The 72,089-nt window shown below is 46.6% G+C and overlaps 2 protein-coding genes across 10 annotated transcripts; both read left to right on the top strand.

Moving 5' to 3' along the window:
* The first annotated feature begins 36,329 nt into the window (after window positions 1-36,329).
* On the top strand, window positions 36,330-36,980 carry LOC112896532 (BTB/POZ and MATH domain-containing protein 5-like). Its single transcript, XM_025964543.1, has one exon. The coding sequence runs from the start codon at window positions 36,330-36,332 to the stop codon at window positions 36,978-36,980; it is 651 nt and encodes a 216-aa protein (XP_025820328.1).
* Window positions 36,981-37,926: 946 nt separating this feature from the next.
* Window positions 37,927-42,926, top strand: LOC112897687. 9 transcript variants are annotated; one of them, XM_025966044.1, is made up of 11 exons: window positions 37,959-38,085; window positions 38,178-38,242; window positions 39,081-39,197; window positions 39,507-40,109; window positions 40,201-40,341; window positions 40,421-40,521; window positions 40,676-41,472; window positions 41,655-42,090; window positions 42,179-42,347; window positions 42,465-42,551; window positions 42,647-42,926. In XM_025966044.1, exons 7-11 carry the CDS (start codon window positions 41,247-41,249, stop codon window positions 42,665-42,667), a joined length of 939 nt encoding a protein of 312 aa, XP_025821829.1. In that variant the 5' UTR covers window positions 37,959-38,085; window positions 38,178-38,242; window positions 39,081-39,197; window positions 39,507-40,109; window positions 40,201-40,341; window positions 40,421-40,521; window positions 40,676-41,246; the 3' UTR covers window positions 42,668-42,926. The 9 variants fall into 9 exon arrangements, with proteins under 9 accessions (XP_025821832.1, XP_025821830.1, XP_025821831.1 ...); XM_025966050.1 differs by having other exon boundaries at window positions 37,929-38,242; window positions 40,767-41,472; window positions 42,647-42,925; XM_025966048.1 differs by having other exon boundaries at window positions 37,930-38,242; window positions 42,647-42,925.
* The last annotated feature ends 29,163 nt before the right edge of the window (window positions 42,927-72,089 follow it).

The following is a 72,089-nucleotide window of genomic DNA, read 5'->3' as shown; positions in this document are numbered from 1 at the left end:
TGCTAGTCCAGAAAGGGGGTACCTCTCCATCGGGGATGTCATATTCAGGGTCGATCTGTTGAAGCATCGGACCCAGGGCTCCTCGGAAAACATGAGTTTTCCACATCGTCCACCATCCATCGAAGTCAACAGCCGAGGAGGTGAAGGTGAAGTTGACAGGAACAGACAGGGGAAGGTCTGCGAACAGACTGTAGCACCTCTGGGCGGTCAGAGCATCGGGGAGGTCCACCCTGCTGGATGTTAGTAGATGGAGAAGGAAGTGGGGAGGCACCTGCGCAAGGCCAAATTGCCGGGCTGCTACGACCGGCTGGTAAAACTCATAACCGGGTTTAAGAATCCGGTTAGAGGTGCTCATGCCGACTGGGAGAAGGCAAGGCCGAACCATGATGGAATAAAGATGCCTGGTGTCAGCATCATCGGCAATATCAGCCAAACGGAAGGTAGCTGGGTTCTCAAAGAGCTCAGAGTCGGCATAAGGAAGGAAGTCTGGGTTATCGAGGCCTTTGTAAAAAATCTTGAACCAACGGGAAGCATCTGGGGGATTCAGTTTCCCGCCAGGGAGACTGTATAGGGCCTGCCCAAAGCTAGTACATCTAATTTGTCTCCCGCTCAGATCAGGGAAGGAATTACCGACCAAAGAAGGGAAATCAGGATCAGAATTGTGGAAGTAAAGACGAGCCCACAACTGAATGAACCACCATGGGCCACCAGTTCTAATCTTCTTCTGGGTAAGGAGGCTGGAAATCATCAGATGAAGATAACGGTAGAGTTCCCCCAGAAATAGTCTGCCGAGGCCAATGGGTTGACCCTTGGCCAATTCATAAGCCAAGGAAAGATAGTTTTTGGTCGGGGCAAGGGAAGGGCCACAGAAGAGGAAGTGTTCAAGCCATAAGTTCAGGAAGGCCGTATGCTCCTTTTCCGACACAGGGCCTTTGCTTTTCTGGTGTTGGCTCAGGTATGTGCTCCAGTTAGTGCATTCGGTTTTTGAAGACAATTTGTAAGGGACCACATGGAGACTGTAAGCAGAAGGACAGGCTGAAGATATGTTCAGGCCAGTAATCATCACAACATCTAACAGTGTTGGTGCTAATGGGCTATGCCCAAAGAGGAAACAATTCAAGGCATCAGACCAGAAATAGCCGATGGTCTTCAGAAGGTTTTCATCTTTCTCAAGAGGGGAGAGTGACAAAGACAAGGCATCGGCTATTCCAATTGATTCCCATAAGGGCTGATAGGTGTTCGCTACCCTATTATACCAAGCCATCCAGCCTTCAGGAGGGTTTGGCCAGGCGCGGAGGCTATCCGACCAAGATTCTAGGTCTACATCCTGGCTCACAAAGGGGATCCGGTTGGCCTCACACGAGATCAGATCTACGGGTTTCTCATAGGAGCGAGGTCCAAGGCAAAAGGAATCGGGGGAAGAAGGATGTGGCAGGAAGATATCGGAAGCCTGAAAAAACCCCAAAAAAAAATAAAAAAATCAAGATCGCCGGGGGAAAAGTCATTTAACTGCGCAGTAAGAAATGTGCGGACGCAGTGTTAGATTAATGGGGGTCGGAGTTTACCTTCAGACCAAAGGCGGCGGCGGCGGTACGCGAAGATCCTGCCATCGGAAAATTTGGATCAAAACCTTGGAGAATGAATCTAGGGTTGGTGGCGCAAGATCGAGTGTGTGTCTCAAGGACTAGGGGAGATCTTGCGGCTAGGGTTTGCGAGCGAAAAGGGGATCGGAATCGACCTATAGAGGTTTGCGCTGGATTGATTGGCAGAAGGTAAAGTAAATTGAAGAGCGGTTTCAGATCCGGGGTGGTATACTCTAAAGCCGATGCGATGCCATCGGCTCTTGAATAAATTGTTGTGCATAATAAGAGGGATTAATACAAAAGCAGAGTGTATTCATAGCAAGGCAGTAAGAACGAAAGAGGAGCTAACTACTCCTGGAGATAACCTAACGGGGGGACTACAATCTACCACCAGTGCACATCAGAGGCTTTGCGGCGCTTGGACGGTGGAGCAATGCTGGCGCCGCTGCTGCTGCTACCGTCGCGGCCATCATCGTCAGCATCGTTCCCATCGCTGCCACTAGTGAAGCCGTCATCATCGTCGGTTCCTCCGCGGCTATCGGAAGTGTCGTCCGATGACCTGTCAAAGAGAAAGTTACCTGCCATCGGATCTTCTTCGGAGGAGAAGGAGTCGGATTCTTCCTCTGAGAAAGAAAGGTCTTCTCCCCAAAGGACATCATCTTCCTCTTCCTCCAGCTCGGCTCCGAGGAGGAGAGTGAGATCCTCGCCGTCAGTCAGAGAGTCGTCGTCTTCAGACTGGTAGTCGAAGTCCCACCCCACTGCGTCCCAATGCAGGGGGGCACGGACCTCATAAGCAGCGATTGGGTCATATTCTGGAGTAGGTTCTCGTGTTGTTCCGGACTCGTAAGAGATAACAGAGGAAGCAGAGGAAGAAGAGGCCATGGCAAAGGAAGAAAGGGAGTCGGCGATGGTTGTGAGAGAAAGTGGGTAAAAAAGGTGCTGGAAACAAGTTTATAAAGCCAACGAGTGGATGAAATGAATCGGCACCGTAACGGTTCCCCAGGAGGCCGATGCAGAGCAGTCACGTCCATCGGGAGCCGAAAGGGCACGGTCGTATGGATCGGAAGACGAAGGGTCAAGGTAGTGATGATTTCGGAATTTCCATTACCGAAACCAGGGGGGCATGTGTTATCACCGTATTTTGACCAGGTCAAAAGTGGGCCACGGAGCAAGATGGGCTTGGAAGGCAGTCGTGACAAAGCTTGCGAATCGGGCCCGTGCGGAAGATGGAGGCCATAAGGCCGTGTAAATTAGGAATAAACAGTTAAGATTCGTGTCGTGTTAGGTTAGGGTTAGTTAAAGAGAACAAGTCTACGGACTATAAATATGTACCATGAATAAACAAGAAACAGAATCAATCATCATCAACTCTCGGCGTATCGCCTCCCCTGTTTTAGGGTTTTTCATCGGGTAAGTGCCACGCGACCCCGATCACGTCTTGCGTGATCGGGGTAGCGTCACCCTTGCTCGTTCGTTTATACGTTGCTCGTGCTGAAGCCTTGTAGATGGCGAGTAGCGTTATTTATCCTGGCATGCGTTGAGTAATCTTTTCTTTTGGTGCTTTCATTGTGCTTTATGCATTGCTCTCGCATGTTTGATCATTGTACCCGTTCCTGGGTATGATGGTTTTATCTCGTTTCATAGTTGTCAGTAGATCCAATCTGTTATGGCTGGTTTCTATGTATTTAGAAGCTTGGTTCAATATGTGCACGATTAGGCCTTGCAAACGAGTTGAATGATCCGATAGAATGCTCTGTATCGGCTTTTTGCCTGAATAGAGGTTGTTCGGGAATCGGCTTTTAGTTGTTCTCTTGCTCTCTGTTTAGATCGTCTTGTCGATGCTTTTGTGTATCTATTAGGCTCAATTACGTGTAGGATGTTCCGATCGTGTAGTGAGGGCTTAGTTGTTGTGGATTGGATTAGATTGTTATTTATGAGGCAAGTTTTATTTAAATATATATGTACGTACCAGTTTCTATATTGCCTGTTCCAAAGATCCGATCCGGTATTGACGCAATCGGCTCTTCATAGCCGATACCGGGGAGGAGGTAATGAGCCGATCACGGCTCGGATTAACTTTTACACATGTCTGTGTATGCAGGAGTTCGACACGTCACACCTTCCTGATCGGGTGTAGGATCAGGTGGCACGCCTAGCGACTCTCAGCCAGGGCGCGCGCCAGATCACTGGGCCGTTGACCGAGGGACCCGGGCCCACCAGCCGTCCCGGAAGCCTCCCGGCTCCTCGTGTTGCCTGTCGCTGCCCGCCGGCGGGTTTTGACCGACAACAAGTAGACATCAAAAGGCTGAGTATTATCTGGCTGAGCTAGCACTGGGGCAGTTGTTAGAAGTCTTCTCAAAGTGTGGAATGCTTTATCACACTTATCATCCCAGCAGAACTTAACCTCTTTCTTAAGTAGCTCAGTCATAGGTTTGGCTATCTTCGAGAAGTCTGGAATGAATCGGCGATAATATCCCGCCAATCCAAGGAAACTTCGGATTTGATGGACCGAAGTTGGAGGTTTCCAATCCATAACTTCCTGGACTTTGGTTGGGTCAACCGATATGCCTTCACTGGAGATAGTGTGTCCCAAAAATTTCACACTATCTAGCCAAAATTCACATTTCGAGAATTTGGCATAAAGGCGATGATCACGTAGTCGTTGAAGCACGACACGTAAGTGATTGGCATGGTCTTCATTAGTCTTGGAATATATCAGAATATCATCGATGAATACCACAATGAATTTGTCAAGTTCCGGCATAAAGACTGAATTCATGAGGTACATGAAATATGCCGGTGCGTTGGTAAGCCCAAATGACATAACCAGATATTCATATAATCCATATCTGGTTGAGAAAGCCGTTTTTGGGATGTCACACGGCCTAATTTTTATCTGATGATAACCAGAGCGCAAGTCAATCTTGGAAAAGACCTTAGCTCCAGCTAATTGATCGAATAAGATGTCAATGCGGGGAAGAGGATATTTATTTTTGATAGTAACCGCATTGAGTAGACGATAATCGACACATAGCCTTAGGCTATTGTCTTTCTTCTTTACGAAGAGAGTAGGACAACCCCAAGGTGAAGCACTTGGGTGTATGAAACCTTTGTCAAGAAGATCTTGGAGTTGAATCTTTAGCTCGGCCAATTCATTTGGAGGCATGCGATATGGCCTCTTCGAAATAGGAGCGGTGCCAGGTTGAAGTTCAATAATGAACTCGATGTCTCTGTCTGGCGGCATTCCAGGCAAGTTGTCTGGAAAGACATCGGGATATTCACAGACTACAGGAATATCTTTTACCTTGATGTCTGTGATGGCATAAGAGCAAGAGTGCAAATACTCTTGCTGAGGCAGATAGAGGATAACAGCTTCTTGATGTGGTGAGTTAATCTCAATAACTCGGGATGAGATGTCTAACAGTACTCCATGTTCTGTCATCCAATTTGTCTCGAGTATAACATCAATACCCTCTAGATCCAGTAGTACTAAATCAGTTTTGATTAGTTTACTGCCTAACTGAATTGGCACACTTTTAACCATTTGATTAGAAGTAATCTTTCCTCCAGGGGTAGAAATCATATATGACCCTTTAGTAGAACAGAGATCAAATCCTATTCGGGTACCACAGTTGTTACTGATGAAACTATGAGTTGCTCCCGAATCGAATAATGTAACAACTGGTTTATGGTGTATAAAGAATGTACCCGACATGATAGGAGCTCCATCCGGAAGTTCTGCAAGGGTAGTAAAGTTAATTTGTCCTTGCCGGACTTGCATCATCGGCCTCTTACCCTTGTTTTGGTCATTCTGACTGGAACTCTGCCCTTGATTAGGCTTCTTGGGCTGCAGACAATCTCTGATAAAGTGATCCGCCCTTTCGCAATTGATACCGTGATAGGTGCTGTTTCTCTGTTGGACTTGTTGGACAGTTGGCTGTGGGCCAAATTGTTGTGATTGTTGCAGAGGTACAAGAGGTTGATACTCTTCTTGTTGTTGAAACAGCTTGAAAACTAGTCCACCAAACGGAACATTCCATTGGGGCGCTCTAGGCAGTGCATCCTGAAAAATCTGATACTGCGAGGGTTGGACGCCCGCGGGTCCAGTGGAGATCCTTTGCTTCTTTTCGGCACGATGTGCCGTAATACAATCCTCCTGACTCAGTGCCATGTTGACCAACTCGCTGAAGGTATTCGCCTTGATAAGATTCAGATGTTCTTTGAGCTTAGTATTCAAACCTCGACGGAAACAATCTTGCTTCTTGGCATCATTATCAGCATGATAGACCGCATACTGACACAGGTGATTAAAAGCCTATGCATACTGCAGTACGGTGCGGGTGCCTTGAGTAAGTGCTAAGAACTCAGTCAGTTTCCGTTCCATCAGCCCTTCAGGTATATGATGTGCCCTAAAGGCATTCCGGAATTCTTCCCAGGAGATAACATGGCCATCCGTTTGCATAGCACAATAATTATCCCACCAAATACGGGCAGCTCCGCGTAATTGTTGGGCAGCGAAATGAGCCTTGTTGGAGTCCGCACATGGAATCGTAAGAAGAGCAAACTTAGATTCAATGGTGCGGAACCAAGCTTCGGCATCCAAGGGCTCCTCCGCTTTGCTGAACAGCGGGGGCTGAGTACTGAGGAAATCTTGATAAGTTGACACTTGAGGTTCATCACGACCTCGTGATTGCTGGCGTTGTTGATTCTGTTGTGCTTGTACCAATAGATTAAGAAGTTCGGTTTGCCGAGCCAGAGCATCGGCTAGATTCGGAAGTGGTGATGGTGGTTGGGAACCACTGATCTGCTCTGTCCGGAAACCTTCCGGGGTTCCACGTGTGGCTCCAACCATCTGAAACAAGAATTCAGATGATAAAATTTATTTACCCTGCTGAAGACTTACAAGGTAAATAGGACGAGACAACTGATTCTGATACAGCAAGGGCTGGAAAGCAAAAAGATACTTAAGATACTTGACCAATACTACCACAAGAATCCCGTTAACCACACCAAAGATCAACAACCTACCACACATCCTTAGAAGAACCAAGACACACATTGCATTCATGTATTTAATGATGAGTTATGCATGCACGTTCTACTCGTCCTCACAAATCAAAATAACTGCCAAATATCTTTGGACTTACGTAGTTAATTTCGGTGGCATTATACATACGTCTCTCACTATTAACTAGTCGATAAACCCTATCCATCCTAGTTTCGTATTCGTGGTTAGTGTACCTGCAGAAAACCATAATATATAGATCCAATGAACCTTACATGCCAGCATGTCATGAAAGCGTTCCCATTCATTACTGCTCACTATAAAAACAGCATCTGTACAATTACCGTCGTACAGACAACGTTAGCATACGTTATCGAAGAAACGTATTCACGGGGGTACCGCAAAATGCGGGGGTATGAACAGCGATCGCCATACCCTGCGCCGAACCATATACTCCCAATGTAGTCAACCAAAGTTGGTACATTGGCAGCATCTCAAGTAGGCCACTGCTTGAGAAACAGTGTTCGGTTCGCATCACCGACGGGAAGGCCAAGCTCCCTCAGTTGGCTGAGGATCCTTACCTTCTTACCTCATCGTCGAAGGTGTCGTTACAGAATATAAAGTTGGGTTGTGCATGAATTTAAGTTTTGACAGAAAGGTAATGCTGGTAGTTAGAGTTATATATACATATACTATAGCCACCTGTAATTCCCTTAAGTATTAACCTAGGGCTTTACGTACTAAGCACAACCTTAACGAATCCAACGTAGTTTTGCCAAGCATTTTGTTAGTCAACTTTTATACTGAAAGCATTTTTTTAAGGTAAAATTATCTTCAGAGTAACCTTATAGCTCTGATACCAGCTGTGGCAGAACCAACCTGAATTATACCAGCTCAAAAACGTGAGTCCACTCCCGAGGGCTCCGACGTGCTTCAAACGGTATAATCCCTTAGCCTGTCGGGTAACGTCCCGATAAACCACCGATACACAGGATCATATAAGGTTACCTCACACGAAGGTGAGTCCAGAGATATAATCACCATCATATTTTACATCACAAGGAATTACATTATAAGAGTTTTCAAAAGCAGTACATTACAAACTGCTAAAGCTATGATTTTTGGCAGCGGAAAACATACACGATAGTTACAACGCGTCGTCAAGACGGATGTCATGCTAAGCCCTAACACGACATCACTCGAGATCATCAGTATTGGTCGGGGACGGATCCCATTCCTCGAACCAATCTTCTGGAAAAGCACAGGGCCAAGGCAAGGGAAGACTAGGGTCTTCAAGACATTACCTGCAAAACATATAACTAGCAAGGCTGAGTATACTAATACTCAGCAAGGCTTACCCGGGATTGGGTATACTTTAGCCCATAACTAGACTTATGAAGGTTTATAAAAGTTCTGGGTTTGGTTTCAGCTGAAAAGCAACTAAGAGTGAATCCTTATTTTCAACTTTTAGCTTTCAAGTTCTATGTGATTGTCCATTCTAGATAAGCACTTATAACTAAGCAAGCAAGGTAGAGCTCTTTATCTCAATCATCAGTATCACTCATCATATAGTTGCTCTTGTTACTCTGTATGATAAAGGGATTAAGTAGTCTCAATCATCGTGAGAGGCGGACGATTCTGAATCGAATTTAACCTTGCAAGGTAAACCTAACTCACACGCTTGGAACACCACAGGGTCGTTCCGAAGCAACCGTTTGCCTTTCTTTCCGACTCGTGGATCAGATCCACCACAAGTGACAGCCGGAACATACGCACTTTCAAAGTGCAGGACATACGTCTGTAGCGCGACTACAAAACCCATATTCCTGGTTGCCCTTGCAACACGTATTTCCTCAGTCAAATCAAGTAAACAGAAAAACCAAATACATGTGGTGGGAGGTATGTCCACTCCTCGGGCCGATTGGTTACTAGGCTTACCGCTTACCATATTTCGCGGCATGTGGTTAGTACTTTCAAATGCTTAACCCCGATCGGCACACACCGCGACTTTATCAATTTCAACAACACAAATGGGGTATCACCTCAACCATGATACCTCATAAAACTCCCGTCCGTCATCCTTATAGTGATAATAGGAATGTAAACATTACAATTCCTATATCGCACGAGTGACAGGAAATCACCCGACTTCTACCGGCCCTATTAGCATAGCAGCTAGTCGGACTCAAGTACGGGTATTCATCACATTGGTTCCTAGGAGAATGCAACTAGGGTTTCAAGCAATTCCTAAGAACTTAATGTAGAGATAGATATAAATAACATAGGTTGCAGTGTAAATAAAGTAGGGTTTATGTCCGGAGCTTGCCTTTATTGGTGGGGCTGGGGTTAGTCAAGTTAATAACGTCCGAACTTTGGTTCGGGCCTTCTGAGAATTCCCTAACGGAATTCTTAGGGTCTTCAGAACAACCTCCTTCTGGTTCCGGGATTAGCTGGTAATTTCCATCGGCGAGAGTGGTCGAGTCTACATGATATGCAAGATGGAGTTCAATGGATGCATACATTTTCATCTCAATTCACGGTAAAGTTGCAATTAAAAAGGCTAACACTCAAGAACTCATGGTATAAAAAGGAACTTAAGCTTTGAATCATTTATATTTGACTTCTGATTATAGCATTGATTTAATTGGAAATAGAAATTAAGTATTTCAAGTTTAAATTAAATTCAAAATTGAATGTGAACCCTGGATAATTAGGGTTATAAAGTTTTGAAAAATTTAAACACAGATCAATTGCATATTTAAAGATTCTGACTAGGAGATCTAATTAGATAAGTTGTAAAGGGTATACCTAGCTAATTCTACTATAAAACCAATTAAATTGATCAACTTAAAAGAATTTAAATTATAAAACAAAATTAGGTTTTAAAATTCCACATCAATTCATACTTAATCTATAGAGATTGCATACCAAAAATCTTGATCAACAAAGTTAGCATGCAGGAACTATGAATATTACACTCTCTTATCTTAGATCTAACATGGATTCCAAAAATATTTAGTTTTATATCAAACTTACTTAATAGAAGTTGTAGAGTTCAAAATCTAGTTTCCAACAAAACTGGTTTTACAATTTTTGGAATTTCCTACAATTTCCTATTGAATTTACAAGTCAGCAACACCACTCACATGAAATAACAAGCATTCATTTACTTCTATTTTAAACACAGCACAAATCATATATTTTCATAACATGGACACAAAACAAGAGTGATAGAGTTTGAAATAAGGATTCAGGTCCAACTAGTTTTACATTTTTATTGAATTTTCTATGATTTCCTTGGAATTTTCAAAGTTCAGCACATTGGAAAGGAGAAAGAATCAAAAACTTTCATTTAGACCCTCGGAAAGAATTGAAGCCTCGCAGATAGGTCCTTCTGCCATGGCCGGCCGGAGCAAGCTCGGTTGAGCTCAAATCCGGTGATGGGAGAGCTCGGGTAGCAGGGGAAAGGGGTGGGGAGTGAGAGGACACCGAGACACACCCGTTTGAAGGCTTGGCCGGGCTTGGGGAGGTCGGGAAGGGGGTCGTCGGCGTGAGGCCGAAGGGCAGCGGCGGGGTGGTACTGGGAGCAGAGCTGCGGCGAGAGAGAGAGGCGCAAGAGGGTGGGAACTAGCTTCAACACGTCCTAGGGCAGCTATATATAGGGAGGAGGAGGTACGGGAGGGGCGCAAGGCCGAGGACCACGGCGGCGGCTCGGGTGGCAGCGCAAATAGCTCGGGCAGGCGGCGGCAGGCGCGTGGCGGCACGGGAATGGGCGGGAGAACCAAGGGATAGGGTCGGGGAGGAGATAAGGCGGCGCCTGGGAGTGAGGGGGGGCAAGGGGGCTGCACTGCCTGGCCGGAATTCCGAGGAACGGCGGCGGGGAACAGAAAAGCAGAGGAGCAGAGGGAGGGTTGAAGATGACTGGACTGATTTGCAATTTTCCAAAGTTCCAGGGACCTGTCTATAAACCAACGATAACTTTTAAGCTAGGGCTCAAAAGAAAAAGTACTCAAAATGAAAGTTGTAAAACTTTTCAAGCTCTACAACTTTGTTTTAGGGTTTGAAATCAAAAACTCGAAGTATGCAACTTTATTTTGAAACTTTGGATTAACTTTAAACTTTATAAAGATTTTGTCCTTGTTAAAGTATTTTACACATAACTTTGGGCCTAAATGCAAGTTTTTAGGTAAGTCATGATTACTTGCATTCTTATAATTTGGCCCCTAGTAACTTTTGAAGATTACTTTTGTAACTCATGCATCTTGCACAAAAGGACTCATATTCTTACAAAATTGCACATAAGGTCTTATTTCTACAAATACATCCAACCTTATATATTTCAACACATGCATTACATTTCATACCTATTATGGTACAATTTGGCACCTAGGGTGTCACACGACGACTCGGGGCTGGAGCTGCCGCGACTGGCCCCACGCTGGAAGATCCTTCCTGGGACGAAGACCCGGGGGCTGGGGTAGTCGAGGCCGGCGTCAGCTGGAGGTCCGCGGCGCTCGCAGCTCTAATGAAGTCGAAGTTAGTCAACACACAAGTCGAAAGATCAAAATGTTTATTGTGCAACTAGAGGCAAACTTACAGTGTAGACTTCTTTTTGATGGCCCTTTTCACCCGCAAGGCCTGTCGCAGCGTTTCCGTTGTGGGCGGCGGGGTTTCACCAGCCAATGGCGCGGTCCCCGCCACGGCGATGGTGACAGCTGCGATGGCCGATGGAGCTGCCCCTTCTTCTTCGGGCTCGGCCCGGGAGGAGGAGGCGGAAGGACTACAAGAGGACATTGTAAGCACGACACACCATCAACATATAGCAATACAACAAGACAACAACAAGTACCCGGAAGATTCGATTTCTTGCGCCTTCCGCTTTCGCACTATCCGACGACCCTGCGGCACCAGCGGCAAAGCGTCGGCCAACTCCACGACTGGCTCGGAGGAGTTGTCCCATCGCGCTTCTCCTTCAGCTTCCTCCTCCGCCTGGGGGCTCACATCCTCTGTGGACCTGCTGCTGCGCTGAGCTGCAGCTATGCGAGCCCTTTTGGCTTCTACAGCGGCGCTGGGGAGGAGGTGGTCCGGCCGGGGGATATCGGGTCGTGGCGGGTAGCTGTGGTATAGTTCTGTGTATCCCTGCAGAAGGCTCTCAGTTAGCGATGGCATAACAGAGGTAGATTTCAACAAAAAGTAGTCAAGTACTTACAGGTTTGGGTGGATTCCGTGCGATAAAACAGTTCCAGCACGTACGGCATGGCGTCCACGTCCAGCAGCACTCGTCTGACTCGGAGGAGGGCGGCGTCGTCTGACAGCTCCTCTGCGCACATGCGAGATGGATCTTCAGAGCCGGTGTACTTGAATCCAAGTCGGTGGCGCTGCAGGATCGGTTGGACTCAACGTTTGAAGAAAGAAAACATAACGGAAGCGCTGGTCACCCCCATCATCTTGTGTGCCTCTATGAGGTCTAAAAGCTCCTCGACTTGATCCATGTCTCCCTGGACAGTTGAAGATTCCACTTCGGCCTCACTACAGGTGGGTTATTTGTTTTGTTGGGGAGCTGGGGGGCATGATTTTCAGTATAGAACCAATGGTTTTTCCAACCGGGAAGGTTGGAGGGGAATTTGTATGAGAGGTATCTTTTGCCAGCCTGCTGACGCAGTTGAATGCCGGCACCCCCTACAACAGAGTTTTTTCGAGGTTGGCTGGGGTTTGACGCGGAAGAGGAAGCGGACAAGATCCCAGTGGGGTTCGATTCCAAGAAAGGCTTCATAGAAATGGATAAAAATGGAAATATGGCAGATGGAATTCGGGTTGAGGTGATGGAGCTCAAGCCCATAATAATAAAGAAGGCCACGGAAGAAAGAACAAGAGGGGAGGGCCAATCCCCGTTCAGCAAAATGGTAAAATGTGACGATTTCGTCAATATTTTCCATGGTGAAAGGTTCACGGAAAGAGGGGCGCCAGTTGACAAGATTCTTCTCTTGCAGCAACCCCTCGGAAACTAGCCTATTCAGATCGGTGAGGGAGCACTTATTGTATGTCCACTCTCCGGACGACGGCTGTGCCTCCTTCTTTTTCCCTTGGATCTCTGATTTCTTGGGTGCCATCTCCGATTCGCTTGCCACGAGATGCTCGGGGGCTGCGGGGAGAGGGGCGGGAGATCAAGGTTGGGGGATTTCTTTGGGGGGATGGCGGCGGCGCGTGGCTCTGATTGGGGATTTTTATGGCTCTTGGCAAAATGCAGATTGGAAGCACAGTTTTTCTCACTGCTGCCGCAGGGTTAAATAATAAGTGGGGTGGGGAAAATTTACTATTCTGAAGTTTAAGAGTCATTTTTGGGAATATTCCGAAGCTGAGGGGTCATTTGGTGGACTGTTTAGATTAAGTATTCGACTACTTATTTTTTCAAGGTTAATTAGCTCGAAAAAAGGGGTTTTCAGATTCATGATCTAATTTCCATCATTTGTATAATCATTTTGGTAATTTCTCAAGTTGTCATTTTTTAGCCTGCATGCCATGGTTTTTGGATCCTTATCTCCAATTTTGTGGGATTTGGATTCAAGGCTCGGGGGCTGCGGGATACGTGGCATCGACTACTTATTTTTCAAATTTCTTTGAAGGATAAGGAGGATTACAGACTAATGGGATCCTCAGCCTGATTCTCCGATTCAACCTAAGGATCGGGGGCTACTCCATATGGAGTGCGATTTTTCAAATTGCACACCATGTTAGAAATAAAATTCAGGGTATGAGCACCTCATAACTTCGATGCAGCCAAGCAAGTACTCGAAGAAGAACTTCAAGACGAAGCTTCTGAAGAAGTCGAAGACTACTTCGGAAGTACTCGATAAGCCTGCAGTACTTAGCTACGAAGAGCTCGGTTGCTTGTCAGACCCGGGGCTACGGGGCTGGGTACATAGCGTAGTTTAAGAGATTAAGTCTGTCTTATCTCTTATTTATCTTGTTTATCTCTTATTTATCCCGTTTAAGTAGGAGATAGAGCTAAACGATACAGAGGGAATCTACTCGAGATATGTTCTGGTACGATTCCTTAGCTGGTGTTAGTTGGTATCTTTGTAACCCTGGCCTCTCTGATATATAAGGGAGGGCAGGGACCCCTCTCAAAACACGATCTCTAGATATTCTACACCTAAGGCAATACAAACCACTACAGGACGTAGGGTATTACGCACTTGGCGGCCCGAACCTGTCTAAGCTTTGTGTTCCTTGTACCTTCGAGTTCCTGATCTCGGCGTCCCCTCACCCAAAACCTACCACCTTGGGTATATCCCTCGGTGGGCAGCCGGTTAAACACCGACACGACGTGCAGTGGCTTCGGGTTTTTGGAGTAGAAAATCCAAGTCCTCCTCCAATATGGAGAGGGACTCGGAGCCGTTGGCCTCCTGAAGATCAGTGGCCAAATCGCATTGGCCGAGTCGTGATCGGCTACGCGAATCCTCAGATTGGAACAAGTCCAACCCAAGGAAAGTTGTTGCGGCGCCGGATGAAGTCGTGGTGGAAGTAGACTCCTCCTCGATTCTCGTCGTGGGCCGACAAATCAACAAATCGTCGAGATCATCGACGAACTTGTTGAGGTTGCTTTGAGAAAACGCCATGGGGGTTTTTGACTTCATGTCGACGAGGAAACGATGGAAACCACCCTCGCCATCTGCAACGCAAACCCACGAGCTAAAAATAAAAGTTGTACCCTGAGAAGGTACTGACCTAGTGAATTGGAAAGATGCCATCGAGTTCGCCGGTGGATCTTCGACGTGCTCCCCTACCTGGCGCGCCAGCTGTCGATGTTTTACCGGCTGCCCACCGCGGGATATGCCCAAGGTGGTAAGTTTTAGGTGAGGAGACGCCGAGATCAGGAACTCGAAGGTGCAAGGAACACAAAACTTAGACAAGTTCGGGCCACGAGGTGCGTAATACCTACGTCCTGTGTGGTGGTTTGTATTGCCTTGGGTGTAGAATAATCTTGATGATCTTGTTTTGAGAGGGTCCCTGTCCTCCCTTATATATCCGGGAGGTTAGGGTTACAAAAATCACTAGCCAAGAAATCATACCAGAATATATCTCAAGTAGATTTCTTCTATATCGGTTAGCTTTATCTCCCATTTAAACGGGATAAATAAGAGATAAATGAGATGAATAAGAGATAAGACGGACTTAATCTCTTAAACCTGTTTAAACTACATTATGTACACAGTCCCGTAGCCCCGGGTCTGACACACTCCTGTGCCCATCTCGTGGCCCACAAGGCGCGAGCCGCCGACCAGGCGCTCAAGCCGCGTCCTGGCGCGCTCCCACGCCCGCGGCCGGCTCCTGGCTGGCACACTCCCGCGCCCATGGCCATCTCGTGGCCACCGACCAGGACGCGCACTGGCCTCATTCCCAGGTAGCGCGCCCCGTCGCCAGTCGCCACCGTCCTAGGGTTCTAAGGAGCTGCTGCTAGATTTGGACGGGAAGGGGATTGATTTGGGAGGGATGAGTCCACTTGGGCTCTGGTGGGATTAGGTGCCTGTGCATGGGCGCATCTTGTTAACATAATGCGGGGGCAAAATTGACGTTCCCTAGGGTACTTTGACGGCATCTACAACGTAGCAGTAATAGTTTGGTACGGAATTGACGGCGATGGTGTTGAAGGGAATGCAAATTTCAGACAATAGCACATAAGGGAAGTGAAGAATTTCAATGGCACATAAGGGAGTGGATCAAATTTCAATGGCATATAGGGAATTCCCTCTGAAGGATGGACGGCCGTGCAACTGCACAAACGTACGGTCCGCTGTAATAGAGTCTTTACCTTATAATATTAAGTGCATAAATTCTAGTGATAATAAAATATAAAGCTCAATTGTTTCTTGCTATAAATATACCTCTAGTAATTATATATGATTAACTTACTAGAGTATTATATTTGCGTAGTTCTTAGCGAGAATACAAAAATAATTTATAATAAAAATAAGTTTAGAAAAGATTTGAGGAAAGAGTGATTGTTTTGTATTTCTTGCCAAATAAATAATGTCATATTTGTATTGTAGCATTCAAATGCACGAATGGACAATGAAGTGATCAAAGCTAGTAGACAACATATGAAGAAAAAACTATTGGTATTAATTGACCAGATCATATCCTCCTATCTTTCTCATTCAACATCGATGGTAGGCCAACACGTAGTCAGACCATCTCTCGCATTGTCTCTCAACTCGTCAGTATAGTTGCAATACTAGGAGCTTATTTGGTTAGACACTTGTATGAATTCTATAATGATAGTGTGCATGAAACTTATTAGTTTTTACATATCAAGAAAGTTTATAGCTAAGTTAATTGGTTGGAATCTTAGTACTAAGAAATATATAGTCATTTATCTTTCATTTAGACATGCAATCAACTTGAGAATGGATTTTTTTTATCAAAGATCCTGAACCTTGCGGTTTGGCGTATATTAATAAGAAGAAGAGATTGGGACATTAACTCACACCATCTCTCGCCAACTCAACTCAATATCACAACAACAGCCAGTTGGATTGGGACATCAACCGGAACCTTCTCAACTTTGGCCGGTCGGATTGGGGCATCGACACGAGCCCCAACGAAAAAACTCCGCCCGGTCGGATTGGGACATCGACCCGAGTCTCAGCGAACTCTGCCCGGTCGGATTGGGACGTCGACACGAGCCACCACAGCCAACGCCACGAACTGGATCCTCTTGTCTTTTTCGAAAGAAAAAAAAAGAAAAAGAGAAAAAAGTGCCCTCTCGGATGCAGCTATTGTCGGAGGAAGTCTTCTTGCCGGAATTGCCTGACATCGCCTTCAAGAAGGTCATGACACTAGGTCATGACGCTGAAGATGTCGTCGATGCAGCCCAAAATGAGTTGGGTTTTCACCCGCCCAAAATGGATATTTAAGAAATGCCATCCACTACCAGCAAGGTGGACTTCTCCTAGTGCCCTGACCTCTCAAAGAAACACTAAAAGCACAGAAAAATAACTGTGCTAAGTTTAAAAAGTAGAAAATCCTTCATTAGAGGCATCTAGTTGTGAAGATGCAGGATTCTCCTAGTGTTTTAGCTAGCACTTGGGAACAGTAAAGTGCCATGCATTAAGATATCACTTAACAAGCTAATTATGGCACCACATGACTGTAACTATAAAACTTTCTCATGGGCGTGAATGAATATTTGGGCAAGAATACACACATTCAGGCAGTGGCGGAGGACGCCGAAAATTTTAGGTGTGGCGGACGGGGCTGCGGGCGGCGGCGCGCGGGGCCTGCGGCGGCGGGGCGGCGGGCGCGGGAGCCTGCGGCTGCGGGGCGGCGGGTGCGGGGCCTACGGGGCGGGAGCCTGCGGCTGTGGACTAACGGTGGATTACTAGATTATGTTCAAATATTATACGGAAATAAAGGTTCACAATAAAAATATGGTTTAGAAGTACCTCAAATGAAGAAAAACACGTAAAGTACGCATCAAATCAACAATTGGACCAAAGAAGCTGTCAAACAAAGAGAAAACATAAATTAGTAACGAAATATTAGAGTTAAATTATTAAATGTAATACAAGATACACAATTAGAGTATAGAGTTATACCGGTATATTTATTATTAGTTGCGTCTAGGAGACTTTGGCAATTGCATATTTCTATCCTTTTTCTTCTGAAAAGCTTTCTTGATAGATTCAAGATCAATTCCTTTAAATATCTCCCGCTCAATATACACCACCATCAAGTCATTAAGCCAACCATCGGACATCTTGTTCCGCAACTCAGTTTTAATAATCTTCATAGCTAAAAATGCTCTTTCAACTGATGCAGTTGCTACTGGTAGCAGCAATGCCAGCTCAATTAGGCGATAAACCAAGGGAAATATTTCATGCCTCTTAAGTTCAACCATTTTCATTGCTAGGCTTGCAAGGTCATAACAAGCTCTAAATGCCTCAACTCTTCTAACATGAATAATGAAGGTTTCTAACTGGTCTCTTATTCTTTTCCGGTCATCAAAAGAAAAATCATCCAAATATATATCCGTGAGGCGAGCAAGTTTATTCACATCAAAGTTAGAGAATGAATCTCTAGGATCAAGGCAAGCAAAACAAGTAAGTAATTCCGATGATACCTCATTGAATCGATGATCAAACTCTGTTGTGATAGCATCTATGGTAGCAAAGAAGGTATCAACATGAAAGTAATGATCTTGAGTGATGTTGTTTCTCCCTCCTTTCCTTGATCTACCAAATCTTGGTACACTATCTTCCATATTTGGTATTGGGATATCATTTTCTTGGCAAAATGTTTTGACTTCTTCAAGTAGTGGCTCATAACCTTCGCTTCTCAAATTGTTCAAACGTGTTTTCACGTCAATAACCAAAGACATGGCCTCAACAATATTTTGATCCTTCTTCTGCAACAGATAAGATAGCTCATTTGTTATGCGAAGGATCTGTAACATCATCTTCATGATAAACACAAAGCTGAAAGACTCCATAGTAGGCACCAACCCCCCTGCCCTTGATGGATTACGTTCCTCATCATGCACCACTTGCAGAACTTCTATTATTGAGTCCCACATTGTTTCAATACGAAGCAATGTCCTGTAGTGAGATCCCCATCTTGTATCTCCAGGCCTAGGCAATGATGTTTCTTGATGTTGTCCTCTACCTGATGAAATATCTCCACTGTCCAACTTATTCAAAACAATTGTATGATGACTATCAATCAATAAATCCTTCCTCTTACAAGATGCACTAGTGCTGCTCACAATCATGTCGACATAGTCAAAGAAATCCTCTATAGATGAACAACACTTTGAAACCGAAACAACTACCAACTGCAATTGGTGAGCAAAGCAATGGATATAGAAAGCATATGGGTTCTCATCATGAATTAGTTTTTGAACACCATTGAATTCACCTCTCATATTAGAAGCTCCATCATACCCTTGGCCTCGTATTTTTGCAATAGTTAAACCATGGGCACTAAGAACCTCCACTATTGCTCTCTTTAATGCTTCTGATGTAGTTAGCTTGTGAAGCGTCCCCCCATCAGGGAAGACTTAAAAGTGTCACTTTATCAGTCCCAGGAGGCTGATAACACTTTTATTACATCAGATGGTTCATTGCCGTACACCTCTTCGCGGTAATGGGCAATGAAGCGCCACTATCGCGAGGATTACAACAAAAACCCATATTACTACACTAACTACGAACAGGGGGTCATCAGAGTCTTGCGCCATGCGGAGCTCCAACGGTGACCTCACCCACAGGCAAGACTGGGTGCAGGACGGGACCCTACTCGTCGTTCTCGGGGATGTAGTCGGGATCCTCCACTGTAAAGTAAGAACGGGGTGAGTACAAACGTACTCAGCAAGTCCAATCACACCCACGGGGGGGGGGGTATAACAGAATTAAATGCACAGGATAATCCAAGGATATAGTTACGGTTCTTTTGCGGAAACACAATTATATGCAAGGGTTCATTTTTAAAAGCATTTTTCAAAACGAGTTTTCAAGTGTCTAAGAACACACGATGTCGATCCTCACGGTTCCAAGTTTCAAGCCGCTACCGGACTTCCCGTCCGTCGTAGCACACAGCACCATTGCCGGATACTTTTCAAACAACTCACACCAGTTCAACCATTTCCCAGAGAGAAACACTAGTTATGTGACCACACCGTAACCTGCCCAGTACCGTGGGCACGGCTATTCGAATAGATTTTTAACTCTGCAGAGGTGTGCAACTTTACCCACAGGCGGGGTACCACAGCACGAACACCTTAGTGCCGGTGCAGATCCCATCGAAGCCCTTACCCACCGTAGCTAGACCTGACTAGCCACCACGGGATCTATCAAGGGGTCATTCGACCTAACACTGAGGTTTAACCGGGGCATAAGACACACAGAGCTTATCCCGTCTCCTTGATCACCCGCTGCTCCCAGCTCTCCTGATGGCTATCAGACTAACTAGTGGGGTTAGGCCAAGCCGTTGCCCATACAACGGTCAAGTGGTTTGCACGACAGGAAGCTAGGTGAGATGTCACAACAACTCGGTCCTTAGGGGTGACAGGACGGACTTCTCCCTTCCACGCTCAACCACACAGGTACAAGCCCACCGACGGCAAATCACACAGAAATGCCATCCATCCCGTCGGACTCACCTTTCAAACCACATTTTATCCCTTCCCACACACACGCATTTTCTTTATAATTCAGGCGGTCAGTTAAGGGTATTTCAAACAAGGGTGGCTATCCTACCAGGTTTCCAGCACGCAAAACCATGCAATTTTATAAAACAGGCCACTGGGTTGTGTTTATAAAAACTAGGACAGAAACATGCATCAAAGGGCGGAATTGAACTTGCCATCGTCAAACCCTTGCGGGAAGTCCTGGTCGGAGCACTGTCCTTCGGGTTCGGGGTCGCAGTACTGGTCCTCAGTTGCTTGGTCACGGTCGGGAACCTCGTCGTTCACTCTGTGTCCTACGACGCAAACAAACAGACACACAATCAAGCGAAAGAACTAAAAGCTTTTACCGATAGGCTTGAATCGGAAATAATTTAGTTACGGAGTTAGGGGCAATATCTCTGGGTGGTTTCTTAATGGCATGGCTAAAACTATACTAGAAAGGGCGTGGTAAAGTTTCGGGTCAATCGGAGGTCGTTTCGCACATAAAATGACGCGCTAAAGGTGGTTTCAGGGCTCAAACGGGGTTCGAGGGCTTGTTCGTAAATATCCGGAAAGAGTGCGGACCTATTTGTAAATCCTAGAAATACCCTAAGCATGCAAAAAGGTGTCGATTATGTTTAGGTTTATGTTCCGAGGGGTTTGATTTGAATTAACGGAAAGGGTAGGGCTATTTTTGCCAAAGAGAATGGATAAAGGGGTTTCTTTGGAACAAACAGGGGAGGCCAGGGGGTTTTTCGCAAAAGGGCCTCCTTCTTCTTCCTCCCCTCACAGGAAACAGAGGAGAGTGGGGGGGGAAGCGCCGGCGGCCAAATCCGGCCACCTAGGGCCCGGGCGGCTCGGGTGAGAGGGGGAAGAGAGGGAGGGGACCACGGGGAACTCGTTCCCGGCCTCACCTCGGGCCGGGGTAGCGCGCGGAGGCGGGGCGACGGCGGGCTGCGGCGGCGGGTACTGGAGCTCGGCGTGGCGGCGCTAGGGCGGTGGAGGCGAGGGGCCAGGTGGCGGGGCAGGTTGTGGGGGGTGCCGGGGTGCGGCCGGGCCTATTTATAGGCGGCCGGCGGTAGGGGGAGGCGGCGGCCGGCGGGTGGCTCCACGGGCGGCCATTAATGGCGCCCGTGGCTTGCGACGGGGCTCAGCCGTGCACGTGGGGGGGGCCGGGCGGCGGTGTGCGGTACAGAGGGGGGCGCGGGCGGCGAGGCGGCACAGGGGAGGCGCGGGCGGCGAGGCGGCACAGGGGAGGCGCGGGCGGCGGCGTGTGCGCCACGGCGGCCGTGCGGCCGCGCGCGTGCGCCAGCGACGGGCGGCACGGCGGGCGGCGCGGCACGTGGTGCACGCGCGGGTACGGGCGGCCGGGCACAGGCGCGCGCGAGGGGAAGGGGGGGCCGGTGGCCGGCGCGGCTGGTGCTGCCGGGCACGCGCGCGGGAGCAGGGGGGGAAAGGGGAAAAATAGGAAGGAAGGGAGGAGGAAGAAAAAGGGAGGGGAGGGAGAAAAGAAAGAAAGGAAAAGGAGAGAAAAGGGAAAAAAAAAGAAAAAGAAATAAAGGGAAAGAAAGAAAAGAAAAAGAGGGAGGGAGAAGGGCCGGCGCCGGTCGCGGCGGTGACCGCGGCCGGTCGGCCACGCGGGGAAACGCGCGGCGCGAGGGGAACGGCGAGGGGAAAAGAAAACGCGTCGGCGCCAATCGCGGCCGCAGCCGCGACCGATCGGCCACGCGCGCGCGGGATTCGTGCGCTGCGCGAGAAATGACTTGCGCCGGCGCTATTCGCGGCGGTGACTGCGCGCGAGCGGCAGGCTTCCGAGCGACGCGGGGTGGGATGGCGATACGGTCGGGGTTAGGGCTATGGTCTGGCGACGAGTGGTTTTTAATCGAAACGTTCTAACGCGTGATTTAATTTTGGTAAGTTTTTAGGGCGTCACAAACCTACCCCACTTAAATGAATCTCGTCCTCGAGATTCGGCTGGCCCCGAAATAGATGGGGAAACTCCTTCTTTAGCGCCTCTTCGCGTTCCCAAGTCGCTTCCTCCACCCCATGTCTGCTCCATTGAACTCTGCATATTCGTACTTCGGAGTTTCTCGTTCTCCTAGTGACGGTGTCCAAGATTCTGACCGGCACTTCTTGATATCGCAGATCCGGTTGCAGGTCTATTGTTTCTACCGACACGTGTTCTCCTTCGGGTACTCTCAAACATCTCCTTAATTGCGAGACGTGAAACACTGGATGTATATCTGACATTTCTTCCGGTAACTCCAGTCGGTATGCCACTGCTCCTACCTTCTTTAGAACCCGATACGGCCCAATGTATCGAGGGGCTAATTTTCCTTGTACCTGAAATCTTCGTGTCCCCCGAATGGGTGAGATTTTGAGGTAGACAAAATCTCCCGGATTGAAGCTTATCTCCCGCCTCTTCTTGTCCGCATAGCTCTTTTGTCGGGACTGAGCCGCTTTTAATTTCTCGCGGATTCCCGCTACCTTTTCTTCTGCTTCTTTTATGAGCGCGGGTCCTACTAGTGCACGCTCTCCAACTTCCGACCACATCAAGGGAGTTTTGCACTTTCTTCCATAGAGGGCTTCGAATGGCGACATACCCAGGCTGGCTTGGTAACTATTATTGTACGAGAATTCTGCATAGGGCAGACTCTGCTCCCAATCGTTTCCATAGGTCAGGACACATGCCCTCAGCATATCTTCCATGATCTGATTCACCCTCTCGGTTTGACCATCCGTCTGTGGGTGGTATGCGGAGCTAAAATCTAACTTAGTGCCCATGGCTTTATGTAGGCTTTTCCAAAACCTAGATGTAAATTGGGTCCCTCTATCCGAGACGATTCTACTGGGCACTCCATGTAACTTTACTATATTTTCCACGTAAAGTTTTGCCAGCTTTTCTCCGCCATAAGTGGTCCTTACGGGTATGAAATGTGCCGATTTAGTGAGTCGATCCACAATTACCCATATGGAATCGTGTCCTTTCTGTGTTCGGGGTAGTCCCACTACAAAGTCCATTCCTATCTCGTCCCATTTCCAGACCGGGATGGGCAAGGGTTGCAATAATCCTGCTGGCTTTTGATGTTCGGCCTTGATCCTTTGGCAGGTATCACAATGAGCCACGAATCTTGCAATATCCGCCTTCATTCCGTTCCACCAATATTTTTGCTTTATGTCCATATACATTTTGGTGGATCCTGGGTGGATAGAGTAGGCCGAGTTATGGGCTTCGTCCATGATCAATTGCCGGAAATCTCCATTCTGGGGTACACAAATTCTACCCTCGTACCATAATGTTCCCTTATCGTCCACTCTGAAGCCCGGCGCTTTGTTTTCTCCCAGTTTGCTTGCAGATCTTTACTAACTCCTGATCCGAGCTTTGAGCCTCTCTAATCCTATCCTCTAGGGTTGATTGGACGCTTAACACATGGCTGGAACTTGAGGGACAATGTGCACATTTAATCGTGCCATTTCCTCGCGCCAGGTTGTTATCCTTGGGCCCATAGGATTTCCGGCTTAAGGCGTCGGCTACCACATTCGCTTTCCCGGGGTGATAGTGGATTTCCAAATTATAGTCCTTGACTAACTCTAACCATCTCCTTTGTCTTAAATTCAGATCTGACTGGGTGAAGATGTATTTCAAACTCTTATGGTCAGTGTAAATCTCACACTTATTCCCAATCAAGTAATGCCTCCAAATCTGGAGAGCATGTACTACGGCCGCTAATTCCAAGTCATGGGTCGGGTAATTCTGCTCATGAGTCCTGAGTTGGCGGGAAGCATGTGCAACGACTTTCCCATCTTGCATCAGAACACACCCTAATCCTTGTCGGGACGCATCACAATAAATGACAAAATCCCGATGAATGTCCGGTAGGGTTAACACTGGGGCGGTTGTCAACCTTTGCTTTAGTCCCTGAAAGCTTCTCTCACAAGATTCCGTCCAAGCGAACTTCTTCTCCTTTTTAAGGAGTTCTGTCATGGGTCGAGCTATCTTAGAGAATCCCTCGATAAATCTCCGATAGTACCCGGCTAACCCAAGGAAGCTCCTGATTTCACTGACGTTAGTTGGTCGCTGCCAATTGGAAACGGCTTCGACCTTCTCTGGGTCCACTGCTACGCCTTCCGCAGTCAGAATGTGACCAAGAAAAGCTACTCTCTCCAGCCAGAATTCGCACTTGCTGAACTTGGCATATAACCTATGTGCCCTTAGCTTTTCCAATACTACCCGCAGATGTTGCTCATGTTCCTGAATACTCTTAGAGTAGATAAGTATGTCATCGATAAAGACTACGACAAACTTATCCAGCTCGTCCATAAACACTTTGTTCATGAGGTTCATAAAATAAGCAGGGGCATTGGTTAGTCCAAAGGACATTACGGTGAACTCAAACTGCCCGTAGCGGGTGACGAAAGCTGTCTTAGGGATGTCACTTTCCTTAATCTTAAGTTGAAAATATCCTGACCTTAGATCGATCTTGGAAAAGTACTTGGCTCCTTTTAGCTGATCGAAAAGGTCATCAATCCTGGGGAGGGGGTACTTGTTCTTAATGGTAACCTCGTTCAGTGCTCGGTAGTCCACGCACAACCTCATACTCCCATCTTTCTTCTTGACAAACAGCACTGGGGCTCCCCATGGCGACGAGCTTGGTCTGACGAAGCCAATCCTCTGCAGTTCTTCTAGTTGCTTCTTTAATTCTGTCAATTCAGAGGCCGCCATTCTATAGGGTCTCTTGGCTATGGGGGATGTTCCGGGGATAAGGTCTATGACGAATTCTATATCCCTATCTGGCGGCATACCGGGAAGCTCTTCGGGGAATACATCTGGGTATTCACTTACTACCGGGACTCCTTCTAAGGGCTTGGCTTCCACGCTAAACACCATTGGATCAAACTTACTATCCCGGGTACGGCAGACCACTTGTACTCCTTCGTGGTTTGTTAAGTGTACCACTTTGTCGGTACAGCCTATGAGACCATTGTGTCGGCTTAACCAATCCATCCCAAGGATCACATCTATTCCCCCAGGCTTAAGTACTACTAAATCTGCTAGAAAGTCTACCCCACTTAAATTGATCCTTACCCGGGGACAACCTAATTGACAATTGATGTCGCCTCCAGGCGTCCGGGTTAATAGGGGTGTTTTTAGTAGTACTGTAGGTATTTTGTGCTTCTCCACATAGCTCGAGGATATAAACGAGTGTGATGCTCCAGAATCAAATAATACCGTCGCCAGAGCTGAGTTGACTAAGTACTCACCGAGCACTACGCCCTGGGCTTCTTGAGCCTCCTGCGCGTCGATGTGGTTGACGCGGGCTCGTCCAAATGATTGCTGCTTCACCTGCTGGCTGCCGTCGTTGTTGCGGACGGGCACTCGGTTGGCACCGGTCAGGGCTGGTCTGGGCCCATTCACTGTGTTGGAGAAGGCCGATGTTGCCGGCTTGTTCTTGGCGTAAGGGCAGTTGGCGATGAAGTGCCCTGTCTCCCGGCAGTTGAAACAGGCCCTAACATTGTTGTTGTCGGAGGCGGTCAGACTGGTGTTGCTCTGCGGGGCCCTCATGGTATTCTGACTCTTAGGCTGTGCTTCAGAGGCTCGTGATCCAGTCACTTGGGACTGAGTCCTATACTGCATTGGGGCCTGGGATCTTGGTGCAGTGTAGTTGGAGTTCCTCGACTTTTGGAAGCGGTCCTGCTGGCGAGCCTTACTTTCTAAGAATTTGCGTTTATTGTCCTTTCTTTCTTCGGCCTTGGCCCTTTCTGTGAGGATGGCCTTGTTCATCAGGGTGTTGAAGTCCGGATAGATCTGGGGAGTAAGCAAGGTCCGGAGTTCTGGGCTTAACCCCTTCTTGAACATGTCTTGCTTCTTATCGTCGTCATTCACTTCTTCCGGCGCGTACCGAGCCAATTCTATGAACCGGTGGGTGTATTCTTCTACTGACATGGTTCCTTGTTGTAGTGCGCGGAATTCATCCGCCTTGCGCTTCATAGTGGCTGAAGGGATGTGGTAGCGGCGGAACTCCCTTACGAATTCTCCCCAGGTGATGGTAGAGGCATCTTCGGCTGCGGCACAATAATTTTCCCACCAGGATAATGCCGTTCCGGTGAGCTAGTGGGCTGCCAGAAGGACTTTATCCCGGTCCTGGCATTCGAATGGTTCGAGCTTCCTCTGAATTACTCGCAACCAGTCGTCAGCATCCAACGGGTTGCAGGATCCGGCGAAGGTTGGTGGCTTGGTCCTTAGAAAGGCCGTCAGCTTGTCGTTCATATTCTGCCCTCGCGGCTGCCGGTTAATGAGGGCATTCGCCAGGGTTTCCAGTATGAGAGTTTGGTTATGGATGATCTGCGCCAGGTCTCCGAGGGGTGGGGGTGGCGGTAGTTGTTCTCCTTCTTGACTTCCCCCTCGGTTCTGGCTTACTTCTTGCTCTTCTTGGGGAAGATCTTGTTCAACGGGCTGTGCTCCGACACTAGCAGCTACGGGGTTCCGGCCACGGGAGGCCCTCGCAACGTTCCGGGGGGTCACCTGTGATTGGGCAAATCAGGGTTACGATTTTGTGGTGTTTAAGTTATTTAATCCGTATATATAAGGCAGGATCTACCTTCTGCCGGTATCCATATAAACGAGTAGCACACCACAAACCAACATACAATCACCACAAACAACAAGCATCAACTATTTTATTAAGCACGGGGGGGTACAACTTAGGGGTACGACTAAGCCTCGTGCTAATCGGCCAGGGTCTTGCAAAAGGGTACGTCTTAAACAGAAAGGCTGGGAAGGGCATCACTGGGATGGCGTCGGTCACTCTACTTGCGTGGTGTGTCTCCTTCCGGGGCGGACAGGGTGAGAGGTTCTCACTCGCCGTCTTCTGGGTTCCCATCGGTCAGGGGTTGCATTGCCGCATCCCCTTCGTCGGTGGCGGCAGAACTTCCAGGATTCTCGGGTGGGGCTCGTGTGCTCCCAAAGAGTGATCCCCACCCTATGATGGGTGTCCCCAGTAAAACGTGGTCTTCCCCTATCGCCGGGACTGGTGTTCCACTTTGGGTCCAATCTTGCATACGCCGGTCTCGGGCCTGCCTGAGGCTCTCTTGGGCGACTGCTTCGCTACTGACCGCGGCTGCGGCTCTCGCCTCGGCGTGGGCGGCTCGGATCTGCTGTATCCTCACCGCGAGCTCTGCTTGCTCGGCTCGATGGGTCTGCTCCCTTAGAAGGTTGGCTTGCTCATCAAAGAGTTGGTCCAGGGCGGCTAGGTAAGTAGCCACTTGGTACAGGGGGCCTTCTTCGTGGCGTCGTCGCTCCAAGTTTCTCATGCGGGCTTCCCAGACTGGGGTTCTGATGGCCGGCGGAAAGAACTTCGCTGGCGTGGGGGCGAGGTGTTCTTCAAAGATCCGGCACAAATAACGGAGCGCTTTCCTGACGGCCAAGGGGTAGGTGTCTTGGTGTCTAAACCCTGTGGCGGTCGCCCGCCAGGGCTGGATGTCGGGGTAGCGGTTGCTCCTGGCAATGACCAGGATCACCCTGCAGCGGAGGGTACCATGGTGCTCGTACTCTCGGCTGTAGTACCTTGGGCGCTCCGTAACGCCAAGGTCCTCCAGGGTGTTGATCAAGAGGCTGGGGAATCCAGGTGCAGCTTGGCAATCGCCCTGGGTCCATCCTTCCTCAGCCTTCTGAAACAGAAACAGGGTAAACAATCTGGTACAGGTACAAAAGAGAGTGGATGATATTTATTATTACAACAAGGGTGGTACAGTTTTCATGGATACGTGGTCATTAGGGTAGGGTTTTTGCTAGGGGTGCTAATCCTATCATGGGGATTCTTCCTCGGTCCTGATAGAGCGCTTCTTTATTGGAAGGAACCGATCCATCTCGTTTTCGGTCCTTATCCCAATGGGTTTCCATGGGTTCTTCTTCTTCTTCCTCTATCCATCCACCTATTCCGTTGCGGGTCTCGTATTCTTGCATCTGGGCTTGGAGGGCGGCTAAGGAGTACTCGGCGGTTGCAGCTCTTGTCCGTTGTTCCTCCAGCTCCTGGGTTAACTTTTCAACTCCATGGATTAATTTCTTCAGTTGTGCCGCCTGCTCGTTGCAGAGTGCATCTAAGCCAGTGAGGTAGATGGACAGGTGGGAAACCGTGTCTTCCAGGTCTTCTTCTTCTCGTCCAAGTCCCCTCATTCGGGCAATCCAAGTGCGCCCTCTTCTTTCAGCGGGTGGGAAAAATCCCATAGGGGTCCGCTGAAGGTGGTGCTTGTAGAGCACACGCAGCCGTCGCAGGGCTTTACGAGTGGCTTTTCGGTACGTGTCGGGGAAGCGAAAGCCAGTGGTGGAGATGAACCAAGGGTCCACATCAGGATAGCGGGTGCTTCTCTCCACAAAAATCATCGTGTCGCACCGAAGGGTGCCACCGGAGATGTATTCTCGGTAGGCGTACTCCGGCGTTTCCATAACCCCAACGCGTTCCAGGCTGAGCAACAATAACTTAGGAAGGCCAGGCTCTGCGTAGCAGACTCCGTTGACCCATCCATTGTCAGCCATCTGGAACAGGGTAAAAACCAGTGGTGAGTGTTTGTGTGAGAAAAGAGCTAAGCCAGCGCAAATCCTAGGGCTTAAAAAGGGTTTCGCTCCTAGGGTCACATCCTACGGCCAGCCTACGGCTCTGATACCACCTGAAGCGTCCCCCCATCAGGGAAGACTTAAAAGTGTCACTTTATCAGTCCCAGGAGGCTGATAACACTTTTATTACATCAGATGGTTCATTGCCGTACACCTCTTCGCGGTAATGGGCAATGAAGCGCCACTATCGCGAGGATTACAACAAAAACCCATATTACTACACTAACTATGAACAGGGGGTCATCAGAGTCTTGCGCCATGCGGAGCTCCAACGGTGACCTCACCCACAGGCAAGACTGGGTGCAGGACGGGACCCTACTCGTCGTTCTCGGGGATGTAGTCGGGATCCTCCACTGTAAAGTAAGAACGGGGTGAGTACAAACATACTCAGCAAGTCCAATCACACCCACGGGGGGGGGGGTATAACAGAATTAAATGCACAGGATAATCCAAGGATATAGTTACGGTTCTTTTGCGGAAACACAATTATATGCAAGGGTTCGTTTTTAAAAGCATTTTTCAAAACGAGTTTTCAAGTGTCTAAGAACACACGATGTCGATCCTCACGGTTCCAAGTTTCAAGCCGCTACCGGACTTCCCGTCCGTCGTAGCACACAGCACCATTGCCGGATACTTTTCAAACAACTCACACCAGTTCAACCATTTCCCAGAGAGAAACACTAGTTATGTGACCACACCGTAACCTGCCCAGTACCGTGGGCACGGCTATTCGAATAGATTTTTAACTCTGCAGAGGTGTGCAACTTTACCCACAGGCGGGGTACCACAGCACGAACACCTTAGTGCCGGTGCAGATCCCATCGAAGCCCTTACCCACCGTAGCTAGACCTGACTAGCCACCACGGGATCTATCAAGGGGTCATTCGACCTAACACTGAGGTTTAACCGGGGCATAAGACACACAGAGCTTATCCCGTCTCCTTGATCACCCGCTGCTCCCAGCTCTCCTGATGGCTATCAGACTAACTAGTGGGGTTAGGCCAAGCCGTTGCCCATACAACGGTCAAGTGGTTTGCACGACAGGAAGCTAGGTGAGATGTCACAACAACTCGGTCCTTAGGGGTGACAGGACGGACTTCTCCCTTCCACGCTCAACCACACAGGTACAAGCCCACCGACGGCAAATCACACAGAAATGCCATCCATCCCGTCGGACTCACCTTTCAAACCACATTTTATCCCTTCCCACACACACGCATTTTCTTTATAATTCAGGCGGTCAGTTAAGGGTATTTCAAACAAGGGTGGCTATCCTACCAGGTTTCCAGCACGCAAAACCATGCAATTTTATAAAACAGGCCACTGGGTTGTGTTTATAAAAACTAGGACAGAAACATGCATCAAAGGGCGGAATTGAACTTGCCATCGTCAAACCCTTGCGGGAAGTCCTGGTCGGAGCACTGTCCTTCGGGTTCGGGGTCGCAGTACTGGTCCTCAGTTGCTTGGTCGCGGTCGGGAACCTCGTCGTTCACTCTGTGTCCTACGACGCAAACAAACAGACACACAATCAAGCGAAAGAACTAAAAGCTTTTACCGATAGGCTTGAATCGGAAATAATTTAGTTACGGAGTTAGGGGCAATATCTCTGGGTGGTTTCTTAATGGCATGGCTAAAACTATACTAGAAAGGGCGTGGTAAAGTTTCGGGTCAATCGGAGGTCGTTTCGCACATAAAATGACGCGCTAAAGGTGGTTTCAGGGCTCAAACGGGGTTCGAGGGCTTGTTTGTAAATATCCGGATAGAGTGCGGACCTATTTGTAAATCCTAGAAATACCCTAAGCATGCAAAAAGGTGTCGATTATGTTTAGGTTTATGTTCCGAGGGGTTTGATTTGAATTAACGGAAAGGGTAGGGCTATTTTTGCCAAAGAGAATGGATAAAGGGGTTTCTTTGGAACAAACAGGGGAGGCCAGGGGGTTTTTCGCAAAAGGGCCTCCTTCTTCTTCCTCCCCTCACAGGAAACAGAGGAGAGTGGGGGGGGAAGCGCCGGCGGCCAAATCCGGCCACCTAGGGCCCGGGCGGCTCGGGTGAGAGGGGGAAGAGAGGGAGGGGACCACGGGGAACTCGTTCCCGGCCTCACCTCGGGCCGGGGTAGCGCGCGGAGGCGGGGCGACGGCGGGCTGCGGCGGCGGGTACTGGAGCTCGGCGTGGCGGCGCTAGGGCGGTGGAGGCGAGGGGCCAGGTGGCGGGGCAGGTTGTGGGGGGTGCCGGGGTGCGGCCGGGCCTATTTATAGGCGGCCGGCGGTAGGGGGAGGCGGCGGCCGGCGGGTGGCTCCACGGGCGGCCATTAATGGCGCCCGTGGCTTGCGACGGGGCTCAGCCGTGCACGTGGGGGGGGGGGGCCGGGCGGCGGTGTGCGGTACAGAGGGGGGCGCGGGCGGCGAGGCGGCACAGGGGAGGCGCGGGCGGCGAGGCGGCACAGGGGAGGCGCGGGCGGCGGCGTGTGCGCCACGGCGGCCGTGCGGCCGCGCGCGTGCGCCAGCGACGGGCGGCACGGCGGGCGGCGCGGCACGTGGTGCACGCGCGGGTACGGGCGGCCGGGCACAGGCGCGCGCGAGGGGAAGGGGGGGGCCGGTGGCCGGCGCGGCTGGTGCTGCCGGGCACGCGCGCGGGAGCAGGGGGGGGAAAGGGGAAAAACAGGAAGGAAGGGAGGAGGAAGAAAAAGGGAGGGGAGGGAGAAAAGAAAGAAAGGAAAAGGAGAGAAAAGGGAAAAAAAAGAAAAAGAAATAAAGGGAAAGAAAGAAAAGAAAAAGAGGGAGGGAGAAGGGCCGGCGCCGGTCGCGGCGGTGACCGCGGCCGGTCGGCCACGCGGGGAAACGCGCGGCGCGAGGGGAACGGCGAGGGGAAAAGAAAACGCGTCGGCGCCAATCGCGGCCGCAGCCGCGACCGATCGGCCACGCGCGAGCGGGATTCGTGCGCTGCGCGAGAAATGACTTGCGCCGGCGCTATTCGCGGCGGTGACCGCGCGCGAGCGGCAGGCTTCCGAGCGACGCGGGGTGGGATGGCGATACGGTCGGGGTTAGGGCTATGGTCTGGCGACGAGTGGTTTTTAATCGAAACGTTCTAACGCGTGATTTAATTTTGGTAAGTTTTTAGGGCGTCACAGCTTGACATGCTTGATACCCAAAAATCTTTCAACTACTTGCCCCTTTTTATTCACATACCTATATGAAGAAACTCACAATTTTTAGAAATATTATAACAAGATTCAACAACATTCAACAAGAATACAAGATATAAAAGTGGATGTTTACCTGACTATTATGGCCATTTGCTCTGATATATCACGAGATTCATCAACAAGAATAGAGAATAAACAACCACTCATCTCTTCTTTTATGACTTTGGTAACCGCTTGAGCACAACACTCGGCAAGTTCTTTCTAAATTGTTGCAGAAGTCATTTTAGCATTTTTAGGACAAGCAAATTCAAATGCCTGCCTCACTTCCTCATTTCTTAGTTTGTACCAATCAAGAAATTCTAGAAAGTTGCCTTTGTTCAATGAAGTTTCTGATTCATCATGTCCACGGAACGGTTCACCTTGCAAGGCAATATAACTTACAATAGCCAAAGATGTATCTACACGGGTTTCATACTTCTTTTGTGCCTCTTTGGTATGAACTACAATTTTCTCCTTTACACTTGCCCTTTGATTATCAAAATCATCAAATGCCGCTCTTGATCTATTATGAGCACTATTAGGGCCACCAACATGTTTAGGGAGTGCTAAGTAGGCATTCTTCCATTGCCTAAAGCCTTCTTTTATAAAGGCCTCATAACCAAATTTATCATCATCTACACCAACTCTTCTAAAAAGATAACAACAAAAGCAATAAGCCTTATCATTCACCAAGCTATATTCCAGCCAATTATATTTCTCAAACCATTCTTTTCGAAAGCGCCTTTTATCTTCTCCTCTACGAAAAACATGACTACTAGGTTGAGTTGGACCTCGTTCCATGAAAGCCCTCCTAATTTCATCTCTAATATTAGGACTAAATTGCTCAATTGGAATCCGAAGCCCCGGATCAGAAATGATATAATCCGGACTGAACTCAGTTATTGTGCCTCGATCATTTTCATTGCTACCTGGCTGTTGACCTATGGTATTGGTGTCCTCCAAATGAGTTTCCAGCACCTCTTCCTCCTCTATTATGGCATTACCAACTTCACTTCCATGAGTGCTTGGGTTTGTGCTACTGGATACGAATGGACTAAAATAGCTCTTTAGATCTGAAATAAATAGTCAAATTCACATTAAAGTAAATTAGCTTAACTTCCCAATCCTATACAACACCCAAAAAAATACTACTTCTCTCACCTCTTTCTTGTGCCTTTCTTTTCCCTTTTCGGCTAGAGCTTAGATTGGAAGTATCACCATCGAGTGGCAACATGCTAATTACTTTAGCAAACAGCTAAGATACTGGTGAATGGTGCCCAAATGAGAACGATGCAGATTGCAGAACATATAGTTTCATAGATTACACATATACAGATATACTCAATGACAAAGATGAAAAAACATAGTTACGCATATACTTACCGGCTACCGCACGTAAAGCCTTTGCCCTTATTACAGGAGAATTTTCTCTCAAGCTAGCCTGAAAAAACACTGGGTATTAACTCTAGAACATCTAGACTAAAATGATATGTCAGGAATCAACCACGTACCAAAAGAAGGGCAAGAATTTGGCATTGATACAATTTAGCAATATAGAAATTAGCTACCAGAAATTGATACAAACACTGTAATGGCGACACATGATCACCTAAGGTCCACAATTCATAATGATCAGATTGTATAATTATAGACCAGACAAATTCCACCCAAAATCATTATCCTGTCTGCAATCAATAAAAGAACAGAGCCACAACCTAGGATAGATTTTATGTGCCAAGTAGTAACTCATACATCTTATACAAAAAGAAATTGCTGTAGAGAGACAGAGAGAGTGACATACATATAGAGACTAGAGAGGGATGCAAACGACTAATCACGAACAAGGAGATGGCAACGATCCGGAAATCTCTGCCCAAACCAAACAATCCGTGAAAAAACAAACACGGGGAAGGAAGGAACCGAAGAACAAGGAGTAGGAAGAGGCTGATCTGAACCGGGGCGGGGGGCACGCACGCGGGCGGCGGGCGGCGGCCGGCCGGTGGCGCGCGGGGGCGGGGCTGCGGGCGGCGGGGGCGGGGGCGCGGGGCCCCGGGCGGCGGCCGGCGGCCGGCGGCGCGCGGGGTGGGGCTGCGGGCGGCGGGGGCGGGGGCGCGGGGCCGCGGGCGGGGGCGGGGCTGCGGGCGGCGGGGGCGGGAGCGCGGGGCCGCGGGCGGCGGCCGGCGGCCGGAGGCTCGCGGGGGCGGGGCTGCGGGCGGCGGGGGCGGGGGCGCGGGGCCGCGGGCGGCGGGCGGGCGGCCGGCGGCGCGCGGGGGCGGGGTCCTGCGGCCGGCCGGCGGGCGGGGGCGGGGGTGCGGGAGGGCACTGCAGGCGGCGGGCGGGTGGGGAATGGATAGGGTAAAATTTTTCTGTTGGGCTGGGCCGGGCCGAGGTATGGCGAACGCCATACCTCGCCACACTGGGCCCTCCGCCCCTGCATTCAGGAAAGAACTAAGGGCAAGTATATTGCTACACGTCAGCGGTCTCATAGGTTGTCTAATGCAAGTCCACGTAAGATTTTTGATTAGGTGGTGGAGAGAGAGGGAGGAGAGAGAACACGGTGGTTGTTTCGCGAGACAACCATCTCATAGGCTAAAATTTAGGACTATGAGACCACTTTCTCACCATTGTACAAAGTTGTTGTTGCCATGCAACTCACAATATTTTCTTTTTCTATGCATAAATTATAGAATTATATAGTTACTATGAGACAACTTATAAGATAACCTATTGTATATATTGTCTGTTACATCATCTGAAGATGATATGGCAATGCATGAAACCGTCTGTTAGACTAGGCCAATGTACTTGCCCAAATAAGGTGGGGATCCGATAGGCTAAACCGCTAATAGAGTGCCACATCATCTTCAGAGGTTTAGGTTGCTGAATGAAACAACCTCCGGCCATGCATAGTTTCACTTGACCACTTCATATGTTAGACATGGCATTTAATTGTTGTATGGTGTAGAGATCAAATGTACCACATGAATTGCGTGATCACTAGCAATCGTAACTAATAAATTAATTACTAGCACATTAGACATGGCTACATGGGATCAAGAAAAGCTGTGATGATGAAACTAATTGCTCTCAATGGGGTTTTCATTCCAGTTTCATAGTCTTGGTAACTATGTATACCAAGTTTCATCTCATGAACCCCAAATCCTCTCTCTACATAAGTTTCATACCATGTCACCAATTTTGCCTACGTGGCATACTATTTAATGAGGATGAAACTTGCATTGAGATTAATATTCCATTTATGGATTCATCCATATGGAGAAGACACCAGATTATGAGTGTATACCCATTTATTAGGCACTTTTGATGCACACAATATTTATTCATATGCAGGTTGTTATTTGATTCATACAAGTTTTATTCATATGCAGGTGGTTATTCACTCGAAGGATTCACATTGTTATTAGTAGAATTTGTAAATTACGTTGGTGACAAATATTACTCTGCATATCAGCATGGATCACTTTAACAATTTTGATATTGAGTCCCAAAGCAAAAGAATAAAAAATAGGATAATATCATGGCATAGAAAAATAGATGAATCTAATCAAATCATTCACCGCTTAAAAAGAAAAAGACCAATCAACGAGCTCGGCGCTCAGAATTGGAGGTCTGGATAGTACCGAACCACCGAACCGAATATATCCGCATGCAGGTGGTTATTCACTAGAAGGATCCACATTGTTAGGAGAATTTGTAAATTATGTTGGTGGCAAATATTACTTTACAGATCAGCATGGATCACTTTAACAATTTTGACATCGAGTCCCAAAGCATAGAAAAATAAATGGATCTAATCAAACCATCCACCGTTTAAAAAGAAAAAGACCAAGCAACGAGCCCTGGATACTACCGAGCCACCGAACCGAATATATCGGCCATGCAGATAACCAAGATGTTAACTAAAATAGATCGCAGATACATTCTTCCTGCAGTCTTCAACCAAGTACCATGCATGGATGAGATAGAGGCCCTTGCTCCCGGGGGCCCGGGGCGCCTGCCCCGCTTGCCCTGGCCCAGGGCCCGCGCTGCTTTCAGTGATCCCGTGAGGGTGGAGTCCAATTTGAGTTGCTTTTAGAATTCCGTTGTTTGGGCACTGTCAGAACAAATTGCATACTCAGTTTGCATGGCCATTTTTCAAGCAGACTTTCTTCAGTTTACAGAATCATTTCAAGAGTATTGCCATTGCCATTCAGTTTACAGCCTGACATTTTCAAGCAGATTGCCATTGCCATTCATTTTCACATTCTGCATACTCCAAATAGCATTAGAAAACTCCTTGCAACGTTGCAATTTGCCAATTTGCAATGTAACTGAACCCGGTTCTGGAAAAGCATTGCAATTTGACCGCTCTGGACGGGGCCCTGCGGAACGACGGAAGGAGCGGTCCGGCTTGATCGCTGATGGCTCGCCTATCTTCGTGCATGCAGGCTCGGTCTGCAACCTGGGCGGCTCTTTGCGGCTCAACAGCCTCGTGCGGGCGAGTTGCAGCGGCGCAATGATTTTGGGACGCGTGGAGCCCATCCAGGCGGTGTCGCACGGCAGCCTCCTCGGTGCGGCAGAATTTTCTTCCCCGGATTCCAGATGTTACAGCGGCAATATCGGTATCCGTTACGATCGCATGCAGCAGCCTCGCCGTCAAATGTGCATCTCTCTATAAAAACCCCAAGATGAGACGCAGTTTCATCCGCCGCTGATGAGTTCATCAGTCCCGTTCCAATCTTCCTATCCGATCGATCGTCCGGTCATCATCTAGTTATAGAGCCATGTCGACGACGGCGGCGGAGGTCACCGTGTCCGCGGCCGCCGCCACGGCGGTCGCCACCAAGTGCCACATGTTCAAGATCGAGGGCTTCAAGCGGATCAAGACCATGTACGGCAACGGCCGGAGCATCGACTCGTGCGGCTTCGAGGCGGCGGGCCGCACCTGGAGGATCCAGTTCTTCCCCGACGGGAACCGCGCGGAGAATGCCGGCTTCGTCTCCCTCGTCCTCAAGCTCGACGACAACGACGAAGACGCCGCCGCCGCCGCCGGGAACGACGACGTCCTGGTCGAGTTCCGGTTCTCCCTGGTGTGTCACCCCGACAAGCTGGCGAGCCGGGCGTACACCAAGACCTGCACGACCACCTTCAACAAGAAGGCCCGCAAGGCCCTGGGCTGCTGCCAGTTCATTAGGCGGGACGAGCTGGAGAGGTCGGACTACCTCAGGGACGACTGCCTCGCCGTCCGGTGTGACATCGCCGTCCTCAACAACCCCGTCGATGTGAAGGAGCAGGCCGCGCAGGCGCACGACCTGGAGAGGCTGGGGGTGGTCTGCGACTGCAAGGACGACGCGTGCAAGAGCCATCACGTTAGGGTCGCCTTGTCGTTCAGGGAGGCGCTCGTGAAGCTCTTCTTGGGGTGCTTCCACCTCTGAATGGATCTACTAGTTCTCGTAGCAATCTCATTTTGCATTTCATCAGAACAACTATCTCGATTATTTTTCACTAGAAAAGTGTTTCCAATTTCATTTGAGATCGATCATCATATCGTTAGGGTGTGCTAAATTTTTGTATACATTATTAGAGTTTCCTGATGATCAACAATGAATAAAGTGGTATTTTTCCTCCAAGATGAACTTTTCTTTTACGCCTGTGTTTCAATACGCAAAATGTACGTTGTTCACACTATTGCAGATCCCATGATGATTAAAAATATTTTTTTTGAGAAATATGATTGATAATATTAATAGAGAAGAGAAACATCATCAACCAGTGCTAATACATACGGGGGCTAGGTTTATTAATGTGCAACCGTAAATGCAGAGACGATGACGTTGAAAAAGTTATTTTCTGTGAAAAATAGTTGTTTCTGTTCCTTCAAGTATGTTCTTAGAGATACTATATATCAATAATATATTCATGAATGCAGAGACTAATTTACTTTGCCATTTTACTTGTACCTCTATCAGAATTCGTGAGCCACTAATGATGAAAAATGTCCAAAGTATACCATAAGTGAAATAAGTGATGAACGTTGGACATTTGAAGAAATTGTGGAGTCCCTATTGTTTAAACAGATTAGAACTCAGAGAATTGCAAGCAAAGATATATACGGTCATAGGGTCACATGTTAGTTCCACTAAATACGCATATATGGTAATGACTCTGTAACAGCGAGCTGTACTTTTGTCCGACGAAACCGCCGATTGGATCCACTGCCCGTCATCCATCCAACAAGCCTCAGGCGCGCGCGCTCAGCCTCCCCCTGACGGACCGGTCCCACGCACCGCCCACGCGTGCCGCTCGCGGCCCCACTGACATGCCGGTCCCATGTTCTAGAAACTAGAGGGGAAATTTATTCATAACACTGGGTCGCGCGCCTGTTCATTTCCTCTGGTCATCTTCTCTCTAGGGTTTCTCTCTCTCCTCTATCCGCTCTCGCACCCACCGACGATTTTCGGCCGCATCACCCCCATCGGCTTGCACATCTGGACACTAAGCAGGGAATCAGCACGGAGTTGAAGCGGAGATCGTACTCGGGTGAGCTTTTCCTCTAGTGCGCTCGTATCATTTTGATTCCCATGGCGTTAATCTAGGTTTTTCACTGTTTTTGCTCTTGCTTTTTGGTGGAGGTCATCGCCCCCAAGCAGCTAGAATCCGGAGCTAGGAAGGAGTGCGGGAAGCACAGATCAGATAGGTGAGCTAATCCCCCTCCCCTCCCCACGCATCCCCCTGAATCTCTTCACAACTCGTCTCAGATAGGTGTTTCTGGTGGTGGAAAGGTGAGGGATCCCCCCTTTTTTGTGCCGCGTTGCTCAGATTCTCTCTCATATACGCTTATGTAGATTTTCCCCTAGATTTTTCAGTGCATGAAGGTTGTATTTACAGTGGAAGGATTTCTACTAGTAGAAAAAGTGCGCTCAGATGATTTAAAATGAAAATCCCCCACCCCCTCCAGCACTGTAACATTTTTTTCGTAGTTGTTATTTTTAGTGGATGCTTAGGTGTTTAGGTATTTATTTGCATTAAATCTATGTCTTGGGACTACATTGTGGTAGTGGTTTTGTTGGGGATTGGTATTGAGGTAGGGGATATCAGGAGGGGGATTTACAGATTCCGGATTGATGATTAGGAGTTTTTTTGTCTGAATAAATTATAGTTTAGGTTTTGGTATGTACTGATTTGTTTTGACCCCCTGAAATATAGTTTAGCGGTTTTTGTTGGAGATCGGTGGGCATGTATGGGATATCATTGTTTTTTACACAGTTTTATGCACTGACTTTTTAGGTGTTGTTTGTCTAAATAAACCATAGCTCAGGTTTTGCACTGACTTCTTTTTTACCTACATAGCTGAGGGGATGATGGTCGTAGAAGTCTCTGTTTCGAACCATAAAAATCCACCAGAGTGGTTGTGGTTTTCTGCAAGAGCGCGGAAAACCATGTAATCCCCGATGTGGTGGCTCCATGGATGACTGCGATTTTTAGCCCCTCATCCCCATCATCACTAACCTTTTTTTATCTTTCGTAATGTGTAGTTTTTCTTAAAAAACACATATAAATTACAATGCCAAGAGTACAGAAGGAGAAACAAGGACGGGCGACATCATCCAATGCTGTATCTCACAATATCTACTAGCATCTATCATTTTTTGGTAATATGGTCATGCATTTTTATTTTTAGGCAATAGTACCTCTCTGGACTTGGCAAATTCATGCATCAGACTAGGCAACTTTTATTTAATAAGTAGGTATTGCCATATAAAATTTTACTAATATAGTCATGCATTTTCATTTTAGGCAATAATACCTCTCTCGGCTAGGCAAACTCATGCATCAGATTAGGCAAATTTTATTTAATAAGTGGACATTAATATACTTAGCATAGGCATTTCAGCGCATCTGGCTAGACAAGGAAAAACTCTAAGGTTCTTATTTTTTCTGTTCATTTCTATAATATGCAGGTTCTAAGGAACAGGGCCTCCCCTACTAGGCTTGTCAAGCTATATAGGGTCATGTCTGAAGATCAGAGGAAGATGATTCGAGATGTGCATTTTGACGGGCTACTCAAGATTGAGTGCTCCACCATCCCAGCAGAGTTTGCAAACTTGCTAATGGTTGAGTGCTTCAATGCAGACACTTCAGAGCTTGTTCTCCCTGGAAGGGGAAGGATTTCAGTCACAACACAGTCCATTGCTGATATACTGCATTTGCCAAGCAAGGGTGCCGAAGTCAAATATGAGCTTGACGTGGACGCCATCAATTTTATACACAAGTATGACATTCTGCAAGGTTCAGCACCAAAGATTGATGAAATAATTAAAAGGATCAAGAATAACAAGGACAAAAACGAAGATTTCCTAAAGTCCCAGCTGATGATCGCAGTGTTGACTTTTCTGTGCCCTCCCACCAGCTTTCGGATAAGCCCTAGATGCTACCCCTCACTAGTGGACGTCTCAAGAGTGAAGAAGTTGAATTGGTGTCAGTTTGTGGTCAACCAGCTGAAGGTTGCTGCTAAAAAGATCAACACGAAAAATTCTGTCAAGGGTTGTATCCTACTGCTTGTCGTAAGTCTCACTCAATACAATTTGTTTTTTTTTCCATATTCATCCACTTCTTTTTTCTGTTCAGGAGATTTAATATTGTGCATTTTTTTAGATTATCTATGCAGATTCTCTAACCATTCAAAATGTACAAATCCCTGCCACCATGCCAAGGATTGCTGCGTGGACAAGGAAGCTGTTGGACGAGGTCATCAAGCTGGAGATGAATGGTGATGGTTCATTTGGCAAACTCAAGGTATTTTTTTGGAAAGCTAGAACATCTATGTTCTGACCCTTTTAAGCATTACTCAAACCATTAGCCACTCTTTTTTCAGCTCAAACCATCGCACATTCAGTGGTGCAGGACTCTCCTTTCCAAATGGATGACATATATAGCTTTGCATCATCAAAAGTTTCGAGAGATTTGGCACCAGAGGTATGTACACATCTCTCTTTTTTCGCACTCACAACCCAGCATTTTAGTATTCCAGCAAAGCATTTTTTTAAATATGAACCAGCAAAATAGTACATTTCAAATGGCATTTATTTGTTCTCATGGTCAAGTTGTCCCTTTTGGTTTATTTTTTTAGAAGAAGAGGAAAATATGTGAAGCTGTAAGAAAAGTTCTAGGTGGCGTCACAGAGGTGTTAGGTACATTTATTGAAGAATTAAAATTTGCAGAAGATGGGGATCCAGCTGAATCAAGTGTGAGAAGATCAAAGAGGGGGAGGACAGTGAAACACTATGAAGAAGAAGAAGATGGAGAGACAGGAAGATTCAGATTGTGAAGCTGAGGAAGAAGAAGATTTTTGCAGCAACGATGAAGGTAGCTTGGGATTGGATTCTGAAGATGAAGCCAACCGCGCAGTCGCCCCTGAGGATATACCAGCAATGGAAGAAAATGTGCCATTAAGCACGCGGTTAAAGAGAATGCAATCAGCTCTAAAGCAACCAGTCAGCGGTCATGGAACAGGCAGCAGTGGAAGAACTAGAGGTGATGATACAGTTCAAGATCAGAAAAATACTGAGCCAAGAGGCGATGTACCCGCACCAACAGTACCGAACAGCATCTCTGCACCCTCAGCATCAACTGTACCAGTAGCACAAGGGGACCAAGGAGTGAAGAAATGAGGGAGTGCGGACATCAGATGGGTAAGGCTCATGCTGCCACAAAAATCAACCACGGCAGTCAATTCTAGAGAGGAAAGAGTAGTAACTCTAGCAAGTGATGGCAATAGGAGTTCTTGGGACTTCCCTCCACCAGATTTTGATATTATGAAGGCAATTGAAGAGCCGACGCCACCGGGGGAAGGAACAAGCGGATCACACCAAATCCAAGTTGATGCCACCCCCACTGCTATGCCCAAGAAATATAGCATCGAGCCTGGTACATCCCCCTAACAGCCTCCCCCCCCATCCTCTCTTTTTTAAAACTATTTTTTTATTCTTTTTTATGTCAGGCAGTTATATTTATCTTATTAGGCAAAATAATTAATTCCAATTGGCATTTTCACCATCAAAATTGCTTTCATCAGTCAAGGTTAACTGTACAGTTTTTCTCCCCACCAGATGATGCGTCTTCATGGACATTGGACAGTCTACCGGATGAGGAGCTTCAAATGTTTGAAGATGAAGCTATTGAAATGCTTAAACAAGTCCAGGCCAAGCGCAACAGGGTTGTTCCAGCTACACCAAAGTGCGCAGCAACCCCAGCAGACAACCTGAACGTAGTATCTAGTAGCAAGCAAAATATGATTGGACAATCAACATCAGCTATTTATCAAGTGTTGACAAAGGAACTAGCAATGCAAACAGTGGGAGACTCCTCTATCACACCTGATGACACACCAGCGCCAAGACGGGTGCTTAGAACACTCGTAACTTTGCAGTCCCCATATGTTGAAATCGCTCGAAAAATATCCTTTAAGTGCAGCAAGGCTGTGCCTAAGGTGTATGATGTTGTTTGCTCGTGTCCAGAAAGGTGCACCAGGTCTAACAATAGGGAGTATGTGTATCTAACCTCATTGCCTTTTCATTTTCACTCATATTGGTTTTTTTAATCTCACAAATAAAATCCATCTTTTTTTCTGCAGTGTCATCATAATCAATTACCTGTTCAATCATGCCACATTGGGAGATCTGGTGGACTCGGTAAAACCAGGAGGGAAGTTGAAGAGTGCCATTGTAGAGATTGCCATTTATATGATCAATGGCAAGAAGACAAGGGGGGCCACCAGATGCGTAATGCCACTGCATGTTTCAGTAAGTTTTTATTTTTGATAATATGCAGAACTTTTTTCTAACAGTTTTTTATCTCCTTTTTATGTGTGCATATTTTCACATCTATCCTGACATATTTTTACCCCCACATACCTGCAGACACTTCTACTAAATCATCAAACAGGAAGGGTAGCGGTCCAGCGAGCCTTCAGAAAAGATGTAAACCACCTAGACCACCGGCAGATGGTATGCACCAGAATCCTTTTTGCGCAGCACCCCTAATTTTTTTCTTTTTTCTATTTTTTATGGCCGCCTGACATGATGTTCAACAAAAAACATAGAAATTCTTCCCAGTCCTATAGAAGCTGGTGGAAGCTGATGAACACTCAGGGCACTACTTTTTGATTGTGCTAAACTTGCGCAATAAAAGTTTTGAGCTGCTGGACTCTATGAGGTCACTGAAGATGAAAAGCTAGCTGCTTGTTGCAATGGTTTTCTAGCTGCAATAAAAAGCTTGTGGAAGCACCACTACTCCGATTCAAAGCATCCAATAGATAATTATGAACTCGTTGGTATTGTAGTCTCAAAGCAAACTATAATGCCACTTTTTATTGGTGTCTCCACCTTCTCTCCCCCCCCCCCCCCCCCCATATTTACAATAGATGTTTGCCACAATCTTACATGCATTTTTTTTCTTTTTTCCCCTCATCCTCGCTCACGCAACAAAGATTGCGGGTTTTACATGATCATGCATGCTCAATATTGGGATGGACGCTCAGTGAGCCACTTCAATGAGAATTATATGTCAAACATACGTAAAATATTGACATACGAGTGGCTAAAATATGAAGAAAATGACGCAGCATGGGAAACCATTCTAAATTTGAAGATATAGGTATGCCACATACTTTTTTCATATTATAGTTAGCATTTTTAGTATTTGCTCAATAGGTATGATATAAGCATCCCACAAGCATTTCTGATCTCTGCAATAGGCAATTCAACTTGCAATATCATAGCTATCTGTGGCACCCCTACACCCCCTAAACCCTAGGCTCTGAAAGTCACCCCTACACCCCCTAGACCCTAGGCTCTGAAAGTCCACCTTTGCACTCCCATAGCCTATTCTCTCTCTCGCAGTTTTCTTGAGTTGACAGTCATAGACCCTGACTAACCATCCTCTATACCTATTTTATCGGGGCACCTTGCAGCATTATGACCAGTCAATATGCAGATCTCGCACTTGTTCTTCCTCTTTGCCTCTGCATTCATCCCTCTCTTAAGTCTTTTTTTTTCCTTCTTGCGCTCTTGGAATAGTTAGGATAGGAGCCAAAACACATGCATTTTTAGGCACATTTGGATTAGCAGGTCGATCATTAAGTCCTAAAGGTTCAGATAGACCACACATATCCCCTGCTGCAGCAATAGGCACATTTGGCCCATCATCAGGGACACATGCTGGAAATTTGTGCCCTCTCTGTGCGCTGCTTCTTTTCTTTTTCTTCATTTCATCAACTTCAGAGCGCATCAACCTTATCTGATTGTCCATAATATCTGATTGTCCATAATAGTATACGTCTCTTTTGAAGCGCAGCCCTCCACTGCCAAAATTGCAAATGCAGTAGAGAGATTGGTAAACCACATAGCTTTTTTTGTTGTTCAACGGCATACCACGTGCTATGAAATCAGCTTGCACATGGGCATTAGTGGCAGCACCTTCATTGTCAGGGACTGCTTCTTGTGTCCACCTTTTCAATATGTACCGCTGAGGAATAGCCTTCACACCCAATCTTGTCATCACTTTCATTATATGGCAATAAGGCATCCTGTCTCTATTAAATTTGCTGCACTCATAGTAGTAGTTTTCCTCATCCTCAAGTGCTGTCACAAGGTAGTTTCTTTTGCTATAACCATAGACAAAAATATTGTTCGGCAGTAGCCAATATTGGAATTGACCTTCAGGTTTCACATCATATTCTGCAGTCTTTTCAAACTCTTTCGAGAATCTATAGAAAAGATTCTTAGTGTACACAGTACTTGCATGCCTCTCGATAGGATATCTCGACCACCTCCTCTCTCTGTCATCTGTCCTAAAGTCCTGCCCATCCTGAGCAACAAGGCACTTATCCTAAATCTTTTGATATTACCTAACAAAGTGCAGAACAGACATGTTGGGGTTCATGTACTTTTTCAGAACAGCATTAAACCCCTCACTCTGCTGAGTTGATTGCAAAAGGGGTAAAAACAATGCATGTAGCACGCAGGCACAAAACTGCTCCGCATACCATAGAGGTGATGAAAATGTACATTCCCTTGCAAATTATATTTGGTTATCATTGCTGACCATTTTGCTTCAAACTCATCCGGAGTCACAGTGTAGTTCATGCATTCTTTGAAATCATCTTCTAGTTCTTCATCATCGTCTAGGACAGGCCCTATCATTCTACAAAACTTGTCCATTATGTGCCACTGGCAATTTTTGTGATTTGTGTTTGGAAAAACTTGCACAATCATAGCCCACATAGCAACAGCGTCCTGATCAGTTATAATGCTCATGGGCGCTTTACCTTTCATTGCCTCCAGGAATGTCTCAACCAACCAGATGTAGCTAGGTATTTTTTCATCCCTTATGAAGGCACAACCTAACATGAAAGACTAGTCATGCCTCTTGATGCTAATAAATGGTGTAAAGGGCATATCTGTCGATGTTTTTACTGTCGGCCTACCTAGGGATACACTAAGTTAGGTGATTATTTGGTGAGGGATCATCGGATCTGAAACTTGAAGGTGAACGCAAGGACACAAGACACAAATTTAGAAAGGTTCGGGCCGCTAGAGTAGCGTAATACCCTACGTCCTGTTTTGGGGTGTTGTATATTGCGCCCTGCGTTTGGATGTTGAGTTGCCTATTGGCTGCTCTCTGTTGGTTCTATGTTGGTTCTCTGCCAATCTAGGTATCCTTGCCCTCCTTTATATATCCCAGGTGACGGGGTTCCTAGTAGGATTACAAGGTAGGAGTCCTAGTAGGATTCAAGGTATGAGTCCTAATAGGATTACGGTGGAATCCTAGTAGGAATCAGACTTGTTTTTCCTCACGGGTAGCTTCCTTGCGGTACCCAGGGGATCTATCCCTAACAAGCCTCCGAGCTCTTCATAGCCGAGTACTGCAGGCATTTCGAGTACTTCTGAAGTAGCCTTCGGCTTTTTTTGAAACTCCGTCTTGAAGGTTTTCTTCGAGTACTTCCTTGGTTGCATCGAGGCTATGAGGTGCTCATGCCCCGAATAGCTTCAAGTCTTCTTTTGTATGGGGTGCGATGGAAAATCGCACTCCATATGGAGTAGACTCCGAACCTTAGGTTGAATCGAAGAATTAAGCTGAGGGTCAAATTAGTCTTGAATCTTCTTTTCTTATCCTTCGAGTATATTCAAAAAATAAATAGTCGATGACACGTATCCTGCAGCCCGCGAGCGTTGAATCCAAAACCCTTAGGTTCGGAAAAAGGATCCAAGAATCATGGCATTGGTGTTACTCCGAAATTCTGAGAAAAACTCTTCGCCTTCTGCACAATGAAATTGAGTGTAACACCCTAATGTAATTTTTCCAAATTTTAAGGAATTTATTTGGGCTTAAATAAAATTTTCAGGGTTTTCTCTAATTTATCTTGCAATTAAAGTAATTTTATAACGCAAGTAATTAAAGTTTATTATAGGATCAACTTGTTTGTGCATTGATGCTGGAGCATTGGTTTTATTTGTGTGGAGGGTATAGAGTTTGAATTTAAATTCATTTGAATTCAAATGGAATTGTTTGAATAGTTTGAATGTGGAGAAGAAAAAGAAAATAAGAAGGAAAGGAAAGAGATCCCAGCAGCCCAACTCCCTCTCTCTCTCTCTCTCTTGGGCCCCCTTTCCCCTCCTCTCTCCTGCATGGGCCACGCCGGCCCACCCCTTTTCTCCCTCTCTCTTTCCCTCCGCAGCCCGGCAGCCCATTCCCTTTCTCTTCTTTTCCCCCTCCCCGCGTGGGCCGCGCACGGCCGCCCAGCCCATTCCCCTCTGCTCCCTGCCCGAGCGCCCTTTACTCCCTTCTCCCTCTGCCAGACCGGCCCCTCCTGTCAGCGCCTTCCTCTCCCCTTCCCCTTTCTTCTCCGGCGCTCAACTCCTCCCCGAGATCCCCGGCGAGCTTCTCCCCCTGGGCTCGCACGCCGAGGCCCCGACCCCCGCCTTTAATTGGCCCCGCAGACCCTCCCCACACCCTCTGCCTTACCCCGCCGCCACCCAAACCCTAGCTCGCCGCTCCCGCACCGCTCCACCGCGCAGAGCCTCTGCGCCGACGAGGCCACGCCGTTCTGCCCCACCCCTGCCCTGCCGGAGCCACACAGCAGCGTCACCTCGACTTCTGGGACATCACCGAGGTGCCAGGGTGCCTGGAGCATCGCCGCATCGACCCGTCCACGAGCACCGCACCGCCCTCACCGCCGTCGCACCCCAGCAGGCCGTCTCTGTTCGATTTGGGCCTAGGTGAGCACCATCCCGACCTACACCCCCTTTTGCACCCGATATCGTGGCCAGTGGGTCACCCCAGGGGCCGGAACCGCGCTCACGCGGTACGCCGGCAAACCCGAGCCACCTCTCCCCGCGAACCATCCCCTCCAGCCGATGCCGCCCCTTCCTGAGCCCACTAGTGGATTACCCATTCCGCGCTCATACTCGACGGCCAAACCGCAGGCCAAAAGACCCGCTGACGGCCCAGATCGCCTGCTCCGACGAAGCGCCGGTGAGGCGCCGCCGCGGAGACGAGCTCCGGTGACCCTCCCGCCGCCCCGTACGCCCGTAGGCTCCGAGCTGTGGGATTCCAGGCCGAACGGTCGAGATTAGAACGTGACGCGTTAGATCAGGGCCGCCAGATCAAGATCCAAGAGTCCGGATCAGAGGATACCAGTTCACCCTCGGTTTAAATCTGGGCCGTCCATCTCAGATCCAGCGGGGGGTATTAGATCCGAACTAAGGGAGAGTCTGGAGCGTCGGATCGAGATCCTACGGCCGATACGCGTAGATACCCCTTCGCGAAACAGATCTAATCTGGACCGTAGAGATTAGATCCAAGGGCCCAGAACAGAAGATACCGGTTCAGCCTGTTAGTTTTGCTAAAGAGTCCCTAGCTTTTCCTAGAATCAACCCGCAGTCCACCCGTAGTTCAAAAATAATTACGGTTAGGTCCTGTTTTATCCGTTTAGACCCCTAGACTCTTTGGAAATTGAACCCGCAGTCCATGCCTCGTGTTTTCACGTGCTAGCCCCTGTGTCTACCCTTTATTTATGTTTAGGTCCCTGGTTTTTGCCCAGAACCCCTTGTGGCTCAGTTTTTCTCGCAGATAGGTCCCTGGATCTTGTTTCAAGCGTAGTTTTCGCGTTCTAACTCCGTTTTAGGTGTTCTTTATATCCACGCGATCGTTGTAACGCGTAGAATAGTTCTAGCATAGTTTTTAGTGCTGTTTCTGTGTAATGTTGTACTGTTTCTTATATTTTGTTCTTGTTTGCATGTATGTGTATGTGCTGGACATATTTTTGGCGTTGCGATCGTGAGTAGACGCGGAGCCTTTGGACCAGTACCAGGAGCCACCATCTTCTGAGTAGTTCGAGCAGCAGCCGGGAGAGTACGAGGAAGGCCAGTATAACATGAACCTCCTATCAATTTTTTAATATAATTTCATACTGCATTTTAAATTCTGTATGCCTATAAGGATTTCCTAGCCATTTTATATCCTATATATATATATATCCTTTGGGTTGCATTTTGGTTAGTTGTGCTAGGTTGCTGCGCTATAACATATCTTGGTCCTTTTTAATTAATTTGTTAATGATCTTATGCAATTAATTCTGGAGCCGACCCCTGTGCTGTGTGCTTGAGTGGTTTGCGCGTCCTTAAAATATATTTTTGTTAGAAACATGGTTTAGGGGGCCAGCACGGTGCTTAGTGCTTGGTTGGCCGCTCTCCATAAGGACCGGTTCATAGAGCGACAACCTGGGACAACCGCGCAACCACAAGACTGGAATGGGACGGTCTTGACTTACTAATTAGGTCGTGTTGGTTCGGGAGTAACTTACCTGCGTGGGCAAGAGGGGTGGTAGGCTTCAATGGTCCCTGCTCCTCCGGCTTGGTCTGTGCTGTGTGCTTGTACCCCCGGAGGTGGGCCCCATCGTCGCTGATCCAGAATCCTTAGCGGTTACACCTTACCAACGTGATCCTTTGTAACAGTCTCGTAGTGTGCTTGCTAGCCATCTCAACTAAGGAAGTGTGATGAACCACTAGCGTAGCTCACGACTTGTGGGTAAAGTTGTGCAACCTCTCGAGAGTGTAAAACTGATATATCAGCTGTGCTCACAGTCATGAGCGGCCCAAATCCTCCGTCTGATTAGTGGGGTTATCAACCTTTGATTAGGGAGATTCCCCGATTGGTTTTGGTTGAATGGTTCTCAGTAGTTCTTAATTAATATTGATTAATTCTTATGCAATTTGGGTTTATGGTAATTCATCCACTTGTAGTAATTAGCTTTAATAAAACTTTGCCAAGACTAAAAGCTAATGCAGTTGAGTCAGCCAACCTAGAGCCTCATAGTTTGTGTTATACTTGTTGAGTACAAGTTTGTACTCACACTTGCCTCTCTACTCTTCTGTTCTCTTGGATATCTTCGACTGCTGCTCAGTGCCCGGCAACGTGGAGGACTACGTCAGCGGCTTTGACGACTTCTAGGCGTTTATCTCCCAGTCGATGTCCCTATGGCGCCCTACACTTCATGTACTTCATTTTACGCTTCCGCAACTCTTGAACCGATTCTTGATTCGGTTGTAATAAAATAATTCATTTATGATTTATTTATGATGTTTTACGTGATATGTGTTATGATATCTTGATGATTCTGTTGTATATATGCGTGACTTGATCCTGGCGCATATATGATTGCTCGATTTATGTTCTTTATAAATCGGGTGTGACATTGAGCCTCCCGCTGGTTTATTTAACCGTGCGGTAACTTAGGGTTTCTTCTACACTCTCAGTCTTCATATGAGTCGTCTTCAAGTAGTTTTGCAGCATCCAGCCCCCGAGCTTACGAGTCAGGAGAGCCGAAGGAGCCATGTCGAGTAGTGTGCATCGCCCAGCCCCTGAGCCTGGGAACTAGCGGAACTGTGATGGCACGCCGTGCTGCCTGGAGGGTTGTTGCTGAAGCTTGATCTGAAAAAAGACATTGCATACATTATGTAGCATAATGCAAAGATACTGAGTAGTACTCAGTAGTAATGTGAAGACACCAAAATTTATTCGGTGCAAAAATTGTTGTGTCCGGCTCTTTTTTAGACCATTTAAATCTTCCGAGTAGTCCACCCTTTACGTTCACCCGGTCCCAGTTTAGCCTTCACCCATAGCATGTACAAGTCGCTTAGGTCTCTAGCCTTCGCTCATACAGGACGGGTCGCTTAGGTCATGATTGGAGACTCGAGGTTTCACGGATCAAGGCATTTGCTACTCGAGTAGATTAGCGACCGTTAAGAGAAGACAATGAGCAGAAAGTAGTCGTCATGCGATAAAGAGGATGCGCAGTGCACAAAAGTAGTCGATGAAGTGTAGCTCTGGAGGGTTTCAATGCCCATCGAGAGTCATACACTGATAAGTAGTTAGCAAAGTGTAGCTCTGGAGGGTTTCATGCCCATCGAGAGATGTATATAGATAAGTAGTAGGCGAAGTGTAGCTCTGGGGGGTTTCAATGCCCATCGAGAGTCGTACACGGATAAGTAGTCGGCGAAGTGTAGCTCTCGAGGGTTTCAATGCCCGTCAAGAGACGTACACAGATAGGTAGTCGATCATGGTGTAGCCCCTGAGGGTTTCATGCCCGTCGAGAGGCGTACCCAAAAAGGTAGCCGATCTTGTGAAGAACAAGTCGGAAAAGGTATAAGTCACTTAGCTTGATTCGTGGTGAATGTCAACAAAGCCGTAGAGCTCGTTGATGGAGCTGCGGTAGTTTGTTGATGTAGCTCGACTAGTCGGAGTCGATTCCGACTAGTTTTCAAGTTGAGACGAGTAGTTGATGTAGTCGTCGGCGGGCCGCCGATCGTCCTCGCGAAGTCGAAGTAGTCGAACTTGTCGCTGCTGTGCGCGGACATTGCGGCACAAGTCAAAGTTGAACTGGGTCATCAAGGTCGGTGGCCGCGGTGCATCGACGTTGCAGCGCGAGGTGAAGTCGTGCCGAGTAGTTGAGGTTGATGTAGCCGTTCGCTGAAGGATCCGATCTCGAACTCGATAAATCGATCTGCCGATGCATATGTACGAAGTAGCAATCCACCACTTTGAGTGGATTGATGTTGATGAAGAGGTCCTTCAAATTCACCCAATGATCGCGATGATCAGCCCCACGGTGGGTGCCAGCTGTCGGTGTTTTTACCGTCGGCCTACCTAGAGATACACTAGGGTAGGTGATTATTTGGTGAGGGATCACCGGATCTGGAACTTGAAGGTGAACGCAAGGACACAAGACACAAATTTAGACAGGTTTGGGCCGCTAGTGTAGCGTAATACCCTACGTCCTGTTTTGGGGTGTTATATATTGCGCCCTGTGCTTAGGTGTTGAGTTGTCTGTTGGCTGCTCTCTATTGGTTCTCTCTGTTGGTTCTCTGTTGGTTCTCCGCCTATCTACGTATCCTTGCCCTCCTTTATATATCCTAGAGGATGGGGTTTCTAGTAGGATTACAAGGTAGGAGTCCTAGTAGGATTACAAGGTATGAGTCCTAATAGGATTACAGTGGAATCCTAGTAGGAAGCAGACTTCGTTTTCCTCACGGGTAGTGTGGCAGAACCGCTCGAATTATTCCAGCTCAAGTGTGCAGATCATTGCTATACAAGCGATATGACCTCAACGCACTTCAAACGGAATAACCCAATGGTCTGTTGGGTAACATCCCGATGAAACCACCGGCAATGACTCTACTACAAACCGGTTTCTAGTAGAGTACTGCAAACCTAACTGAAACAAATTTATACAGACATTGTTCAAAAACTTCAAGTTTAATGAACATTATTCAGAGATGGCAGCGGAAAAGATATAACAACGTGACTACTCGTTGTAAAGCAGGCACTATACTTAGCCCAAAGCATGGCGTCATTCCGAAGGGTCATTGCCGGCCGGGGACGGATCCCATTCCACGGACCAGCCAGGCGGTAAAGTGCAGGGCCAAGGAGAACTAGCAACTGAGTCCTAGAATGACATACCTGAAAACCACATTACTAGCAAGGATGAGTATAATAATACTCAGCAAGGCTTACCCGTCAATTGGGTATACTTAGCCCATAACTAGACCATGAGAGGTTGAAAGGCTCTAACTTTCTTTTGCTAAAAAACAACAAAGAGTATGTCCTTATTTCCATATTTTAGCTTTCAGATTCTAGTTCAATTAGCCATTTTAAGTGAGCATCTATACTAGACAAGCAAGTTAGGTATTAAATCATACATCAATATTATTTGACCAACTGTTGCTCTTGTTGCTCTATGTGGCAGAAGTATCAAGCAGTCTCAATCACCACGAGAAATGGATGATTCCTGAATCGAATTTCATAACCTTGCAAGGGATCCTAACTCACACGCTCGGAAACTTTCCTTTCCGGGCAACCATTCCCCTCATATTTCGGGTCGTGGATCAACGCCACCACAGGCAACTATAGGACCATACGCACATCCAATGTGCAGGACGTACGTCTACAGCGTGACTGTATGACCGTACTCCCATCTGCTATACAGAACGTACTCCCACACATCGGTGCATGTGTACATAAAGCAAAATTAGAGTGGTGGGGGATATGTCCACTTGCTGGGCCAATCAGGTACTAGGCTTACCGCGTACCATATTTACGGTATGTGGCTAGTACTTTCAAACACTTGACCACCACTACCAAACACTGTGGTCTTATCAAATTTATCAACACAGACGGGTGTGGCAGAATCGTCTGAATTATTCCGGTTCAAGTGCGCTAGTCATCGCTGTCCAACCGATTCTAACTTAACGCACTTCAAACGGAACAATCCATTGGTCTGTCGGGTCTCCGCTCGATACAACCACGGTTCAACAGGACCAAAGTAGGTGTACCTCGCACGAAGGCAAGTTTACAACGCAACAGCTCACCAATTTATAATTTACAACATATTAAATGTTATTATAAACCATTCCAAACTTTAGGTAAATTTATACAAACATTGTCTAAAGTATCAAGCTAGAGGCTTGCTAGGTTTACAGCGGAAGGAAGCATAAATACGCGACTACACATGTCACGAAGGTTGACACCGTACTCAGCCCAAAGCTTGGTGTCACTCAGGAGGGTCACTGCCAGCCAGGGACGGATCCCATTCCACGAACCAGCCATACGGAATCGAAGTTGGCCATGCGGAACTATCCGAAGGGTTCTCGAAGGTCATACCTGAAAATGATACTAGCAAGACTGAGTATACTAATACTCAGCAAGACTTACCAGCTTCGTGGTATACTTAGCCAGGTAACTAGACTCATGAAGGCATTGCAAAGGTTCTGGGTTTATTTTCAGCTGAAAAGCAACAAAGAGTATGATCTACTTTCAAATTTTAGCTTTCAAGATTCTAGTTGATTATCCATTCTGGGTAAGCACCTACACTAAGCAAGCAAGGTTGAGATTAACTTTCATCAAGACAATCCCATCAATAGTTACACTTCTTACTCTATGTGGCAGAAGGAATAAGCAGTCTCAATTTCCGCGAGAGACGGATGATTCTGAATCGAATTACACCCTTGCAAGATAAACCTAACTCACACGCTTGGAACATCCAAAGATCGTTCCGAAGCAACGGTTTCCCTCATATTCCGGGTTATGGATCGGGGCCACCATAAGCGACTGCAGGACCGTACGCACACCAATTGTGCAGGACGTACGTCTGTAGTGCGACTACATGATCATAGTTCTGTCTGCTATGCAGAACGCACTCCCACATGTCGGTGCGTGTGTACAATAGAAACCAAAATAATCGAGTGGTGAAGACATGTCCATTTACCGGGCCATTCAGGTACTAGGCTTACCGCTTTACCATATTTCGCGGCATGTGGCTAGTACTTTCAAAAGCTTAGCCACCACTACCACACACTACGACCTTATCAACTTTTATCAACACAGACGGGGTAAACTTCCAGGTCATGATACTGCATCTGACCCCGTCGATGATCCTTATAGTGATGGCAAGATAGTAAACCTTCAATTCTTATATCACGCGAGTGACAGGAAATCACTCGATATTGGAACCCTATGATTTTATGCAACTAGGGTTTCACTTTAACTCCTAGACGTAATGCAAGATATATAATATAATAATGAAATGGTAATAATTGAAATACTGGGATATGCATCGGGGCTTGCCTTCTTGGGTGGGGTTGGGGGCAGAAGTGTCAGAGACTTCCGAACTTTGGTTCGGGGCTTCAGTTAGATTCTCGGTGACATTTGTTGGGGTCTTCAGAAAACCCTTGATCTTGTTCCAAGACTAGCTCGTAGTCTCCGTCGTCGAGCGTTGTCGATTCTACATGATATGCAATGATTTAAAATGAGATGGTGCTTGAGTTTAAGAATTTTATTTCACAATAAAGTTGCAATCCAACAACTTAATCAATATAAACTCATGAAGCAAGGGGTTTAGTCTTAAGTTACCATTTATACTTAAGTTATGGTTGTAGTACTGGAATTACTGAAAACAGAAATAAAAACCTTTGAATTTGAATTCAAAATTTCAAGTTTAAATTCAAATCTTAGGTAAATAGAATTATAAAATCTTGAAAATTTAATTATAAACTAATTATCAACACATTAGATTATGATAAAAATATCTAATTAAATAAGCCTAAGGAACATGCTTAATTAATTTCAAATCATTTCAAATTTGAATTGCCCAAATTCAAAAGAACTTAAACTACAAAATAGTGCTAAGTTTGAAACTTTTACACAAGCTCACACGTGACCTATAGAAGCTGCATACCAAAAATCACAAGAAACTAAGCTAGTATGTAGAAGTTATGCATACTATACCCTTTTACCTTAAGTTTAAAATAGACTCAAAAGTATTTAATTTCAAACCAAACTTCATTAATAAAAGTGGTAGGGTTTGAAATCTAGTTTCCAACCAAACTAGTTTGGCAATTTTTGGATTTTTCTACAATTTGCTATGAATTTTACAAGTCAGCAGCCTTGCTCACATAAAATAACACATGAGTTTACACTGGGGTCCTCGGATTCTTGCACCTAGGTCCCTAGAATAGAAAAAGGTATCACAAATATGCCCTTGCCGGCTCTCGACGGCGTCCGGCGTCTCTTTCCACGGCGTTCTCGCCAGCGGCGAGGTCCTGGCCGGAGATGATCTGGTCCTACGTGACCTACCAGACCTACGGTGTCCACGGGTGGGTGATGTGCATCAAGATCAGCGACGGAGCACGGCCGGCGGCGAGGGATGGCGGCGGCCGTGTCGGGGCGTCATCGTTCCCGGCGAGGGGCTGGCGAACATGGGGGAACAAGGCGCGCGTGAGCACTGGGGGAGTGCGGGGATGCTTTCCCCTAACTTAATTTGGATAGAAATAGGTCGGAGAGTGGTGATCGACGGCGGGGTGAACCTCGGGTTCTTACTGGCAACAATGGCGACCGGTGTTCTACGGGCTAGGGTGACGGAGGGTGGTGAAGGAGGGGTGGAATCGCTTCCGGAGGATGATGTGGTGCTGATGATGCCTTCGGTCGGGGTGGGGAGGTTTTGTACCAGCGGGTCGGCGAGAGGCCGAGCGGCGGCGGAGGAAAGAGCTCGTCGGCGCTGTGGTCCGGCGGTTCTGGTGGAGGAAACTGGGATTGGTTTGCTTGGTGAGCTGCGGTGGGTCATGGCAATGCTGTTGGTGCACTGAATTGGGGATTGGGGAGCGGCGGTGGGGCTGCCGACGGTGACCAGGGACGGCGGCGGAGGTCGGGTGGAGGGAGGTAATCGGAGCAGAGAAATTGAGTGGAAAAGTGTGTGTGCAACGCAAGAACGAGGGTGCTAGGGACTCCAGGACGTGCTCGGGATCAAGAAGAAGACGTGACCGAGCAGAAGCAGGAGCTGGCGCATTGGCGGCGCGCGTGGCGACCGCGGCGGAGCTCAGGCAGAGGAAGTGCAACGTGGAGGACGCAAGGGCGGGCCAGCACGGGGTCGGGAGGGCGGCGGCAAGGCAGGGTAGTGACGCGTGGAACTGCCGGGAGCAGGAGGTGGCGCTGGAGTCGCTGCGATGGCGAGCGGCGGTGAAGCACGGCTCGGGCAGACAATTGAGCGGCGTGTCGCGGCGGGTAGAAGCTAGCGCAAGGCCGGTGAGCGGCGGGGCAGAGGCTAGGGCGGCACGTGGACGAGCACAGAGCGGCGCTAGGGTGGCAGGGGCGGCGCACATGGCCATGACAGCGTCAGCGGCGCACGGCAGAGGGAAACAGAGGAGAGGGGGAGAGAGGTAGACGAAGGAGGACCCAAATGTAAATTGCAGAAACTACAGGGACTCTACTGTAATGCATAAATAACTTTTAAACCAGTGCTCAAATGGAGATGGGCCCAAAAGCAAAAGTGTATGGTTTTCCAAAATCTACAACTTTGGTTTAAGGCTTATTTGCAGAAGAGCTGAGGATGTGTAATTAATTTGAAACTTAACAAGATTTCCAAACTTTACATAAATCCCATTTTAAAACTACACTACATATATATCCTATGTGTAGTTTCACCTACATTTGCGATTTAAACACAAGTTTTTGACTTTTGCAAAACAACCCTCATACATTTGAATTCTACCATCCATGCTTACCCATTTAGCACTAAAGGACCTTTATTAAAATATAATTATATAAACAACCCTTTTCCCTTAGCATTCAAATTTTTAAACACACTTTTACCACATTTTGCACACAACTTCGTACAAAAATCTAGGGTGTGACAATGCTAAATACCTGAGTGTCACAACGGGGTACCATTCCATATCATGGTACTGTACATAACCCCGTCCATGATGCTTATAGTGATTGCAAAGTAGTAAACAATCAATTCCTATATCGCGCGAGTGACAGGAAATCACTCGACTTCTGTCGATCCTATTAGCAAAGCATCTACTCGATAAGGACTCGGAAATATTACATAGGTTACTAGGTTTCATGCAACTAGGGTTCATAACAACTCCTAGCACTTAATGCACAAGATAGATATATATAAGTGCATAATTTAAAATACTAGGTTATGCACCGGGGCCTTCACTGGTGAGGCCGAGGTCAGTGATGTCAGTATTTTCTGAACCTGGTTTCAGGGCTTCAGAAAGACCCTTGGTGATGTTTACTTGAGCTTCAGAAATACCCTCGTCGGGTTCCGGGATTAGCTCGTAGGTACCATCGGCGAATGTCGTCAAATCTACATGATATGCAATGATTTTAAGCAAATGGTTATTATTTGAATATTTGGTTTTCATGATAAAGTTGCATTCCAACAAGAATATATTCAATACATCACTTCAAGACTTAACTAATTTGTACAAACAACAAAAAGATTTGAAAGAAATAAACTTAAGTAGAGTTTCTGGTGTAAAAACTTTGTTCAAAATAGCTATTTGATGAAGGTTACTACAGAGCTGATCAGATCTACTTAACAACATGTTTTTCAGATAGCTTATCTAGCCGATTGGGGTGTGCATCGGCTGTGATTTTTCTTCAGCAAAAGTAGCCGATAGAGGTGTAGCCGATCGACGTGTAGTCGATGAGTGTGTCGCCGATGGGTGTGTAACTGATGGGCGTGTATTTTGCAAACAAGACCCTAGAAAGAAACAGAGACTTGCATTTGGGTCCCTAATCGACTTGAATAGAAGAAGTCAAGCGGCGGCAATTAAAATCTGGCGAGGAGGCTCACTGGCGGCAAGGGGAAGGTGGGGAAAAAGGTTCAGGAGCTCACAGCGGACTTGGGGTTGTTGGAATCGTAGAAGGGAAGCTCGGAGGCAGCAGTTCGACTAGAGATAGAGCCGGCGCGGTGAGGTTCCGAGGGCGGCGACGGAGTTCCGGCGACTGGAGTGCAGGAAGGCGAAGGGAAATTGGTCAGGGAGCTTCGGCGTGGAGATGTAGTGTTGATGGTGCTCTTGGCGAAGGAGGAGAAGGGGTGAAACTTTGGTTCAACTAGAATTAGCACGGCGGTGGAGAGTGAGATCGCCGGTGCAATGTTCTGGGCTGCGCGTGCGTGGGAGGAGGAAAAAGAGCGGATCAGGAAGGGGCAATGAGACGCGGCAGTGCTGGTGGAGCATGAAATTGGAGAGGAGTGGAGGAGACGGCTGACGGCTGTGGACAGAGGAGCTCCGGCGAAGTAGTCGAGCGGAGAAGAGAACAGGAATGCGGGTGCGTGCTGTGACATCCAGGTAATAAAATTCATAAAAATTAAACCTTGGATGTAATAGACATAGATGTTAAGGGTGTGTTTGAAAATTTTCATGCATTATAAGTCTTTATGTGTAAGGTGTGTGTTTTGGATATGATCATAAGGAGAAATAAGCCCTTAAGTAAGGACAAGGGCCTATGTGAAAAAATACGGGTTATAGGGTCTTTTGTGTAAAAAGTTGAGGAGTAAAAGTAACTTTCATGCTTACTTAGGGACTTATTTGTAAAAATTATTTTTTCATCATGACATTCTATGAATGTTTGCAATATGTCAAAAATTTAATCAAAACCTTGTTTGGTAAGAACAGGAGTAATTTAAATTTTACTTAATTCAAAACTTAGCAAGTAATGCTGCAAACTTTGGGTTTTTGAATTTGAGTCCTAAAGCAAATTTGTAGAATTTGAAAACTCTACAACTTTCATTTTGGGACTTTTCTCATTTGATCCTTAGATTAGTGGGAATTTTTAGTTTACAAGCAGATCCCTGAGCTTTCTAGGTTTTGCAAATCAGTCCCTGGTCTCTTTTCCCCTTCTTCTTCCTCTGCACCCCCTCTGCTCTCCCCCGCTTCACCTCTAGCGCCGGCGACAGAGCGTCCCCCCTGGTCCCTGCTCTGCCTCGCCGCCGTTCAACTCCTGCTGCCGTCCCCCACGTGTCGCCCTACCTCTGGCCGCCGCCGTAGGTCCTCCCCGCTGTCCCCTTCTCTGCGCCACGGTGCCCTCGGGGTGCTTGCCGGCCGCCACCTCGCCGCCGCAATCCACAGCACAGCCGTGGCCCTCCCTTGCTCCACTCTTTTCCCTCTCTTCTGTGAACCAGTGTCGCTACAAACCTGGCCACATTTCCCTCTTTTTCCCACTGCATTGCTCCTTCTTCCTCCACGCAACACCGATCTGCCGCCGCCGTTCCCCACCGGAATCCGCCCCAACAGCACCACCCCGCCCAAATTCCGCTAGCCCAGTGCCTCCTCACCCTCTCCCCTTGCTCCCAAGCTCGATCCAGTCCAGCTCCGGCCGCCCCTTCGCCGGAATTTCCCTTGCCCCGAGCCGCCACTCACCGGAGCCGCCCGAGCTCGATCCTCTCGTCGACAGCTCTCTCCACCTGATCCCCCACTCCACCAGGTATACAAATAGCTTCCCGGTGATCCACTGATGCTCATGCGCGTTTGTTCTGTCCATGTTCACCGGCCCTCCGCCGGGAACGCTGGAGCTTCACCACGGCCGCCGCACTCTTCCGTCGCCGGCCCAGTTCCACTGCTGTCCACCCAGCGCCCCTTCGTCCTGTGTACTCCTTAAGTCCTGTAGACGGTGTTTTGCCCACCCTCCTGGCCGGGATGCTCGCCGCCGGCGAGAACGCCATCGAGGCCGACCGGCCGGCCGTCGCCATGGCCGGGCAAGGCCTCTTTTGTAAATAACTTTTCGGTTCCAGGGGTTCCCGTGCAAGTTTTCCAAAGACCCTCCCCCTAAGTGCCTATTATTTCATGTGGTGTGCTTATGCTGTCTTGTAAAATGCATAACAAATCGTAGAAAATTCCAAAAATGGCAAAATCTATTTTGTTGGAAACTAGATTAGAAACTCTATAACTTTTATTAAAAGAGTTTGATATGAAACCAACTATTTTTGAATCTATTTTAAATTTGAAACAAGAAAGTATAACATCCTTAATTCCTATGTGTTGACCTTGTTGTTTGTGATTTTGATATGCAATTTCTATAAGTGATCTATAAAGTGATGTAGAATTTTTAAATCTAAATTAATGTTATAATTCAAATTCTTTTAAGTTAACCATTTCATATTATTTTGAAATAAAATTAGCTAAGCCTATGTTTTGTAAAACTTAGCTAATTAGATCTTTTGGTCATAAATTATTAAGTATGCAAATGATCTATACTTAGATATTCAAAACTCTATGATGTTCTTTACTTGAAGTTTAAGATCAAATTTAAATTTAAATTTAACCCTAAACTATATTTTAATGCTTGTTTTTAGTTAATTCAATGATATAGTCAAAGGTTAAGCATAAAGTATAAGTTTGGGCTAAACTTTTTCTTTGTTTGGTAATTCTTGAATGTTAACCTTTTTAAAGTGTAGTTTTTGATGTGAACTAAATAAAAGAGTGTGCATTCCCTAATATATTATTTTTTTTGCATATCATGTAGAACCGTTTACTCTCGTCGATGGTGATTACGAGCTGATCGCGGACCAAGCCAAAGAAACTCCTATAGATCCCGGAGACACCGTCGAGAATCTAACTGAAGCTCCGAACCAAGGTTCGGAAGACCCTGATCCTACTGCCCCCAATCCTACACAAGAAGGCAAGCCCCGGACATGACCTACTATTTTTTTTATTACACTACAATCCATGTCTATTTACGTATTCTATGCATTAAGTTCTTAGGAATTGCTTGAAACCCTAGTTGCATTTCCCTAGAAACCAATGTGTTGAATATTAGTACTTGAGTCCGACTAGCTGCTATGCTAATAGGGCCGGTAGAAGTCGGGTGATTTCCTGTCACTCGCGCGATATACGAGTTGTAATGTTTACATTCCTGTTATCACTATGAGGATGACGGTATCATGGTTGAGGTGATACCCCGTCTGTGTTGTTGAACTTGATAAGGTCGCAGCGTGTGGTAGTGCGGGTTAAGCATTTGAAAGTACTAACCACATGCCGCGAAATATGGTAAGCGGTAAGCCTAGTAGCCAATCGGCCTGAGGAGTGGACATACCTCCCACCACTCGTCTTGCTTCTTCTGGTTACTTATGTTCGACATGTGGGAATACGTGTTGCAAGGGCAACCAGGAGTACGGGTTTTGTAGTCGCGCTACAGACGTACGTCCTGCACTTTGGAAGTGCATATGGTCCTGCAGTCGCTTGTGGCGGACCTGTCCACGAGTCGGAATGAAAGGTAAACGGTCGCTTCGGAACGACCCTATGGAGTTCCAACCGTGTGAGTTAGGTTTACCTTGCAAGGTTAAATTCGATTCAGAATCGTCCGCTTCTCACGATGATTGAGACTGCTTAATCCCTTTGCCACATTGAGTAAAAAGAGCAATTATGTTATTATCATCAAAAATGATGAATGATCAAAGATTATACCATGCTTGTGTAGATTTAGATGCTTACCTAGATTGAATAATCAATTAGAACTTCAAAGCTAAAAGTTGAAAGTAAGGATCTACTCTTAGTTGCTTTTTTTCCGCTAAAAATTTATCCCATGACCATTACCAGATTTCATGAGTCTAGTTATATGGCTATGTATACCATCATCGGGTAAGCCTTGCTGAGTATTAGAATACTCAGCCTTACTTTGTAACTTTTGTTCAGGTAATGCTCCTGCTGACCCAGCTCTACCTGTACCGTGGCCCTACCCTCTACCTGATGGTTGGTCCGTGGAGTGGGACCCGTCCCCGGCCAACCCGGACCCCTTCGAGTGATGTCATGCAAGGGCAAGCATGACATCTGTACTGACGACGTGTATTATACCGTACTTTAAATTCCGCTGTTTAACCTAAAACTTATGTTGGTTTGTAATAATTCCCTGGATAGGAAGGTGATGTTAGTTTTAAACACTCATGTAATTTAACTGCCTGTAATGTAAAATGTGATGGCCTTTGTATCTCTGGACTCGCCTTCGTGCAGGGTACCTTGTTTTGATCCTGCTTTCGGTGGTTTATCGGGACGTTACCCGACAGGCCAAAGGATTATACCGTTTGAAGCACGCCGGAGCCCGCTAAAGTGGACTCGCGTACTTGAGCCGGTATAATTCAAGTTGGTTCTGCCACAGCTGGTATCAGAGCCAGGTTGTGTACACTGGAGATGTGAGGTGCCTTAAAAACACTTTTAGTATAAAATTTGCCCAACAAGGTATTTTAGCAAAAGGACGTTGGATTCGTTAAGGTTATGCTTAGTACGTAAAGCCCTAGGGTGATGTTTAAGGGAAAATAGAGGTGGTTGTACTATATATATAAACCTAACTTCCAGCATTACTTTTCTGTCAAAACTTAAATTCATGCATAACCCAACCTTACATTTTGTAACGACACTTTCGATGGTGAGGTAAGGAGGTAAGGATCCTCAGCCAACTGAGGGAGCTTGGCCTTCCTGTCGGTGATGCGAACCGAACGCTGTTTCTCAAGCAGTGGCCTACTTGAGATGCTACCAATGTACCAACTTAGGTTGACTACATTGGGAGTATAAGGTTCGGCGCAGGGTATGGCGATCGCTGTTCATACCCCCGTATTTTGCGGTACCCCCGTGAATACGTCGTTTCGATGACGTATGTTAACGTTGTCTGTACGGCGGTAATAGTACAGATGCTGTTTCTATAGTGAACAGTAATGATTGGGGACGCTTTCATGACATGCTGGCATGAAAGGTTCATTGGATATATATATGTATTGTGGTTTTCTGCAGGTACACTAACCACGGTTACGAAATTAGAATGGATAGGGCTTATCGACTAGTTATTAAGAAGAGACGTATGTGTTATGCCACCGAATCTAACCGCGTAAGTCCGAAGATATTCGGCAGTTGTTTTTGGTTGAGAGGACGAGTAGTACGTGCATGCATAATTCCTTGATAAACAAAAGAATGCACTAGATAAAGGTGAATAATATGTTGTTTATCTTTAATATGGGTTAATGGGGTTCTTGTGGTAGTGTTGGTCCAAAATCTTAAGTTTATATTCAGGTTATAGATCTTACGGTTGTTAGTATCAATCGTTTCTTCCATTTACCTTGTGACTTTCTAACGAGGTAAGCACATCTCACCATTTGCATTGTTGTCGCAGATGGCTGCTCCTACCAATACCTTTTGGGATCAGGAGGGGCATTTCCATACTAATGCCCTACACTGGGAAGGATTTCCTCATCTCTTGTGGGAATCCTTAAGTCTGTTTCATTATACAGAGCCTCCTTGATACGATGGGGTGGAATATCGTGAAGAGGGAGTTCCTCGATGCCGGGTTAAGATGATAATTCCTCAACACCCTTTCCGCTCCTTATGGCATCCCATAGAAGTGGAAGTGGTTGGATATCGTCTGGTTGATACCCTTGAAACTGCTACCTTGGAAGCTATCAAACTTTTCTGCAATCAGCATCCGATAGAAGTTGCCGCATATCCTATTGGGTTATTTCCTACTATAGACCCTGGTAATTTGGAATGGAATTTTCGGATAGAGCATCTTGGTCATATGTTAGGAGATCTGGCTGAAGAAACCGTCCGTAGCATTACCAGGTTCATGGATGTGCAGCATCATTACCAGATTTTGCTACGTCATAGCATGAGTCAGTTAACTAGCGCGGCTTAAAGCCACTATCGAAATGCTGACCGTCAAGTGACCCAAATAGTGGAATTACAAGCCCTGGTAACTCAGAAGGATAAAATCATTGCAGCACGGGATGAGACCATCCATCACCAAGAAGATCAGATCAATGAGAGTGATCATATAATCACTCAGCGTGATACTATTATTGAATTCCTACAGGCACAAATCCAAGATCTGATACTTGCGGTTGATGATGCTCAAGCTCAAATTGAAGAATTGCAGCAGCCCCCGATCCCTCCCGTTGCACCTGCAGTACCTGAGGCCGAAGAAGAAGATCCAGAGGAGATTGAAGGAGTCTCAGAACTTGATTCTGAGCATGGTGATCCTGTTCTTAGTCCTCATCATTCTTCTTCTGGTAGTCAGTCTTCCGTAGGCAACCTCGATGATTTCTAGTTGTCGAATCGTCGACCTTCTTTTAGTTGTAATCTGTGAGGAGTAAGATGCGTTAGTTAAGGTGTAATTTGTTTAGACCTAGTGCCTTTTTATGTAATATAGATGGCCGGTATGTGAATCCTATAGTTATGTAATGAGAAGAACCCTTGTATCCATGTTGTAATATAAGTTTCATGTTTTTATCTTCCTAATCTTTATCTTGAGATGTCGATATGAGATGATTGAATGGAATATGTGCATGGTATATATGGATGATGCATTTTCTGAAACTAGGAGTAAGATTATGTGAATATTAACGGACGTCTCCTTTATTTCAGATGGTGGGAGCCACGCGTGGAACCCCGGAAGGTTTCCGGGCAGAGCAAGTTAGTGGTTCTCAACAGCCGCCCCCGCCACCTCCCAACCTAGCTGAGGTGATGGCACGGCAAACGGAGCTTCTTAATCTACTGGTACAAGCACAACAGAACCAGCAGCGTCAACAGTTCCGTGGAGGTCGTGATGACCTTCCCCCTCCAGTGGCCAGCTACCAGGACTTCCTTAGCACTCAACCGCCATTCTTCAGTAAAGCTGAAGAACCTTTGGACGCTGATGCCTGGCTTCATATTATTAAGTCCAAGTTTGCTCTATTAACTATACCTTGTGCGGACTCAAGTAAAGCTTCATTTGCTGCCCGTATATGGTGGAACAATTTCTATGCTATGCAGCCCGCGGGACATGTCATCTCCTGGGACGAATTCAGAACTGCCTTCAGGGCACATTATATTCCTGAAGGGTTACTGGAGCGAAAGTTAAATGAGTTCTTAGCACTTACTCAGGGTTCCAATACAGTATTGCAGTATGCATAGACGTTTAATCATCTGTGCCAATATGCTGGTCATCATGCAGACAATGACGCCAAGAAGCAAGACCGTTTCCGTCGTGGCCTTAATACTAAGCTCAAGGAGCGCCTGAATCTTATTAAGGCCAATAATTTCAGTGAGCTGGTCAATATGGCCTTAACCCAGGAAGATTGTATCATAGCGCATCGTGCTGACAAGAAAAGAAAGGCACCCACGGGACCTCAAATGCTCAACCACCAAGATATCGGGTCGTTCCTAATGCCCAAATAAGAGCACCACAGAGGAATGCCCCAGTTGGCCGATTGGTTTTTAGCCCGCCCCAACAACAAGGAAGATATAGACCTTCTGTACCTCCGCAGCAACAACAGCAAAATGGCCCAAGGCCAAATATGCGACAAGCTCCACCAAAAGGCAGCAACTATCGCTGCTTCAATTGCGGGAGTGCAGATCATTTCATCAGGGATTGTCCACGGCCTAAGAAACCTAATCAAGGGCAAAGCTCTAACCAAGTTAATTAGAACAAGGGTAAAAGGCCGCTGATGCAAGTCCGGCAGGGGCAAATTAACTTCACCACCCTTGCGGAACTCCCGGAGGGAGCCCCTGTCATGTCGGGTACATTCTCTATACATCACCAGCCAGTTGTTACATTATTTGATTCAGGAGCAACTCATAGTTTTATTAGTAACAACTGTGGTACCCGAATAGGACTTGATCTATGTCCTACGAAGGGGTCGTATATGATTTCTACACCGGGAAGAATAATTATGTCTGACCAAATGGTTAAAAAGGTACCAATTCAGTTTGGTAGCAAAGAGATTAGAACAGATCTGATTTTATTAAACTTAAAAGGTATTGATGTCATACTTGGGACAAATTGGATGACAGAACATAGAGTATTATTAGATATTGCTTCCCGAGTTATTGAGGTTAACTCACCACACCAAGGCAGTATTACCTCTATTTACCTCAGCAGGAATATCTTTATTCTTACACTTATGCTATCACAGACCTCAAAGTAAAAGATATTCCGGTAGTCTGTGAATACCCTGATGTCTTCCCAGATGATTTGCCTGGGACGCCACCTGACAGAGATATTGAGTTCGTTATTGAACTGCAACCAGGCACCGCCCCTATCTCAAAGAGGCCATACCGTATGCCCCCAAACGAATTGGCCAAGCTTAAAATTCAACTTCAAGATCTTCTTGATAAAGGTTTTATACACCCAAGTGCGTCACCTTGGGGTTGTCCCACTCTTTTTGTCAAAAAGAAGGACAATAGCCTAAGGCTATGTGTTGATTATCGTCCACTCAATGCGGTCACCATAAAAAATAAGTACCCACTTCCCCGCATTGATATTTTATTCGATCAATTAGCTGGAGCTAAGGTCTTCTCAAAAATTGACTTACGCTCTGGTTATCATCAGATCAAGATTAGGCCTTGTGACATTCCAAAAACGGCCTTCTCAACCAGATATGGACTTTATGAATATCTGGTTATGTCATTTGGGCTTACCAATGCACCGGCATATTTCATGTATCTCATGAATTCAGTTTTTATGCCGGAACTTGACAAATTCGTCGTGGTCTTCATCGACGATATTCTAATATATTCCAAGAATAATGAGGACCATGCTAATCATTTGCGTATTGTTCTTCAACGATTACGTGATCATCGTCTTTATGCCAAATTCTCAAAATGTGAGTTTTGGCTAGATAGTGTGAAATTTCTGGGACACACTATCTCTAGTGAAGGCATATCGGTTGATCCAACTAAAGTCCAGAAAGTTATGGATTGGAAGCCCCCAACTTCAGTCCATCAAATTCGAAGTTTCCTTGGATTAGCAGGGTATTATCGCCGATTCATTCCAGATTTCTCTAAGATAGCCAAGCCTATGACTGAGCTACTTAAGAAAGAAGTTAAATATCAGTGGGACGATAAATGTGATGAAGCATTCCATACTTTGAGGAAGCTTCTAACAACTGCTCCCGTATTAGCTCAGCCAGATAATACCCAACCTTTTGATGTCTACTGTGATGCTTCTGGAACTGGTCTTGGTTGTGTTCTAATGCAAAACGACCGAGTCATTGCTTATGCATCCAGAGCCCTCCGGACTCATGAGCAAAATTATCCGACTCATGACCTGGAATTAGCAGCTGTTGTCCACGCTCTTAAAATCTGGAGACATCATCTTATGGGTGCTAAGTGTAATATTTACACTGACCATAAGAGCCTCAAATATATATCTTTACCCAAGCGGATTTAAACATGAGGCAAAGACGATGGCTGGAATTGATCAAAGACTATGACCTTGAGGTGTATTACCATCCTGGTAAAGCTAATGTGGTTGCGGATGCACTTAGCCGCAAAGCACATTGCCACTGTTCATCTATAGCTGCTATCAATGATACTCTCTGTAATCAGATGAGAAAACTCAATTTAGAAATCATTCCTCAAGGCAGTCTAAATCTTTTATCCATGGAGAATACTCTTCGAGATAGAATCATCATATCACAGCTACATAATGAGGGCATCAGAATTATCAAATCAAAACTATCTCAAGGAGAGGCTAAATACAAGTGTTTCCATACTGATCCTCAAGGAGTCTTGTGGTTCAACAAACGTCTTGTCGTACCAAAAGATCATCAACTTCGAAAGCAAATTCTTGATGAAGCTCATCTATCCAAATTCTCCATTCATCCGGGTAGCACCAAAATGTATCAAGATCTACGACAACATTTTTGGTGGACCAGGATGAAAAGAGAAATTGCCAAGTATGTATCTGAGTGTGATACGTGTTAGAGGGTCAAAGCTAGTCACCTTAAGGCCTCTGGTACACTTCAACCATTATCCATTCCGTTATGGAAATGGGAAGACATTAGCATGGATTTCATTGTTGGTCTTCCCAATACCTCTCAAAAGCATGACTCCATATGGGTAATTGTTGATAGACTTACTAAAACCGCTCATTTTCTTCTTGTGCATACCACTTATCTCGCTAAGAAGTATGCCGAAATCTATCTTGATCAAATTGTCTGATTACACGGTATTCCCAAAACCATCATCTCCGATCGAGGAGCACCGTTCATTGCACGCTTCTGGGAGCAATTACAGTCCGCTCTAGAAACTAAATTGATCCGAAGCTCGGCATATCATCCTCAGACCGATGGACAAACTGAGCGGGTTAACCAAATTCTTGAAGACATGCTCCGAGCTTGTATTATCCACTATGGTACAAGTAGGGACAAATGTCTTGCCTTGACTGAATTCTCTTACAATAACAGTTATCAATCTAGTCTTCAAATGTCACCATTTGAAGCATTATATGGTCGTAGGCGTCGAACTCCTCTAAATTGGTCTGAGACTGGTGAATGCAAGATTTTCGGACCAGATCTAGTTGTTGAAGCTGAGGATAAGGTCAGAATGATTCAAGCCAATCTTAAAACAGCCCAGTCCAGGCAAAAGAGTTATACAGATCGAAGGAGAAAACCTCTGCAGTTCCAAGTAGGAGATTTTGTATATCTCTGAGTGTCTCCTATCAAAGGTGTTCAACGTTTTGGGATAAAAGGAAAATTAGCACCTAGATATATCGGACCCTTCGAAATTCTTCAAGTTTGTGGCCCAGTGGCCTACAAACTCCGCCTTCCATCTCAAATGGCTACTATCCACGATGTTTTTCATATATCCCAACTCAAAAGGTGTGTTAAGGTACCTACGGAGATCATTGAAACCCCAGCCATTGAGATCGAGCCCGATCTATCCTATGTTGAACAACCCATCAAAATCTTGGATACTAAAGAAAGGGTCACTAGAAGAAAGACAGTTAAAATGTATAAGATCTTATGGGATCATCACACTGAAGAGGAAGCAACTTGGGAAACAGAATCTTATCTTCAACAGAATTTCCCGACTTTCCTATCAACTAATTCCCAAATCTGATCATTCAATCATCTTCTGCCTCCGAATCTCGGGACGAGATTCTTTTTAGGGGGGGAGGCTGTGACATCCAGGTAATAAAATTCATAAAAATTAAACCTTGGATGTAATAGACATAGATGTTAAGGGTGTGTTTGAAAATTTTCATGCATTATAAGTCTTTATGTGTAAGGTGTGTGTTTCGGATATGATCATAAGGAGAAATAAGCCCTTAAGTAAGGACAAGGGCCTATGTGTAAAAATACGGGTTATAGGGTCTTTTGTGTAAAAAGTTGAGGAGTAAAAGTAACTTTCATGCTTACTTAGGGACTTATTTGTAAAAATTATTTTTTCATCATGACATTCTATGAATGTTTGCAATATGTCAAAAATTTAATCAAAACCTTGTTTGGTAAGAACAGGAGTAATTTAAATTTTACTTAATTCAAAACTTAGCAAGTAATGCTGCAAACTTTGGGTTTTTGAATTTGAGCCCTAAAGCAAATTTGTAGAGTTTGAAAAACTCTACAACTTTCATTTTGGGACTTTTCTCATTTGATCCTTAGATTAGTGGGAATTTTTAGTTTACAAGCAGATCCCTGAGCTTTCTAGGTTTTGCAAATCAGTCCCTGGTCTCTTTTCCCCTTCATCTTCCTCTGCACCCCCTCTGCTTTCCCCCGCCTCACCTCTGGCGCCGGCGACAGAGCGTCCCCCCTGGTCCCTACTCTGCCTCGCCGCCATTCAACTCCTGCTGCCCTCCCCCACGTGTCGCCCTACCTCTGGCCGCCGCCGTAGCTCCTCCCCGCTGTCCCCTTCTCTGCGCGCCACGGTGCCCACGGGGTGCTTGCCGGCCGCCACCTCGCCACTGCAATCCAGAGCACAGCCGTGGCCCTCCCTTCCTCCACTCTTTTCCCTCTCTTCTGTGAACCAGTGTCGCTACAAACCTGGCCACATTTCCCTCTTCTTCCCACTGCATTGCTCCTTCTTCCTCCACGCAACACCGATTCGCCGCCGCCGTTCCCCACCGGAATCCGCCCCAACAGCACCACCCCGCCCAAATTCCGCTAGCCCAGTGCCTCCTCACCCTCTCCCCTTGCTCCTCAACTCGATCCAGTCCAGCTCCGGCCACCCCTTCGCCAGAATTTCCCTTGCCCCGAGCCGCCGCTCACCGGAGCCGCCCGAGCTCGATCCTCTCGTCGACAGCTCTCTCCACCTGATCCCCCGCTCCACCAGGTATACAAATAGCTTCCCGGTGATCCACTGATGCTCATGCGCGTTTGTTCTGTCCATGTTCACCGGCCCTCCGCCGGGAACGCTGGAGCTTCACCACGGCCGCCGCACTCTTCCGTCGCCGGCCCGGTTCCGCTGCTGTCCACCCAGCGCCCCCTCGTCCTGTGTACTCCTTAAGTCCTGTAGACGGTGTTTTGCCCACCCTCCTGGCCGGGATGCTCGCCGCCGGCGAGAACGCCATCGAGGCCGACCGGCCGGCCGTCGCCATGGCCGGGCAAGGCCTCTTTTGTAAATAACTTTTCGGTTCCAGGGGTTCCCGTGCAAGTTTTCCAAAGACCCCCCCCTAAGTGCCTATTATTTCATGTGGTGTGCTTGTGCTGTCTTGTAAAATGCATAACAAATCGTAGAAAATTCCAAAATTGGCAAAATCTGTTTTGTTGGAAACTAGATTAGAAACTCTATAACTTTTGTTAAAAGAGTTTGATATGAAACCAACTATTTTTGAATCTATTTTAAATTTGAAACAAGAAAGTATAACATCCTTAATTCCTATGTGTTGACCTTGTTGTTTGTGATTTTGATATGCAATTTCTATAAGTGATCTATAAAGTGATGTAGAATTTTTAAATCTAAATTAATGTTATAATTTAAATTCTTTTAAGTTAACCATTTCAAATTATTTTGAAATAAAATTAGCTAAGCCTATTTTTTTTAAAACTTAGCTAATTAGATCTTTTGGTCATAAATTATTAAGTATGCAAATGATCTATACTTAGATATTCAAAACTCTATGATGTTCTTTACTTGAAGTTTAAGATCAAATTTAAATTTAAATTTAACCCTAAACTATATTTTAATGCTTGTTTTTAGTTAATTCAATGATATAGTCAAAGGTTAAGCATAAAGTATAAGTTTGGGCTAAACTTTTTCTTTGTTTGGCAATTCTTGAATGTTAACCTTTTTAAAGTGTAGTTTTTGATGTGAACTAAATAAAAGAGTGTGCATTCCCTAATATATTATTTTTTTTGCATATCATGTAGAACCGTTTACTCTCGTCGACGGTGATTACGAGCTGATCGCGGACCAAGCCGAAGAAACTCCTGTAGATCCCGGAGACACCGTCGAGAATCTAACTGAAGCTCCGAACCAAGGTTCGGAAGACCCTGATCCTACTGCCCCCAATCCTACACAAGAAGGCAAGCCCCGGACATGACCTACTATTTTTTTTATTACACTACAATCCATGTCTATTTATGTATTCTATGCATTAAGTTCTTAGGAATTGCTTGAAACCCTAGTTGCATTTCCCTAGGAACCAATGTATTGAATATTAGTACTTGAGTCCGACTAGCTGCTATGCTAATAGGGCTGGTAGAAGTCGGGTGATTTCCTGTCACTCGCGCGATAAAGGAGTTGTAATGTTTACATTCCTGTTATCACTATAAGGATGACAGACGGGAGTTTTATGAGGTATCATGGTTGAGGTGATACCCCGTCTGTGTTGTTGAACTTGATAAGGTCGCAGCGTGTGGTGGTCGAGGTTAAGCATTTGAAAGTACTAACCACATGCCGCGAAATATGGTAAGCGGTAAGCCTAGTAGCCAATCGGCCCGAGGAGTGGACATACCTCCCACCACTCATCTTGCTTCTTCTGGTTACTTATGTTCGACGTGTGGGAATACGTGTTGCAAGGGCAACCAGCAGTACGGGTTTTGTAGTCGCGCTACAGACGTACGTCCTGCACTTTGGAAGTGCGTATGGTCCTGCAGTCGCTTGTGGTGGACCTGTCCACGAGTCAGAATGAAAGGTAAACGATCGCTTCGGAACGACCCTGTGGAGTTCCAAGCGTGTGAGTTAGGTTTACCTTGCAAGGTTAAATTCGATTCAGAATCGTCCACTTCTCACGATGATTGAGACTGCTTAATCCCTTTGCCACATTGAGTAAAAAGAGCAATTATGTTATTATCATCAAAAATGATGAATGATCAAAGATTATACCATGCTTGTGTAGATTTAGATGCTTACCTAGATTGAATAATCAATTAGAACTTCAAAGCTAAAAGTTGAAAGTACGGATCTACTCTTAGTTGCTTTTTTTTCCGCTGAAAATTTATCCCATGACCATTACCAGATTTCATGAGTCTAGTTATATGGCTATGTATACCATCACCGGGTAAGCCTTGCTGAGTATTAGAATACTCAGCCTTGCTTTGTAACTTTTGTTCAGGTAATGCTCCTGCAGACCCAGCTCTGCCTGTACCGTGGCCCTACCCTCTGCCTGATGGTTGGTCCGTGGAGTGGGACCCGTCCCCGGCCAACCCGGACCCCTTTCGAGTGATGTCATGCAAGGGCAAGCATGACATCTGTACTGACGACGTGTATTATACCATACTTTAAATTCCGCTGTTTAACCTAAAACTTATGTCGGTTTGTAATAATTCCCTGGATGGGAAGGTGATGTTACTTTTAAACACTCATGTAATTTAACTGCCTGTAATGTAAAATGTGATGGCCTTTGTATCTCTGGACTCGCCTTCGTGCGGGGTACCTTGTTTTGATCCTGCTTTCGGTGGTTTATCGGGACGTTACCCGACAGGCCAAAGGATTATACCGTTTGAAGCATGCCGGAGC

Source organism: Panicum hallii, chromosome 6, assembly GCF_002211085.1.
Source record: "Panicum hallii strain FIL2 chromosome 6, PHallii_v3.1, whole genome shotgun sequence".
Lineage (NCBI taxonomy): Eukaryota > Viridiplantae > Streptophyta > Magnoliopsida > Poales > Poaceae > Panicum > Panicum hallii.
This window is presented reverse-complemented; position numbering and strand designations above follow the sequence as displayed.

Bases quoted from the DNA above. Each gene is read 5' to 3' on its own strand.
- LOC112896532 (XM_025964543.1), top strand. From the start codon at position 36,330: ATGTCGACGACGGCGGCGGAGGTCACCGTGTCCGCGGCCGCCGCCACG.
- LOC112897687 (XM_025966047.1), top strand. From the start codon at position 41,247: ATGCTGCCACAAAAATCAACCACGGCAGTCAATTCTAGAGAGGAAAGA. The intron at 42,091-42,178 runs GTATGTGTATCT...TTTTTTCTGCAG, and splicing joins ACCAGGTCTAACAATAGGGA to TGTCATCATAATCAATTACC. The intron at 42,552-42,646 runs GTATGCACCAGA...CAAAAAACATAG, and splicing joins ACCTAGACCACCGGCAGATG to AAATTCTTCCCAGTCCTATA.